This window comes from Cololabis saira, chromosome 4, assembly GCF_033807715.1.
Source record: "Cololabis saira isolate AMF1-May2022 chromosome 4, fColSai1.1, whole genome shotgun sequence".
In the NCBI taxonomy this organism is placed as follows: Eukaryota; Metazoa; Chordata; class Actinopteri; order Beloniformes; family Belonidae; genus Cololabis; species Cololabis saira.
The window spans coordinates 50,192,875-50,264,415 of NC_084590.1; the positions used below are offsets into that span (position 1 = coordinate 50,192,875).

The 71,541-nt window shown below is 41.0% G+C and overlaps 4 protein-coding genes across 6 annotated transcripts in view; 2 read left to right on the forward strand and 2 right to left on the reverse strand.

Moving 5' to 3' along the window:
- LOC133442158 (fibroblast growth factor 12-like) overlaps positions 1–13,990 on the reverse strand; it is a 67,790-nt gene extending 53,800 nt beyond the window's left edge. Inside the window, exon 1 of one of the 2 annotated variants that reach the window (XM_061720116.1) lies at positions 13,566–13,990. In XM_061720116.1, coding sequence (XP_061576100.1) covers positions 13,566–13,593 — 28 coding nt within the window. In that variant the 5' untranslated portion in view covers positions 13,594–13,990. Of the gene's footprint in view, positions 1–978; positions 1,166–13,565 lie in introns of those variants that run through there. The other variant, XM_061720114.1, reaches the window with a different exon arrangement.
- Positions 13,991–18,862: 4,872 nt separating this feature from the next.
- On the reverse strand, positions 18,863–36,362 carry LOC133442131 (nucleotidyltransferase MB21D2). The gene is made up of 4 exons (XM_061720082.1): positions 36,030–36,362; positions 29,172–29,599; positions 27,036–27,380; positions 18,863–21,040 (listed from the first exon to the last, which is right to left on the reverse strand). The coding sequence occupies exons 1-4, from the start codon at positions 36,286–36,288 to the stop codon at positions 20,519–20,521; spliced, it is 1,554 nt and encodes a 517-aa protein (XP_061576066.1). The 5' UTR covers positions 36,289–36,362; the 3' UTR covers positions 18,863–20,518.
- Positions 36,363–44,502: 8,140 nt separating this feature from the next.
- LOC133442149 (presenilin-associated rhomboid-like protein, mitochondrial) lies at positions 44,503–57,223 on the forward strand. Of its 2 annotated transcripts, none has more exons than XM_061720104.1 (10): positions 44,503–44,622; positions 47,034–47,292; positions 53,199–53,339; positions 53,460–53,508; positions 54,295–54,390; positions 54,647–54,796; positions 54,908–54,978; positions 56,001–56,102; positions 56,459–56,556; positions 56,783–57,223. In XM_061720104.1, the coding sequence occupies exons 1-10, from the start codon at positions 44,561–44,563 to the stop codon at positions 56,901–56,903; spliced, it is 1,149 nt and encodes a 382-aa protein (XP_061576088.1). In that variant the 5' UTR covers positions 44,503–44,560; the 3' UTR covers positions 56,904–57,223. The 2 variants fall into 2 exon arrangements, with proteins under 2 accessions (XP_061576088.1, XP_061576089.1); XM_061720105.1 differs by having other exon boundaries at positions 47,037–47,292.
- Positions 57,224–62,997: 5,774 nt separating this feature from the next.
- Positions 62,998–70,340, forward strand: LOC133442159 (claudin-19-like). Its single transcript, XM_061720117.1, has 5 exons — positions 62,998–63,366; positions 65,420–65,584; positions 67,373–67,454; positions 68,470–68,565; positions 70,226–70,340. Exons 1-5 carry the CDS (start codon positions 63,150–63,152, stop codon positions 70,305–70,307), a joined length of 642 nt encoding a protein of 213 aa, XP_061576101.1. The 5' UTR covers positions 62,998–63,149; the 3' UTR covers positions 70,308–70,340.
- The last annotated feature ends 1,201 nt before the right edge of the window (positions 70,341–71,541 follow it).

Here is a 71,541-nt window from a genome sequence, read left to right on the forward strand (position 1 = left end):
AGCTCCTCTGAAGACCAGATCAGTCCAGACTCCAGACCCGGTCCCACCCGACCTCCTGCAGGCCCCTGGTACCCCGACCTCCTGCAGGCCCCTGGTACCTCCTGCAGGTCCCTGGTACCCCGACCTCCTGCAGGCCCCTGACCTCCTGCAGGCCCCTGGTACCCCCGACCTCCTGCAGGTCCCTGGTACCCCCGACCTCCTGCAGGCCCCTGGTAGTGATGCACCGATTGTTCGGTAACCGAAATTGTTCGGCCGAAAATGGCAAAAAAACACTTTAGGTGTTCGGTGGAATAAGTGGGAACAAAAACGAACAATTAATAACGTTGTTGTAAAATAAGGAAATAGACTGGCCGCTCCGTCCCGTAACGGTTGCACCACAAACATAAATCGTTGGCCAACTAAAAAGTAACCACATAAGAATTTTACCAACATTCACCAGGAGGTGGAACCAAAAGAACATAATGCTGGAAATTAAAAAAAAATTCATTTTTTTATGTTCAATAAATATTTTCTACCTTGTAATTTTGTAAAAGATTTTTTCTTTGAAAAGCCTAAATCACATTTATTTGATTTATACATTGGTGAAAAAATTGGCAAAATAAATGAAAAACTGCTGAAGAACCATGTTCGGTATTTGGCCAAGTATTTATTATTATTTTCGGTTACGGTTTCGGCCACAAATTTTCATTTCGGTGCATCACTAGTCCCTGGTACCCCGACCTCCTGCAGGGCAGCCATACCGGGCCCCTGAGACCGGACTGACCCGGACCCCGGACCGACCTGGATCCAGAACCGGACTCCCCTCAATCCAGAACCGGACCCAGACCCAGACCCTGACCCAGAACCGGACTCCCCCAGACCCAGACCCGGACTCCCCCAGACCCAGACCCGGACTCCCCCAGACCCAGACCCGGACTCCCCCAGACCCAGAACCGGACCCAGATCCAGACCCAGACCCAGACCCAGACCCGGACTCACCGTGTCCGCTGCTCTCCCTCTGCTGACTTCCGTCCTGCTGGTCCTCCTGGTCTCCTCTGCCGGTTCTGGCCAGCAGGCGCCGCAGGAGGCTGCAGTACCGGGTCATCCTGACCGGTCCTGGTTCTGGGTCTCCTCAGGACTAGGAGGACTGGGACCAGGGGGGACGATGGGGGTCTGGGGGACCGGCAGAGTCCAGAGTCCAGAGTCCGCGTGACGACCCGCTCAGCTGTTGCCTCATTAATCCAGGAGATGCAAACACCGCTGGAGAGTCTGGACCGGACTCGGGTCTCACCGAGCCGCCCAGGCTCAGCTGCCGCGGGTCATGTGACCCGGATAATCCCACGAGGGGTCGGGTTACGCAGCTGCCGCGTATGCAAAACCGTAGAGGACACGCCCCTCTGGAAACTCTGGAGACACAAACCTGCCCCTGGTACCATGGAGACAAAACCTGCACTTCCTGTACCGACCACTGGAGACAGAAACCTGCACTTCCTGTACCGACCACTGGAGACAGAAACCTGCACTTCCTGTACCGACCACTGGAGACAGAAACCTGCACTTCCTGTACCGACCACTGGAGACAGAAACCTGCACTTCCTGTACCGACCACTGGAGACAGAAACCTGCACTTCCTGTACCGACCACTGGAGACAGAAACCTGCACTTCCTGTACCGACCACTGGAGACAGAAACCTGCACTTCCTGTACCGACCACTGGAGACAGAAACCTGATCCAAGCGTACCGGGAGGAGATGTGACGTAGATGTTGAACAACAGAGGCCCCAGAATTGAACCTTGAGGAACTCCATGTTAGTTTTAGCTCTGATTGGTACTTAACCCTAGTAGTGGACAAAATGACCTCATTCTCCTGTTCCTTCTTTCCTCCTTCTCTCTCCTTCCTTCCTTCCTTCCTTCTTTCCTCCTGCTCTCTCCTTCCTTCCTTCCTTCCTTCCTTCCTTCCTTCCTTCCTTCCTTCCTTCCTTCCTTCCTTCCTTCCTTCCTTCCTTCCTTCCTTCCTTCCTTCCTTCCTTCTTTTCTCCCTTCCATCCTTCCTTCCTTCCTTCTTTCCTCCCTTCCTTATTTCCTTCCTTCGTTCTTTTTTCCCTTCCTTCCTTCCTTCTTTCCTTCCTTCCTTCTTTTTTCCCTTCCTTCCTTCTTTCCCCGCTTCTTCCCTTCCTTCCTTCCTTCCTTCCTTCCTTCCTTCCTTCCTTCCTTCCTTCCTTCCTTCCTTCTTTTTTACTTCCTTCCTTCCTTCCTTCTTTCCTTCCTTCCTTCTTTATTCCCTTCCTTCCTTCCTTCCTTCCTTCTTTTTTACTTCCTTCCTTCCTTCCTTCCTTCCTTCCTTCCTTCCTTCCTTCCTTCCTTCCTTCCTTCCCTCTTTTCTCCTTTCCTTCCTTCTTTCCTCGCTTCCTCGCTTCTTTTCTTCATTCCTTCCTTCCTTCTTTATTTTCTCCTTTCCTTCCTTCCTACTGACCACTGGAGACAGAAACCTGACCTGATGAGTATTGATCCTGACCTGATGAGTATTGATCCTGACCTGATCAGTATTGATCCTGACCTGATCAGTATTGATCCTGACCTGATCAGTATTGATCCTGACCTGATGAGTATTGATCCTAACCTGATCAGTATTGATCCTGACCTGATGAGTATTGATCCTGACCTGATGAGTATTGATCCTGACCTGATCAGTATTGATCCTGACCTGATGAGTATTGATCCTGACCTTATCAGTATTGATCCTGACCTGATGAGTATTGATCCTGACCTGATGAGTATTGATCCTGACCTGATGAGTATTGATCCTAACCTGATCAGTATTGATCCTAACCTGATCAGTATTGATCCTAACCTGATCAGTATTGATGAATGTTGTGCAGCAAAAAGAGTGCTGGTTCCGTTATCAGAGAATTATTAATAATTAATAATTTAAATCTTTTTTTCCTCTCTTTTTCCTATTTTATCCTTTTTTCCCTCTTTTTTCATCTTGTTTTCCTCCTTTTTTCCTCTTTTTTATCTCTTTTTCCTCCTTTTTTTCCTCCTTTTCCTCTTTTTTTCCTCTTGTTTTCCTCCTTTTTTCCACATTTTCAGACGGGAGACCGCGATGCTAAAATGGAGCGTACGCTCTCCTTTGATTGACAGGTCATCCGGCCAATCAGGAGCTTCCTGTCCCCTCACAGCGAATGAGCGTCTGTGTTGGGGCGGGACGAGCACGTCCGGCTTTTGTCATGAGAAAAACCTCGGCAACTGCAGCATTCTCCCAGAAGATGGTGCAGTTGTAGCAAATGAAATGCTGAACACAAGGATATAGGACTGTACGTGGTAAATTCAACGGTTCAAAAGTTATGCCCATGGGACATAATTGTTATAATAAAACTCTTTGTAAGACATAGTCTTACAAAAACATGTGTAAAATACTCATTTTTTGTGGTATTGTTATCAAATTTGAACTTGCACTAGATGAGGCTTCTGGCTGTGTCTCAGTGTGTTTTCAAACCAATAAGTCACAGATTCATCTGCAACATCTGGTTACAAAACTAATAAAAACCTTCTATTTCAGTGTGTTCAAACTGACATTACTGAATAATAGTAGCAGTTACAGTTGGGTTAGGAACTTCAGAGTGTTACTCTTCAAAAGAGACCAGAACCATGAACTTCAAACGGTTCAAGAACAGCTTTACATTTACTTTGGGTAGAACTTGGTGCAGGAACAGGTTAAGAAATCGAGGCCTCAGAACTGAAATCAAGTCTTTCCAACGTTGGACACGGGACTGTGGCCCAACATGGGGGGATGGAGGTCCAGATTCTACTGAGCTGGACGTCCAACAGTCCCGTTGTCATGACAACGAGCAGCGAAAGCGCCACAGAAGAAGAAAGTTCCTTCAGTAAAAACATTCAGTCGGCCCGTCTGAGCGACGGCAGATCCGGTCGATTCCTGTTAAACTCATTAAACTCTGAGCTCTGCTGAAACCGGACCTCAGTTCTGCATCCAGCCGTTCACCCAGATCAATAACCACTTCACATTACTGAGTCATTTAGGCGCCGTGACGGTTATTGATCCAAACGGGTCTGGACTCCGTGAGGGTTTTTTATCCCCGCACGCAGGATTGTTGAGCCGCATTTTATAATAACGGTGCATTTTGTAATAAACGTCCAAAATGTAATAACTTTTTCATTTCATTTTGTAATAAACTGCCCCATTTTGTAATAAATTTCGTAAAAACGAACGAACCAACGAACCAACCAACCAACCAACCAACGAACAAACGAACAAACGAACCAACCAACGAACAAACGAACAAACGAACAAACGAACCAACCAACAAACCAACAAACCAACAAACTAACAAACCAACAAACTAACCAACCAACCAACCAACCAACGAACGAACGAACAAACAAACGAACAAACGAACAAACCAACAAACCAACAAACCAACAAACTAACCAACCAACCAACCAACCAACCAACCAACCATTACTTTCATTACTACTGATCAATCTTTTTGAGGGGAGGCAATGAACAAGCTTTGCTTCAGCTACACCTTTTTCGGTCCAGATGTTATTTGTATATTGGAAACTTTTTTGTAATGTTTTCTTTGAACAGTGTATTCGTTTCCTTGTCATTTTTATTCTTTTTTTTGTGATGTCATGACGGAAATAAACTAAACTAAACTGAACTAATGACGGTCCGGGCTGAGAGCTGAGTGGTTTTCCATCCTGTGGTAAAAAGCTTCGATCGGCTGCAATTACAGTCTGGTTTATGGATGTGGAGACGCCAGGGAGGCTGAGAGAACCGACCCCACCCTTAGACGTATATACGGAGCTGCTGCAGGGGATTCTGGGTAAAACCATAGACGTATAAACGTATCCTCCCATGGAGCTGCTGCAGGGGATTCTGGGTAAACCATATCCATGTCTCCTCCTCCTTCCATGGAGCTGCTGATACGTCACCGTCGTCGCCATATTGGATGTTCAAGACTGTAAACTAATACAAGTAAATGGACTTATTTTCATAAAGCATCTTTCTACAAAGAAATGTACGTTTTACGTCTCATTTATTCATTCACACACGCACTTTTTTCCTCTTTTTTCTATTTTTTCCTCTTTTTCCCTCTTTTCTGCTTTTTTCTCTCTTTTTCATCTTTTTTTCATCTTTTCTTTGCTCTTTTTTCCTCTTTTTTTCCTTTTTTTCCTCTTTTCTTTTATCTCTTTTTTCATTTTTTCCCCTATTTTTTCTATTTTTTTCCTCTTTTTTTCAATTTTTTCATCTTTTCTTTCCTCTTTTTTATTCTTTTTTTCCTTGTGTTTTTTCTCTTTATTTCCCTCTTTTTTCTATTTCTTTCCTTTGTTCCTCTTTTTTTCATCTTTTCTTTCCTCTGTTTTATTTTTTTCCTCTTTTCTCTTTTTATCTTTTTTCCTGTTTTTTTCCTCTTTGTTCCTTATTTTCATAAAGCATCTTTCTACAAAGAAATGTACGTTTTACGTCTCATTTATTCATTCACACACGCACTAATATACTTGGGAAACAGTTAGGCACCAAATATAATATATTTAATTTTCTCAGATGGTAAAAATAAGAACTTTATTGATCCCACATAGGAGTAATTCATGTTATATCAGCTATAGAGAACAAAACTATATATATCCCCCTCAGGTGCAGCTTATAGTCCAGAAAACACGGTAGTTTTTATATAAATGTCCCCGGTTGTGTCTGAGTTTGATCAGGTCTCAGTCTGAGTTTGATCAGGTTTGATCAGGTCTCAGTCCGTCCTCCCGTCCCGGACTAAAGACTCCGTCCCGTCTCATCGACCGCTGAGTCCCCCAGAGACGCCGGTGGTTTGTTTGGGTGTCCGATGACGAGACACGTCCTCTCTCCGTGTTCCGTCACTCGGGTTTCCCAGGGTTCCCGGCGGCGGCTGGAATCATCCGGATCTGATTACCGGGGTCGATACGACAACAGATCTCAGTAAACAAACACTCTGGAACCTGTCAATCACAGACCAGCTGTCAATCACAGACCAGCTGTCAATCACAGACCAGCTGTCAATCACAGACCAGCCGACCCTCGTGCCGGAGACGCCGGACAAACACGACCTCTCCACAACGTTAATAACCATTTCATCAGTTCATTTAGTTCATTTAACTTGCTGATTCTTTTCTTTGGTTAGTTATTTAGGATTTTAACGACGGCTGCAGTTTTGTAGGAAAACCTTCTTTTCACGGCGTTGAGAGTTGAGACGTGCGGGAGTCAAATCCAGGGACATTCAGCGGTTCTTTTGAGACGGAAAACCTGCAGTGAAGGATCAGGACGTTCAGCTGAGTCATGGCAGCGCTAATCTGTTAGCGCTAATCTGTTAGCGCTAATCTGTTAGCGCTCACCGACCTCAGCGTCCTCCGTGTCCGGAGGGCAAAGACGCTGCAGGACGGGACCTAAAGGGACGGGGCCTTAAAGGACGGGGCCTTAAAGGGACGGGGCCTTAAAGACGGGGCCACTAGGTTAATGTCACAAACTGGTCTTTATCATGACATAAGGGACACCACAATGAGATAAGGAACCAGCTTAGTTTTAATAAACAACATTATTAAATGTATATAACAATATTGTAAACGAAATTAACATCTTTTCAAAAATCATGAGCAAGTTTTGTCACCTTGAGTGGTGACAGATATCTGTCTGGAACATGGACTAGTAGGGTCAGTTGAGAATGAAAAGACAGGGAAATACTGTTCTGTTCTGTGTAAAATGTTACTGACAGGAATTGACAGTAGGTTCATGAACACGCCCTTCTACTGTATCTAAAATACAGCGGTGCTCATTTTACGGGACGAAACCCAACCTGATGAAACCGTCAACTGTCAGTACGTGATTTTAGGACAGATAAAATAAAGAAAAATGATTGATATGTTTCGCGCTCGTGTAACAGTCAATCCAATCATACACATCTCATTCTTACAATGGCAAGAAAAAAGGACGGGGACTAAGTCGGCAAATGTTTTATTATTTTGGACGCTTGTTGCTAGGCAACGGTTTATCGTACAGACATCATTACAACATTGAAAAACCCGGGACATGTTGTACTACAACATATTTTAGTCTCATCATGCTAGCTATTACGGTTTCTGACATATTCAACTATGCTCATTTTGATGCGGAAAAAATTAGATATTTAATGTTTTGCATTAATGGGCGTGGCCTAACGGCTCAACAGCGCCACCTAGAAAACTTTCTGCCTCAAGCCCCACAATACGGTTTGACGTACATGCACGAAAATCGCTACACACCTGTATCATGGCACAACTTAAAGAAAAGTATCTTGGCGCCATGGCCGAAACCGAACAGGAAGTCGGCCATTTTGATTTAATCATGTAATTTTGGCGCAATTTATGCCGTTTCTTCGGCAGTAAATACGGCCCGAACCGTAACGTGCACCCAGATGTGTTATACATCAAAATGTGCGTCTCCATCCTGCGACAATGGGCATTACTTTTTTCAGTCAAAAGCGTTACCGTGGCGACGCCAAAAAGCACACCCCCCTTCATCTGATTGGTCCATATTTGATAGATTCTATTTTCTGCCATAACTTTTGAATGGTTTGACATAAAGACTCGTGGGTGGTGTCATCAGACTCGGTTTTCAGTCCTTGAACATAATTGGTGCAAATTGCACGCGGGAGGGCCCGTTCATCCGTTCAATCGTTCACCCGTCCATCGCTGCTTGCAGCTTTAATTCGACAAGGAAGAACCCGGAACCCAGGCCACCAGCAACCCCACAGAGGGGAGAAGCCCCCCGCCCCCCGGCGGCGGCCGAGGAGACCCGCGGGCGGGGCCCCCACAGCGCGGGAAGAAGCAGCCAGAGATCCCGCGGCGGCGGACCGCGACCCAGACAATCCCCGGCCACCCGGTCCGGGCCGGACACGTGGCCAGGAGGCTCTCACCCTCCAGGCCAACGACCCCCACCCGGCAGGGGGCCAGCCTGCCCGGAGAGACAGAGCCGCCCCGGCCGCCGATATATATGTGTGTATATATGTGTGTATATATGGGTCAATGACAAATAAGGCAAAATGGATTCAAAATGGATGTAATGTATATTACTCTGAAAACAGCCATCATCACCATTTATCTTATGGGGACAGATAATTTGTGCTGATTACAAATAATATAATATATTACAAATAATAGCAGTGACCAAAACACCTGCAGAAATACTGCAGGAATGACATAGCAGCAGTTAAATGCAGCCTTCTGTAAGCTTTAAATATCCACTGGGCTTACATGAAAAATACATCAAAACACAACAATAATATGTTTTTACATATTATTGAAGTCACCACTATTGCACTTTATTCGCTAACAGTTTGCACTCCCATTTTAATGTTTATTATGTTATTGCTGTTATTTGTGTGTGGACGTGTGCTGCTGCCTTCCTTGGCCAGGTCACCCTTAGAAAAGAGGTCTTGACCTCAATGGGTTTTTATCTGGATAAATAAAGGTGAAATAAATAAAAAAAACAATAAAAAACTGTTTTCTGAACTTATCAATATGACTCTGTCCTTCACAGGATAAGTAAAATGGATCACTGCAAAAACTCAAAACTAACCCTAACCCTAACCCTAACCCTAACCCTAATTCTAGTTAAAATGTCTCATTTTAGTAAAAAAAATCTCATTACACTTAAAACAAGACTCATCACTGGAAAAAACAACAATTTTCACCTGTTTCAAGTAGATTTTCACTTAAAATAATTAGAAAAATCTGCCAAGATTTTTATGCTTGTAATGAGAAGATAAATCTTGTCCCACTGGCAGATTTTTCTACTTATTTTAAGTGAAAATTTACTTGAAACAGGTGAAAATTGTCAAATAAGTTATTTTTCTGGAGTTATTTTTCTGGTGATGACTCTAAATGTTGAAATAGCAGTAAAACCACATTCATTGATGAAATGACATAAGGGATGGAAAGGAGGGATGGTTTTACAGGGGGGATGATTTGGACCGTTTTTATTCCAGGGGGGATGATTTGGACCGTTTTTATTTCAGGGGGGGATGATTTGGACCGTTTTTATTTCAGGGGGGATGATTTGGACCGTTTTTATTTCAGGGGGGGATGATTTGGACCGTTTTTATTTCAGGGGGGATGATTTGGACCGTTTTTATTTCAGGGGGGGGTGCCATTCCCCCTCATCCCCCCTCAACTCCAGTACTGTTTCCACCCAACTACATCATCACCTGAACGGCAATAACCTGGGCGAAAAACTCCAGTGTGGTTTCCGCTCCGCCCACAGTACTAACCCTAACCCTAACCCTAACCCGCCCACAGTACTAACCCTAAACCTAACCCTAACCCGCCCACAGTACTAACCCTAACCCTAACCCGCCCACAGTACTAACCCTAACCCTAACCCTAACCCTAACCCGCCCACAGTACTAACCCTAACCCTAACCCTAACCCTAACCCGCCCACAGTACTAACCCTAACCCTAACCCTAACCCTAACCCGCCCACAGTACTAACCCTAACCCTAACCCTAACCCGCCCACAGTACTAACCCTAACCCTAACCCGCCCACAGTACTAACCCTAACCCTAACCCTAACCCTAACCCTAACCCGCCCACAGTACTAACCCTAACCCTAACCCTAACCCGCCCACAGTACTCACCCTAACCCTAACCCTAACCCTAACCCGCCCACAGTACTAACCCTAACCCTAACCCGCCCACAGTACTAACCCTAACCCTAACCCTAACCCGCCCACAGTACTAACCCTAACCCTAACCCTAACCCTAACCCGCCCACAGTACTAACCCTAACCCTAACCCTAACCCGCCCACAGTACTAACCCTAACCCTAACCCTAACCCTACCCCTAACCCTAACCCTAACCCGCCCACAGTACTAACCCTAACCCTAACCCGCCCACAGTACTAACCCTAACCCTAACCCTAACCCGCCCACAGTACTAACCCTAACCCTAACCCGCCCACAGTACTAACCCTAACCCTAACCCGCCCACAGTACTAACCCTAACCCTAACCCTAACCCTACCCCTAACCCTAACCCTAACCCTAACCCGCCCACAGTACTAACCCTAACCCTAACCCTAACCCTAACCCGCCCACAGTACTAACCCTAACCCTAACCCGCCCACAGTACTAACCCTAACCCTAACCCGCCCACAGTACTAACCCTAACCCTAACCCTAACCCTAACCCGCCCACAGTACTAACCCTAACCCTAACCCTAACCCTAACCCGCCCACAGTACTAACCCTAACCCTAACCCTAACCCGCCCACAGTACTGAAACAGCTCTGGTCAGGGTCACCAACGACCTTCTCATGGCAGTTGATGGCGGCTCCCCTTCCCTCCTCATCCTCCTGGATCTCACACCGTCTACCACACCATCCTGCTACACCGCCTTCTAGGGCTGGGGATCCATTCAAATGTCAAGAATCGATTCGATTCCGCTTCTTAAGATTCAGAATCGATTATCACGATCCGATTTGATCCGATATCTGTTTGGTAATTCTACACGATGTTTCTGAAAGCAGTTCTATCAGCATTCTGGGAGCTGATTGGTCCTTACAGCATCATTAGCTGCAATACTTGCTGTTGAATCTCAATATAATACTAGTATTAATATGTTGCATAACTACAGTCATATCATTCATGCAACAGCTCAAAAAACAGTTTTATTAACACTAACCCAAATCTATATCGGATCGAATCGGATCGTGATAATCGATTCTGAATCTTAAGAATCGGAATCGAATCAATTCTTGACATTTGAATGGATCCCCAGCCCTGCACACAGCTGGACCATCTGCTGCAGAGTCGTCCTCATCCACTCACCGTCTGCCTGCAGGAGATCAACTATATCAATTATATGTATCTTCCTACTATTTAATCTAAGTGAAATCTTTGGCAAGATTCCCTTAGACTAGTGTCTACAAATAAATAAATACATAAATAAATCCCTTAGACTAGTGTCTACAAATAAATAAATACATAAATAAATCCCTTAGAGTGTCAACAACGCCCAACACATTATTATTTTGTGTTTGTGTTTGTATCTACAATATTTTAAGATTATTGCACTCCAGTGGCCAGCAGGTATTTAGTATCTTTAGCGTCCGATTTTACATTTAAATACAGAGAAATTATTATACAAATATACAAATGAACGCATTTAATACAATAGCTATTCACATTTGAAAGATTTGAAAGAGCTGCAACGATTAGCTTTTGTTGAAAAGCTGCAGTTGAAAGGATGTAAAACCTGGTGGTTTTGTTGTCGGATACAGATCTGGTGATTGTAGCAAATATTGTTACTTAACATGTTGATGTTTTTGGTTGGATTTTTTATCTTTTCTTTTGTTTTAACTTATTATTTTAGGAATTCTGGTGAATGTTTTCACCCTTTTTGATTTGTGATTATTGTAATCTTTTGTATGTCTTTGTGTGTTTACCCCAGGAAGATTAATAATAATAATAATAATAATAAAGGGGATTCTTATCAGTTAAACATCATCGTTATCAACCATTTGTTCACTTTAACCTATTATTTATTGGTTTAAATGAATATTTGATACGGTGGCACAACCTGACATCAGTTGTGCCACCTGAGTGAATGAATGAGTGAATGAATGAGTGAATGAATGAATGAATGAATGAATGAATGAGTGAATGAATGAATGAATGAATGAATGAATGAATGAATGAATGAATGAATGAATGAATGAATGAGTTTTATTTTTGACCCATCCCTTACAGGATTATAAGCAAAACACAAACAGAAAATCATCAATGTACAATATCACACCCACTTAATTGGGAGCTGCACAATGTACACCAGAAAAACTAAATAAATCAATCAAAATTAACAAAAATAAATAAATACATAAATAAATAAAATACTTGATATTTCTTTCTCTCCAACAAAAATCAGAATGGATATTTTCACATACAGGACTGTCTCAGAAAATTAGAATATTGTGATTTTCTGTAATGCAATTATAAAAACAAACATGTCCTACATTCTGGATTCATTACAAATCAACTGAAATATTACAAGCCTTTTATTATTTTAATATTGCTGATCATGGTTTACAACTTAAGAAAACTAAAATATCCTATCTCAAAAAATTAGAATATTCTGGGAATCTTAATCTTAAACTGTAAACCATGATCAGCAATATTAAAATAATAAAAGGCTTGCAATATTTCAGTTGATTTGTAATGAATCCAGAATGTATGACATTTTTGTTTTTTTAATTGCATTACAGAAAATAAAGAACTTTATCACAATATTCTAATTTTCTGAGACAGTCCTGTACATGTTACTTTTCTTCGTTTATCCCACGCTTTCTCTAAATAACCAGCGAGTGTAAATACTTTATAATCAAACTCTCAGCATCATTTACTGCACAAACATCCAATCCAGGTTCTTACAAATATAAAATAATAAATAAATCATTTCTGACCCCACTCGTGATACAGAGGAAAATAAAATACAACATGGAACTCGTTTACAATATCATTAATATCACAGTATAATAGTAGTATAACAGTCAGGACAAATCTGCTCTTCTTCCAGGACGCCTGATTAGTCCGGGGCCCAAACTTTCCCTGGTCAGAACCCTCAAGGTGACTAAACTTATAACAACTATAGATGATATTCTGGTATAAAACCTTCCTGAGAGGCAGCTGATCACAGTTATTAACTCATTAAGTTACATTTTAGATGCTGCTGCATGTCCTGGTTTAGACTCATGTTCAGAAATCTGTCAATGTTTCACTATATTGTCTTTGGTTTCATTTTAATCATTCATTCAAGCTAAGATGTGAATCTTTCTGACCAACATAGAGGTCACTGCAGCTCTTTAAACTATAACACACATTTTTACACCATTTTCTCCTAAATGATATAGTATCTTTATCCCTGTGTCATCTAGGAACAACAGAGACACAAAACACACAAACATGAATACTCACAGGAGCAGGAGGATTCAGGAAATGTAGAATATAATAAACTATATCATTGTTACAGGTCAACCATCTGTTCACTTTAACCTAGTATTTATTGGTTTAAATGAATATTTGATACATTAGTGGAGCCGCCTGACAACATTACATACGTGTGTGAGTTTATCTTCTTCTTTTTTATTTTTTTTTCCTTTTCTTTCTTTTTTTTTCTTCTTCTTTTTTCTATTTTTTTCCTTTTCTTTCTTTTTTTCTCCTTTTTTTCCTCTTTCTTTTTCCTTTTTAAATATATATATATATATATATATATATATATATATATATATATATATATATATATATATATGTGTGTGTGTGTGTGTGTGTGTGTGTTTTCTGCTGCATCGGGATCTTCTCTTAACAAACACTCTGCACCCCATCCCATAATAACCACACCTCAAAGCTGGAGTGCAGCAGGATGCTGCAGTGCACTTCTTCTTCCTCCTCCACCCGCATCCCTCCATCATTCATCCCTTCATCATCCCATCATACCTCCATCATCCCATCATACCTCCATCCATCCCTCCTTCATCCCTCCTTCATCCATCCTTCATCCATCCTCCTCCTACCTGCCGGCGTCTTCTCCTTGGTCTCCATCTGGTCCTAGAGGTCCTGGTCCTGGTTTTAGTCCTGGCTTTAGTCCTGGATCTGGATCTGGTCCTAGAGGTCCTGGATCTGGTCCTGGTTCTAGTTCTAGTCCTGGATCTGGTCCTGGATCTGGTCCTGGATCTGGTCCTGGTCCTGGTCCTGGACCGGCTGGATGGAGAGATCAGGAAGAGGAAGAGGAGGATATTGTGCAGTCAGTCCTTCCTCCTCAGCTCTCTCTTATTCTTCTTATTCTTCTCTTCTTTTCTCCTCCGTGTTTTTCCTCCCTTCCTTCTTCTCTTCCTGCTGCGGCTCGTGCTCGTTCACCTGAGTGCTCGTGCCCGCGACTCTCTGTTCTGCGCGCGTGCCCGCGCCGTGTTGCTGCAGCCCGAGCCAAGGAGAGCGGTGACGTCACCGCCGGGGGCGGGGCTTAACGGCGACGATGATGATGATGATGGAAGAGGAAGAGGAGGAGCAGTTTTTTAATTGATACTAATTCTCCCCTGCAAAACAATATTTATCAACATTAAAGAACGATATAGATGTTAATTGTTGTTTTTTCCTGAAACATATTCTCACTTATTCTGCTCATGTGATTTTAATTCACTTCCCACATTCTGGAGGGACTTCCACCAAGTATATTGCTTTTTTTCCTTTTCTTTTTTTCCTTTCTTTGTTTCCTTTTCTTTATTTTATTTTTCTTTTTTTCCCTTTTTTTCTTTTTCTTTTCTTTTTTCCTTTTTTCTCATTTTTTTCCTTTCTTTCATTTTTCTTTTTTTCCTTTTTCTTTTCTTTTTCTTTTTTTTCCTTTTTTTCTTCTTCTTCTTTTTCTTTATCTTTTCTTTTTTGTTCTCTTAATCAAAAGGCGATCAAAACCATTAATATCTGTGCTCATTTTATTGTTTATTGTAAACTCTTACCCCCCCGGCAGGAAACGTGAGTTCTGTTAAAGATATATCATTTGTAAACTTCATGTTTTTGTGAAATAAAGTTTTTGGGGAAAAAAGAAAAAGATGATGGAGGAGGAGGGGCGTGACGTCACAAGAGTTGCTGACTCCGCCCACTTTATTAAAGAATTAGCAAGTTGGGCGGAGGCAACAATCCTGGCCCCTAGTTAAAAACCGGTCTGGGGGGTCTTATTTTTTATTTTTATTTTTAAACGTATTAAATATAATGTAATGATTTTTTTTATTTTATAATTTTTTATTTTTTATTATTTTATTTTTTTATTATTTTTTCATTTTTATTGCTGGTTTGAACCTGTCTGGGGGGTCTTATTTTTTATTTTTATTTTTTTTTAATGTATTTATTTATTTATTTATTTTTATTTTATGATTTTTTATTTTCTTTATTTTTATTTTTTTAATTTGATTTATTTGATTTTCTAATTTTGTATTATTTTTTTATTTAATTTTTTCTTTTATTTTTTATTTAATTGATAATTTTTTTTTTCATTATTTTTATTTATATATTTTTGCATCGTCCATATATTTATGTTAATGTCACCTGGAAGGGAATTATCCGCTCATACCACGGTCACTTACCAAAAAACATAAATATTAAATCAGTTATTCATGCTTTAATTTGTTTTTAGTGTAAATCATTAGTTTTATAACAAGCCACAGCTGAGGATCTGACTAATACCTGGAACAATCACTACCGTCCCATACGGTCTGTTCTTCCGGCTCTCAGCGAAGGCGGACGCTTTTTCTGCTCCTCTCCCTTATCTATCTGCTACTGCTTTTGTTTGTGTCGTCTTCAGAGTCTCTTCTTTTCACTCCTCCCAAACTCTACAATCATGGAATTGATTAACTGGTCTCTCAGCACAATTGACCAACTTTTTGGACTAGAAGTCAGGGGGTAAGGGAGCCCTCCTGCCCCGATGGGACATGTTTTGCTGGATACACGATGGATTCCTACAAACATTGGAAACCGTTGTGCCTCCAGATTCTGTCTGTCGAGGACGTTGAAGATGCTTCATAATTGGATTTATGATAGCAGGATTTCTCCTAATTGGAGTGGGGATTTTCCTGGCCTATCGACAAACGCGTAAGTCGTCGACAGCTGTTTTGGCTCTTTCAGAGCTGCCCGACGTGGCTGAAGGAATAAGCACGGGGATCAGCACTCAAACTTTAATGCTGGGGGAGCAAAGCCGCAAACTGGATGTCATTCTCGAACAGAATCGCAGGCTGACTGCGGTCTTTGAGCTCATTAACAAGATGGATAAGACCTTGGAGAAGCTGGAAGCTCGGCATGGCGGGAATTGATCACAAATTCGTCTGTTTGGAGTCGCCATTGATGAATCATTGAGGAATCAGAGACTTAACGGCAGACGGAAAATTACTGGGCTGCCTGTTTCTTTTCAATACAACTGTTGATTCTATAATCTGACCTTGACAGGGCAGCTTGGCCCGCTGCTCCAGTCACAATCTCCCTGGTGGAATGTAAACAAGTGGCTCTGCCCCCACTAACCCTCCCCTCTCTCAGGAACATCTCTGGACCTGTTTTCAGAACTGACCGGGTCTGTGGACCTGGATCAGAACTGTACCGGGTCTGTGGACCTGGATCAGAACTGTACCGGGTCTGTGGACCTGGATCAGAACTGTACCGGGTCTGTGGACCTGGATCAGAACTGACCGAGCCGTCTGATAACATCAAGGACATTGGCTAAGGAGCAGCTCTGGGGCGAAGTTTCACAGACTTACCGCTCACACACACACACTTACTGATAACCACACCCCCCCCCCCCCATCATCAACGCCTTCCTCGGCCCCCCCTCTTATCAGCCCCCCTGACACGGTCGCCGGGTTCGAGCGCCACGAAGGCCGCGACCCTCACTTGGATGAACTGTGCCGGGATCCCCCCCGACTTGCCCACCCCCCACACCCATACCAGTTCTTGTGCTGATGTCTGTTGCTCTGTGTGCTGAGGTGTTTTTGCACCTTGATACTGTGTATTGTATTATATTCAGTGTAAAGATGTTTATTTTCTCCTCCCTCCATCTGGAAATTTACAGGAAATGAGCAACAAAAACCACTCGGACATCAGCGTTATTTGGGTTATTTTATCAAGTGCTATTTACACCAGTAGTTCACGTTACAGGTTAGTGCTCCAAAGGGTCCAATCAGATGGTGGCTCCGCCCACTTCCTGCCCTCAGCCCCGCCCCCTGGCGGCAGTGACGGAGAAACCACTCGCCCCTCGGGTAAATTAACCCAACTTTATTTTTATTTTAATGCACTTATCGACAAGTTTTCTAAGCTCATGAAAATGTGGTTTTCATAAAAATTTTGAGTAAAGTCATGAACTCCTGATAAAAGTCCAACATTGGACTAATAAAACCAGATTCTGAGTCTCTGGGCAGAACCAGAACCCTCAGTTTAGCTTCAAATGGAGATTTACTGTTTAAAGGTCTGAGCGGAGTTCCGCAGGGTTCAATTCTGGAGCCTCCGACATTCAGAAACAGCAAATTACACAGCTTTTTCAGCTTTTTCAACATGAAATCAGGGTTTCTGGTGGTTGATAAATAATCAACTGTCAAACAATGCTAAAAATAAGTTTCATAAACCTTTTTTAGCATTGTTTGACAGTTGATTATTTTTTTGTTGTTTTATTTTTTCAATAGAGCCGTCCTCTTGTCTCAAAGTGTAAAAAAACATTCATATTGTTATGCAATGATGTATTTCGAATAAACTTGAACTTAAAGAAAACTTTCAAGGTTTAATTAAACTCTCCGATAGTTTTAGCGGTTTGGTGAGGGGGCAGGGCCGTGTGGGCGTGGCCTGGGGTAAGGGGGCGGAGCCTCCACCGGAGAGTTAAACCATCACATCTGCCTGAAGAAACGTCGGGTACGAAGCAGCAAAAATACAGCAGAAATAAAAAGTCACAGTCAGAAGGTTCTGAACAAACACCATAAACGTTTGTGTGCGGCACTTTGTTAGCGTGACGGGGTTAGCGGCGGCGCGGACCTGCGGTTTTGGACCCGGTCCCGGGAGTTTAGCTAATTGCACTTGAGGATGAGGATATGTGGCGACTGTACAATCACGTTTAAGGAAAACAGTTAGCAATCACAGTTTAGCATGCTCCAAGATAAGCTAAAAGTAGCTTTTTCATTTGAAAACAAAAATAAAATCTTCTGACGTCATAAACGTGCAGATTTGTGAGTAAACTCCCAAAAGTGAGGTTTTAAACTAAGAAGTTAGAGAATTTAGTCTGAAATTCTGACCTGAAATGTTATTAGATGGTAAAACCGACGACGAACCGTTTAATTTAGCAGTTTGAAATGTTGCGTTCAAGGACCGTTTAGAAGGTCAGAGATTCAGACTTTAAAACATTTACTTGTAAATGTTCACAAATTTCAGGGAAAAAAGTCAGAAAATCTGAACTTTTAAATTTGAAAACAAAAATGAAATCGTAAACGTGCAGAATTTTGAGAAAACTCACAAAAGTGGGTCTTCATGAAGAAATTAGAGAATTTAGTCGGAAATTCTGACCTGAAAACTGACTTTTAAAGCTTAAATTTTCAATAAAAACATTTTCTGGAGGAACCTGGAGCTGCTTTTTCCATTCAGACGGTTTTAAGATCTAAAGGTCTAAAACGTATAAGTGTGTGTGTATGTGTGTGTGTGTGTGTGTGTGGTTATGTGTGTGTGTCTTTGTGTGTGTGTGTGTGTGTGTGTATGTGTGTGTGTGTGTGTGTGTGGTTATGTGTGTGTGTCTTTGTGTGTGTGTGTGTGTGGTTATGTGTGTATATGTGTATATTAGGGCTGTTCGATTAATCGATTTTAAATCGTAATCGCGATTATGTAATTAGAACGATGTTAAAACGTGAAAATCGTAAAATCGATTTTTCATTTTTTTTTAAATTTTTTTTTACCTTGTCTGCACACATATTAATTATTGATGGAAATACCTCTCAATACCTGCGACAAGTGCCCCATGGGAGAGGCTCTTTAGTGTAGGAGGGGGCGTTGTAACCATGGTGATAAACTAACATGCCACCGCTAGACCGGCTCGTGTTCCAGCAAAAAACTTGCAAATGTGAATATCAAATGTAATGAGTGACATTCCACACCTCTACCTCCTTCATGGGTTGATTATTATTTAGCATGCAAAGACCCAGTTTAGTTTAATTAGAAAATGTCTTGTTTTATTTCATTGGAAATATAACTTACTGTATGTTTGCAAGTGCTGATTTGCTGATTTTCTTTTCAGAGATAAAACTTTATATTTTATTATATTTTTTAAAACTTTTTTTCAACTTATTTTACAGAGTTTTGCACTTTATTCATTCATTTTTGGTTTAATAAGAGCAAAGTTTGCACTTAAAGCCCAATGGGGCAAATGTTCAATACAAAAACAGCATATTTGAAATCATTTCTTTGCCTTTAGTCAATTCACAAAATAATCGTAATCGTAATCGAAAATGGGATTTTGAGAGAAAAAAAATCGAGATTTTATTTTTGGGCAAAATCGAACAGCCCTAGTGTATATGTGTATATGTGTGTGTGTGTGTGTGTGTGTGTGTGTGTGTGTGTGTGTGTGTGTGTGTGTGTGTGTGTGTGTGTGTGTGTGTGTGTGTGTGTGTGTGTATGTGTGTGTATATATATGTGTATATGTGTGTGTGCATGTGTTGGGGGGGGGGGGGGTCCAGGTCCAGGGGGGTCTCATCTGGACCAGAACCGGACCGGATCACCAGGACCGCAGGTCCGGCGTGAGGGAAAGTGAGACACTCGTGCGTCGTCGTCGGCAACAGCAACATTTCACCATCGGAAAAAAACATCCACCGTGACGAAGAGAAGAAGAAGAAGAAGAAGTGGTTCTACATTCTGTGCAAAAAAGTTACACGTCGGAGTCCGAACGGGACGGTTCTGTATTTACAGTCGGACCTTTAGTACCATCGACATTCTGCAGGGGGGACCGGGACCCGGTCCTAGACCCGGTCCTGGTCCTGGTCCTAGACCCGGTCCGGAACCAGGAACCGGACTCCTGCCGACGCCCTGAACTTCTCAAGTTCTGGACGCCGGTTTTTTTTTCATTTTCCAGGGGAAGAAAAAGAAGGTACGGAAGCGTGTTGCATTCACTTGAGAAGAAAAAATCTGCTCTGTTTTTCTGAATTAACAACTTGCCAGAAGCTTCATTCACTTGAGAGCTGGATTTCATGGAAACAAAAATGTTCCTGTCCAGTTTAATCCAGTTTGATTTTGCTTTTGGTTTGAAACATTGGGATATTCTCTTGTCTTTAAGTTTTATAGATGGTATTTTTATTAGTTTGTCGACTTTGCACAGAAACCTCAGGACTTTGCGGTTGTTTTTTCATTAAAACTTCTCACAGAATTCTGAGATAATTATCGTTAATTATCGTAAAATTATCTCGTTAATTCAGAAAAACAGAGCAGAATCTTTTTTTTTCTCAAGTGAATGCATTACGCAAGAGAAAATTCAAGTTGAACGTCGGTGTTTGTTTTTTTTTCCGGGTAATAAAAAGGTTCCGGATGACACAAATGGGAACCTTCAGTTCTGATGGATCCGGTCCGGTCTGGTCCGGTTTGGAGGTCGTTAGCCGGAACCGGAACCGTCGAGGGAAAATTCCAGGAAAAATATCAAAAAAAGGTCCGGAGACTTCGGGGTTTCCTGGAAACCGTTCTGGTTCTGGTTCTGGCGGGAAGTCGGACTTCTGTCCTGGTTCCGGTTAAAAGGCCTTGGTCGGGTAGAAAAGTGAGGGGGCGGGGCCTCAGTGAGGGGGCGGGGCTTCAGTGAGGGGGCGGGGCTTCCGGGGGGGCGGGGCCTCAGGGAGAAGGAGGTGGGGCCTCAGTGAGGGGGCGGGGCCTCAGGGAGAAGGAGGTGAGGCCTCTGTTGAAGGCGGGGCCTCCGGGAGGGGGCGGGGCCTCCGGTGAAGGAGGCGGGGCCCCCGGGAGGGGGCGGGGCCTCAGAACAGTCTCAGAAGAACTTGTCGTCGATGCGGAAGTGCGGCCGCGTGACGTCGTCGGGGTTGATGAAGACGGAGATGGATTTCCCCGGGTTCTCCGTGACGAGCTGCTGCAGCTTCTTGGCCAGACGGTCGTCGGGCTGGTTGTCTCCGCCGGCGTCGGACTGGGCCGGCGACGGCAGGCCGGAGGCCGAGCCTCCGCCTACGCTAACGCCGCCGCGCCACTGCAGCTCCAGCGTGAGGCGGTGGGCGGCCTGGGCGTGGGCGATGGTGGAGCGCAGGTGCTCGGCCGGGTCCGAGCGCACCGAGCTCAGCTTCCGGGCCAGCAGCACGGCCGCGCCGTCGTCCAGCGCCTCCAGCATGTTGCACTGCGGGATGAAGTAGTTGGGGCAGGTCTTGTTGAGCAGGCAGTGCTGCAGGTCGTCCAGCAGCCCCAGCAGGAAGTGGCCGGCGTGGTCGTCCTGGGACAGGAAGTTGGCCGGGAGACGGTCGCAGGCCCAGAGCATGATGCTGCGCAGGTGGTACGGGCTCACCTGGAGGTACGGAAATAAATCAGAAATCCATGTTATAGCAATATAGGGACTACGGTTACATGCAGGCAAAATTCGGGTTAAGGTCGACATTTCGACTTTTTTTCTCGACATTGACTTTTTTTTTTACTTTTTTCCTCGAAATTTCGACTTTTTTCTTTTACTTTTTTCTCAAAATTTTGACTTTTTTCTCAAAATTTTGACTTTTTTCTCGATTTTTTTCTCGAAATTTTGACTTTTATTTCGACATTTCGACTTTTTGTTTTTATTTTTTTCTCGACATTTCTTGAAATGTTTACTTTTTTCTTGAAATTTTGACTTTTTTCTCTAAATTTTGACTTTTTTCTCTAAATTTTGACTTTTTTCTCTAAATTTTGACATTGACTTTTTTCTCTAAATTTTGACATTGACTCTTTCTCGAAATTTTGACTCTTCTCGAAATTTTGACTCTTTTCTCGAAATTTTGACTCTTTTCTCGAAATTTTGACAGACTCTTTTCTTGAAATTTTGACAGACTCTTTTCTTGAAATTTTGACATTGACTTTTTTCTCGAAATTTTGACATTGACTTTTTTCTCGAAATTTTGACATTGACTTTTTTCTCTGAATTTTGACTTTATTCCCAACTTTTTTCTCGAAATTTTGACTTTTTTCTCGACTTTTTTCTCGAAATTTTGACGTTTATTTCGGAATTTTGACTTTTTTCTCGAAATGTTGACTTTTTTCTCGAAATTTTGACTTTTTTCTCGAAATTTTGACTTTTTTCTCAAAATTTTGACATTGACTTTTTGTCTCTAAATTTTGACATTGACTTTTTTCTCTAAATTTTGACATTGACTTTTTTCTCTAAATTTTGACATTGACTTTTTTCTCTAAATTTTGACATTGACTTTTATCTCTACATTTTGACTTTTTTCTCCACATTTCGACTTTTTTCTTGAAATTTTGACTTTTTTCTCGATTTTTTTACTCGAAATTTTTACTTTTTTCTCGATTTTTTTCTCAAAATTTGGACTTTTTACTCGAAATTTTGACATTTACTTTTTTCTCGAAATTTTGACTTTTTTCTCGACTTTTTTCTCGAAATTTTGACGTTTTTCTCGAAATTTTGACGTTTTTCTCGAAATTTTGACTTTTTTCTCGAAATTTTGACATTGACTTTTTTCTCGAAATTTTGACATTGACTTTTTTTCTCGAAATTTTTACTTTTTTCTCGACATTTCGACTTTTTTCTTGAAATTTCGACTTTTTTCTCTAAATTTTGACATCGACTTTTTTCTCCACATTTCGACTTTTTCTGACTTTTTTCTCGAAATTTGGACTCTTCTCGAAATTTTGACTCTTTTCTCTAAATTTTGACATTGACTTTTTTCTCTAAATTTTGACATTGACTTTTTTCTCTAAATTTTGACATTGACTTTTTTCTCTGACTCTTTTCGAAATTTTGACTTTTTTCTCGAAATTTTGACTTTTTTCTCGAAATTTTGACTTTTTTCTCGAAATTTTGACTTTTTTCTCGAAATTTTGACATTGACTTTTTTCTCGAAATTTTGACTTTTTTCTCGACTTTCTTCTCGAAACTTTGACGTTTATCTCGGAATTTTGACTTTTTTCTCGAAATTTTGACTTTTTTCTCTAAATTTTGACATTGACTTTTTTCTCTACATTTTGACATTGACTTTTTTCTCGAAATTTTGACTTTTTTCTCTAAATTTTGACATTGACTTTTTTCTCTACATTTTGACATTGACTTTTTTCTCTAAATTTTGACATTGACTTTTTTCTCTAAATTTTGACATTGACTTTTATCTCTACATTTTGACTTTTTTCTCCACATTTCGACTTTTTTCTTGAAATTTTGACTTTTTTCTTAAAATTTTGACTTTTTTCTCGATTTTTTTACTCGAAATTTTTACTTTTTTCTCGATTTTTTTCTCAAAATGTTGACGTTTTTCTCGAAATTTTGACGTTTCTCGAAATTTTGACTTTTTTCTCGAAATTTTGACATTGACTTTTTTCTCGAAATTTTTACTTTTTTCTCTCGACATTTCGACTTTTTTCTTGAAATTTCGACTTTTTTCTCTAAATTTTGACATCGACTTTTTTCTCCACATTTCGACTTTTTCCGACTTTTTTCTCGAAATTTTGACATTGACTTTTTTTCTCTAAATTTTGACATTGACTTTTTTCTCTAAATTTTGACATTGACTTTTTTCTCTAAATTTTGACATTGACTTTTTTCTCTAAATTTTGACATTGACTTTTATCTCTACATTTTGACTTTTTTCTCCACATTTCGACTTTTTTCTTGAAATTTTGACTTTTTTCTTAAAATTTTGACTTTTTTCTCGATTTTTTTACTCGAAATTTTTTCTACTTTTTTCTCGATTTCTTTCTCAAAATTTGGACTTTTTACTCGAAATTTTGACATTGACTTTTTTCTCGAAATTTTGACTTTTTTCTCGAAATTTTGACGTTTTTCTCGAAATTTTGACGTTTTTCTCGAAATTTTGACGTTTTTCTCGAAATTTTGACTTTTTTCTCGACTTTCTTCTCGAAACTTTGACGTTTATCTCGGAATTTTGACTTTTTTCTCGAAATTTTGACTTTTTTCTCTAAATTTTGACATTGACTTTTTTCTCTACATTTTGACATTGACTTTTTTCTCGAAATTTTGACTTTTTTCTCGACTTTCTTCTCGAAACTTTGACGTTTATCTCGGAATTTTGACTTTTTTCTCGAAATTTTGACTTTTTTCTCTAAATTTTGACATTGACTTTTTTCTCTACATTTTGACATTGACTTTTTTCTCTAAATTTTGACATTGACTTTTTTCTCTAAATTTTGACATTGACTTTTATCTCTACATTTTGACTTTTTTCTCCACATTTCGACGTTTTTCTCGAAATTTTGACGTTTCTCGAAATTTTGACTTTTTTCTCGAAATTTTGACATTGACTTTTTTCTCGAAATTTTTACTTTTTTCTCTCGACATTTCGACTTTTTTCTTGAAATTTCGACTTTTTTCTCTAAATTTTGACATCGACTTTTTTCTCCACATTTCGACTTTTTCCGACTTTTTTCTCGAAATTTTGACATTGACTTTTTTTCTCTAAATTTTGACATTGACCTTTTTCTCTAAATTTTGACATTGACTTTTTTCTCTAAATTTTGACATTGACTTTTTTCTCTAAATTTTGACATTGACTTTTATCTCTACATTTTGACTTTTTTCTCCACATTTCGACTTTTTTCTTGAAATTTTGACTTTTTTCTTAAAATTTTGACTTTTTTCTCGATTTTTTTACTCGAAATTTTTTCTACTTTTTTCTCGATTTCTTTCTCAAAATTTGGACTTTTTACTCGAAATTTTGACATTGACTTTTTTCTCGAAATTTTGACTTTTTTCTCGAAATTTTGACGTTTTTCTCGAAATTTTGACGTTTTTCTCGAAATTTTGACTTTTTTCTCTAAATTTTGACATTGACTTTTATCTCTACATTTTGACTTTTTTCTCCACATTTCGACTTTTTTCTTGAAATTTTGACTTTTTTCTTAAAATTTTGACTTTTTTCTCGATTTTTCTACTCGAAATTTTGACTTTTTTCTCGATTTTTTTCTCAAAATTTGGACTTTTTACTCGAAATTTTGACATTGACTTTTTTCTCGAAATTTTGACATTGACTTTTTTCTCTAAATTTTGACATTGACTTTTATCTCTAAATTTTGACATTGACTTTTATCTCTACATTTTGACTTTTTTCTCCACATTTCGACTTTTTTCTTGAAATTTTGACTTTTTTCTTAAAATTGACTTTTTTCTCGATTTTTTTACTCGAAATTTTTACTTTTTTCTCGATTTCTTTCTCAAAATTTGGACTTTTTACTCGAAATTTTGACATTGACTTTTTTCTCGAAATTTTGACTTTTTTCTCGTCTTTTTTCTCGAAATGTTGACGTTTTTCTCGAAATTTTGACGTTTATCTCTAAATTTTGACTTTTTTCTCTAAATTTTGACATTGACTTTTATCTCTACATTTTGACTTTTTTCTCCACATTTCGACTTTTTTCTTGAAATTTTGACTTTTTTAAAATTTTGACTTTTTTCTCGATTTTTTTACTCGAAATTTTGACTTTTTTCTCGATTTTTTTCTCAAAATTTTGACGTTTTTCTCGACATTTTGACGTTTTTCTCGAAATTTTGACTTTTTTCTCGAAATTTTGACATTGACTTTTTTCTCGAAATTTTGACATTGACTTTTTTCTCGAAATTTTTACCTTTTTCTCTCGACATTTCGACTTTTTTCTTGAAATTTCGACTTTTTTCTCTAAATTTTGACATTGACTTTTTTCTCCACATTTCGACTTTTTCCGACTTTTTTCTCGAAATTTTGACATTGACTTTTTTCTCTAAATTTTGACATTGACTTTTTTCTCTAAATTTTGACATTGACTTTTTTCTCTAAATTTTGACATTGACTTTTATCTCTACATTTTGACTTTTTTCTCCACATTTCGACTTTTTTCTTGAAATTTTGACTTTTTTCTTAAAATTTTGACTTTTTTCTCGATTTTTTTACTCGAAATTTTTACTTTTTTCTCGATTTCTTTCTCAAAATTTGGACTTTTTACTCGAAATTTTGACATTGACTTTTTTCTCGAAATTTTGACTTTTTTCTCGACTTTTTTCTCGAAATTTTGACGTTTTTCTCGAAATTTTGACGTTTTTCTCGAAATTTTGACTTTTTTCTCGAAATTTTGACATTGACTTTTTTCTCGAAATTTTTACTTTTTTCTCGACATTTCGACTTTTTTCTTGAAATTTCGACTTTTTTCTCTAAATTTTGACATCGACTTTTTTCTCCACATTTCGACTTTTTCCGACTTTTTTCTCGAAATTTTGACTTTTTTCTCGAAATTTTGACTCTTTTCTCTAAATTTTGACATTGACTTTTTTCTCTAAATTTTGACATTGACTTTTTTCTCTAAATTTTGACATTGACTTTTTTCTCTAAATTTTGACATTGACTTTTATCTCTACATTTTGACTTTTTTCTCCACATTTCGACTTTTTTCTTGAAATTGTGACTTTTTTCTTAAAATTTTGACTTTTTTCTCTAAATTTTGACATTGACTTTTTTCTCTAAATTTTGACATTGACTTTTATCTCTACATTTTGACTTTTTTCTCCACATTTCGACTTTTTTCTTGAAATTTTGACTTTTTTCTTAAAATTTTGACTTTTTTCTCGATTTTTTTACTCGAAATTTTTACTTTTTTCTCGATTTCTTTCTCAAAATTTTGACTTTTTACTCGAAATTTTGACATTGACTTTTTTCTCGAAATTTTGACTTTTTTCTCGAAATTTTGACGTTTTTCTCGAAATTTTGACGTTTTTCTCGAAATTTTGACTTTTTTCTCTAAATTTTGACATTGACTTTTATCTCTACATTTTGACTTTTTTTTGAAATTTTTACTTTTTTCTCGACATTGACTTTTTTCTTGAAATTTCGACTTTTTTCTCTAAATTTTGACATCGACTTTTTTCTCCACATTTCGACTTTTTCCGACTTTTTTCTCGAAATTTTGACATTGACTTTTTTCTCGAAATTTTGACATTGACTTTTTTCTCGAAATTTTGACTTTTTTCTCGACTTATTTCTCGAAATTTTGACTTTTTTCTCGACTTTTTTCTCGAAATTTTGACGTTTATCTCGGAATTTTGACTTTTTTCTCGAAATTTTGACTTTTTTCTCGAAATTTTGACTTTTTTCTCGAAATTTTGACATTGACTTTTTTCTCGAAATTTTGACTTTTTTCTCGAAATTTCAACTTTATTCTCGAAATTTCAACTTTTTTCTCGACATTTCAACTTTATTCTCGACATTTTGACTTTTTCTCAACATTGCCCGTTACCCCCCCCTACCCACCTGGGCCTTGGGCCGGGCCGGGCCGGGCCCCCCCCCCACCTACCCACCTGGGCCGGTCCCCCCCCTTACCTGGGCCTTGGGCCGGGCCAGCATCTTGGCGATCAGGGCCTTGCAGGCCTGGTACGCCTGCATGAGTCCCGGACTGATGCACTTCTTCAGCTGCACCTCGCTGCGGGCGAACGACAGCCGCCACTCGTTGTCGCGGCGGCCCGAGTGCGAGCAGGCCGGCACCAGGTAGAAGCCGCTGATCACCTCCTCCTCCGTGATCTTCCCGTCCCAGAAATGGTTCTCCATCAGCCAGCTCTGGGCCACGGCCGGCCAGCCCTTGAAGGAGACGACGGGGACGATGTCGTAGAGCATCCTGCTGCTGCCCACGCCGAGGACCAAGGAGATTACTGTGCCGCTGCGTTCCACCTGCAGGAAGAATACACCACCATTAACCTCCACCTGGTGTCGTAGAGCATCCTGCTGCTGCCCACGCCGAGGACCAAGGAGATTACTGTGCCGCTGCGTTCCACCTGCAGGAAGAATACACCACCATTAACCTCCACCTGGTGTCGTAGAGCATCCTGCTGCTGCCCACGCCGAGCACTAGTGAGATCACCGTGCCGCTGCGCTCCACCTGGTGGAGAAAACAAGATTAACCTCCACCCAGCACTAAGGAGACGACGGGGACGATGTCGTAGAGCATCCTGCTGCTGCCCACGCCGAGGACTAGTGAGATCACCGTGTCGCTGCGCTCCACCTGGAAATAAACCAGAGTTTAACCTCCACCCAGCACTAAGGAGATCACCGTGCCGCTGCGCTCCACCTGGAAATAAGTTAATTATGGCTGAATCTTGAACAAAACAACTTCATGATATTTAGTAACAGAAGGAGAGACACTGCTGACTGTTTCCAGCATCAATAACCCTTTTAAAACCCGAATATTAGCAATAACCCGGTTACACGGCCATGTAAACACCAATAACCATTTGAATAACCAGAATTTGTTCATATTCCGGTTTTTAAAAACCCCAATATGAGCCCTGGGTTACTCCTTTTCTAACTGAATATTTGGTCATGTTTAGCCTAACGGGATATTACGGAAGAGAATCAGGGCCAGGCAGGAAAAATAAAAATAATATTTGGGAGGAGGAAGATTTTTTTTTCATTATGCACTTGGAGAAAAAAGTCGATTGTCGAGAACATGTTTATTTCTGCTTTATTCTTGAAATTTTACTTCAACATTAATCTCCACATTTCGACTTTTTCTTTTTAGGCTTTTTCAAACATATTTGACTTTTTTTTTCCTTATTCTTTTTTTCCTTTTTTCTTCCTTTTTCCTTTCCTTTTTAATCTCGACATTTCAACTTTTTTCTCGAAGTGCATAATAAAAAAAAATCTCCTTTCTTTTTTTTTGAATTAATTGCTAAAATGTATCTGATCAGGAAAAAGTATCGAAAATGTATCGGGAGCCAAAAAAAAAGTGATCGGATCAGGAAAAATCGGGATTGGCAGATAATCAAACTCAAGTGATCGGGAGCTAAAACATCCTGATTGGGACAAACCCGAGTTTTGTTGTTTATTTTATTCTGTTGTTGTCCTTTTATTTTTCGAAAACATGCAAATAAAAAACATATAACACAAATAAATACATAATTAAAATAAATAGATAATTAAAATAAATAAATAATTAAAATGAATAAATAAACAAATAAATAATTTAAATAAATAAATACATAATTAAAATAAACAAACAAATGAATAATTAAAATAAATAAATAAATAAACAAATAAATACAATATAATAATCAAATCAATAATTAAATTAAATAAATAAATACATAATTAAAATAAATAAACAATAAATTTAAATAAATAAACAATTAAAATAAATAAATAATTTAAATGAATCAATAAATAATTAAAATAAATACATAATTAAAATAAATAAATAAATAAAAAATTTAAATAATTTAAATAAATAATCAAAATAAATAATTAAATAACAAATTAAAATAGATCAATAATTTAAATAAATAATTAAATAAATAATTTAAATAAATAAATAATTTAAATAAATAAATAATTTAAATAAATAAATAAATAATTTAAATAACTAATTGAAATAAATAATTAAAATAAATAATTAAAATAAATAACTAATTAAAATAAATCAATAATTAAAATAAATAACTAATTAAAATAACTAACTATCCCCACCTTCTCCACGCGCGGCATCCCTCTCTGGGGTTTCTTCTGCAGCTCCAGCAGCACGGTGGAGACGGCGTGGTGGAACCAGCCGGCCACCAGCGTGGGACTGAAGAAGTAGTTGGTGTTTCCGCTGGCGTGCTCCTGCAGCGTGCAGCAGTCGCTCCAGCGGCCGATCGTGGCCTCGTCGAACAGCCGCAGGCTCAGCCACGAGTGGCCCAGCGCCGACTGGCGCATGTCCAGCGTCACCGGCTGGTTCCGGTCGTGCAGCTTCAGCGCCGGCACCAGCAGCGTGAAGTCCAGGTCGTAGTCGGCGCCGCGGGCGTACGACGCGCTCAGCTCGTCCGGGTCCATGTCCACCACGCCCTCGCGCACGCCGCCCGACAGCAGCAGGTACTCGTTAGCCACGGGGAGCTTCTGGTCCAGCTTCTGCACCATTCCTGGGGGGGGGGGGGAGAAGAGGATTAACATCTCTATCCCTGGACGAAACAGAAGAACATGGATTAATATCTCAGTCCTGCTTCTGGTCCAGCTTCTGCACCATTCCTGGTGGAAACAGAAGAACATGGATTAATATCTCCATCCCTGGAGGTAACAGAAGATTAATATCTGAATATCTCAGTCCTGCTTCTGGTCCAGCTTCTGCACCATTCCTGGTGGAAACAGAAGAACATGGATTAATATCTCCATCCCTGGAGGTAACAGAAGATTAATATCTGAATATCTCAGTCCTGCTTCTGGTCCAGCTTCTGCACCATCCCTGAGGAGGAGAAGAGGAATTAATATCTCCATCCCTGGGGGGGGGGGAGAATATATCTGAATATCTCAGTCCTGCTTCTGGTCCAGCTTCTGCACCATCCCTGGGGGGGGGGGAGAAGAGGAATTAACATCTCCATCCATCCCTGGAGGAGAGAGAAGAGACAACATATCTGAACATCTCAGTCCAGCTTCTGCACCATCCCTGGAGAGAGAAGAGGGATTAATATCTCCATCCCTGGTGGAGGAAAGAGAAGACAACGTGAACACCAGGGATCACCAACCCGCGGCTCTTTAGCGCCGCCCTAGTGGCTCTTGGAGATTTTTCAAAAATGTTTGAACTTTTTTTTTCTTCCTTTTTTCTTACTTCTTTTTTTCCTCTTTGTTTTGAATTTTTTTCCTCTTCTTTTTTTCTTCCTTTTTCCTTTCCTTTTTAATCTCAACATTTCAACTTTTTTTCTCGTCATTTCGACTTTTCTCTCGATATTGACTTTTCCAGAAATTTCAACTTTTTTCCTGAGATTTTGACTTTTTCTCTCGACATTTCGACTTCACATGAATTAACATCTCCATCCCTGGTGGAGGAAAGAGAAGACAACATGAACACCAGGGATCAGCAACCCGCGGCTCTTTAGCGCCGCCCTAGTGGCTCCTGGAGATTTTTAAAAAATTACCTTTTTTTTCCTTTTCTTCTTTTTTCTATTTTTTTCTCTTCTTTTTTTCTTCCTTTTTCCTTTCCCTTTTCATCTCAACATTTCTCCTTTCCCCATTCGTCTTCATTCTAATTTTGATACAAGACTTTTCATGTTTTGCTCCAGACATGAGTTTTTGGTGTTTTTGGTCCAATATGGATCTAAAACATGTTGGGTTGGCGCCCCCTGCTGGTGGAGGACGGAACAACGTGAACATCACAGGCCTCGTTTCCACGGAGATAAAAACGCTGCTGTTTTCAGGGTTTTCCCCCTGGGGGTTCTGGTTCTGGTCCTGGTTCTGGTTCTGGTTCTGGTCCTGGTCCTGGTCCCGGTCCTGGTTCTGGTCCTGGTCCTGGTTCTGGTTCTGGTCCTGGTTCTGGTTCTGGTCCTGGTCCTGGTTCTGGTTCTGGTCCTGGTTCTGGTCCTGGTCCTGGTTCTGGTCCATCTCCTGGTCCTGGTCCGGGTCCGGGTCCGGTTCCGGTTCCGGTTCCGGTCTGGTTCTGGTTCTGGTTCTGGTCCTGGTCCTGGTCCTGGTCCGGTTCCGGTTCCGGTTCCGGTCTGGTCCTGGTCCTGGTCCTGGTCCTGGTCCTGGTTCTGGTTCTGGTTCTGGTCCTGGTTCTGGTTCTGGTTCTGGTCCTGGTCCTGGTCCTGGTCTGGTCCTGGTTCTGGTTCTGGTTCTGGTCCTGGTTCTGGTTCTGGTCCTGGTCTGGTCCTGGTTCTGGTTCTGGTTCTGGTCCTGGTTCTGGTTCTGGTCCTGGTCCTGGTCTGGTCCTGGTCCTGGTCTGGTCCTGGTCCTGGTTCTGGTCCTGGTTCTGGTCCTGGTCCTGGTCCTGGTCCTGGTTCTGGTCCATCTCCTGGTTCTGGTCCTGGTCCTGGTCCTGGTCCTGGTCCTGGTCCTGGTTCTGGTCCATCTCCTGGTCCTGGTCCTGGTCCTGGTCCGGTTCCGGTTCCGGTTCCGGTCTAGTCTGGTCCTGGTTCCTGGTTCCTGGTTCCTGGTCCTGGTCTGGTCCTGGTCCTGGTCTGGTCCTGGTCCTGGTTCTGGTCCTGGTCCTGGTCCTGGTCCTGGTTCTGGTCCATCTCCTGGTCCTGGTCCTGGTCCTGGTCCGGTTCCGGTTCCGGTTCCGGTCTAGTCTGGTCCTGGTTCCTGGTTCCTGGTTCCTGGTCCTGGTCCTGGTTCTGGTCCTGGTCCTGGTTCTGGTTCTGGTTCTGGTTCTGATCTGGTCTGGTTCTGGTCTGGTTCTGGTCTGGTTCTGGTCTGGTTCTGGTTTTTCCCCCCTGGGGGGTCCAGTGAACAGACAGGGGCTCGTCCGGGACCCTGAATGAATTCCTGAAGTCGCTGAACTGAATCTAATGACATTCAGAGAAACAATGAGAGGAAATTCCTGAACTTCACTGGAGTTCTTTATGGAGTCCTTCATGAAGCTGGACCTGGTCCTGGATCTGGTCCTGGATCAGGTCTGGTCCAGTACCAGGACCAGGTCCAGGTTCTGGTCCTGGTCCAGTACCTACCTAGCATGGAGAAGATGAAGTCCTTGGCCGTGTGGACCTCCAGGGCTCTCTGATTAGGGCTGGGCGATATATCCAGATTTTAATATATATCAATATATTTTGAAACGTGATATGGTACGAGACAATATCGTTTATATCGATATAGCTTTTTTTTTTTTTTTTTTTTTACAATTTTGATATAGTTTATTTTGTGACAAATTGACTTGAATGTTTTATTTGAGATTTGCACAAATGTTTTGTTATTTGCACAACTGTCAACCTCAGTGGAAAAGTCTGCCTGTTACTGTCTACATTGTATTAATTACAGTGTATTTTAATTTAATTGTTATGCAGGAAAGGGATATTTGTTTTATTTTATTCAAGAAGCATTTTTATTCTATATATGCAGGCAGTTTATTTTTATCTCATTTGTTTTATACATGTTGATATTGTGCAGACCTCTGTTAATAAAGGAACCTGTGTGACATTTGGCACGAGGCTTTGTATTAAAACTGACTGTTTTTTTAAGAAATGAAGCTAACAGCGATGCTAACAGAGATGCTAACAGAGATGCTAACAGAGATGCTAACAGAGATGCTAACAGAGATGCTAACAGAGATGCTATGCTATAATGCTAACAGAGATGCTAACAGAGATGCTATGCTATAATGCTAACAGAGATGCTAACAGAGATGCTATGCTATAATGCTAACAGAGATGCTAACAGAGATGCTATGCTATAATGCTAACAGAGATGCTAACAGAGATGCTATGCTATAATGCTTTGGGGGAAACCCCAATTATGGCACAGAAATATGGAGCTAGAACAGTCTCATAATACACAAATACAAGGCCGTTTCACAAATGCACAGAACAATTCACACGTGCGTAGGACAAGATACACAAATGTATTTTTGATGCACACACAAATATAACCTGATTTACAAATGTTTTTTTGTCTGTGAGCTGCGCTGGATTTGTGTGTGACTTTTGAGACTCTCCTGACGTGACTCGATGCACAAATACGTTTTTTTTAACACGGGAGGATCTGAAACCAATCAGATATCTTCCTTTGTTCCAGCCAATCATAAGAGCGCACCCACGTGGGGGACGATTTACTCTAAACCAATCAGATTAAAGGGGCGGATACACCTGCGGTTTGAGTTGCGTTAGCGCCGTTCGCTTAGAAAAGTGATTAATATTTGGAGTTGGTGGAGTAAAGATAAATAAAGAGCAACAAGAGATAAAAGATAAATAAACAGGATGGAGAGGAGATCACTGTTCTGATTTTCTTGTGATCCCGGTAAAGAAAACAGCGCGATCGGAGATGGTTTGTGGGGCCGTTCAACCGTTTTTAAAAAAAAAACGTATTTGTGGATCGAGTCACGTCAGGGGAGTCTCAGGCCCCGTTTCCACATAGCCGGGTATTTACAAAAACGGATATTTCCCCCGCTACGTTTTGAAAAATTACATCGTTTACACGAGATCGTTTTCAAAATCTCTTTGTTACACGGATCCGCATGAATACGCTGTTAACGCCATGCTAGCCAATCAGAATCCTGGAAAAAACATCAACAAATGACACGTGTAACTTCCAGTAAAGCCTGATTTATGGTTCCACGTTACACCAACGCAGAGCTACGGCGTAGGGTACGCGGCGACGTGCACCGTACGGCGCGCATCGCCGCGTACCCTACACCGTAGCTCTGCGTCAATTTAACGCGGGACCATAATTCAGGCTTTACTTCCAAGACGGAACGAGAGTCTTTGGTTTGGAGTGACAGAGAAGAGGAGTTACTTTTAAGTGTGACTTTAGAATATAAAACAAGTAAAATATTGACGTGGCCAAACTAATTGTAACCACAGGTGTCACTCATGACGCTGGTGACGTTTCTGTCTCAAAATGTGACGTTCTGAAGCCTAAATGTCTGTTTTCCTCTGTTTAGACTCAAACGTGAAGACGGAGTTTTTGAAAAGATTTCAGAAATGATCGTTTTTGGGGGCTTTGAGCTCCGTTTTCGTGTAAACGAACGGTCAAAACGCATGAAAACGCCTCCGTTTTTGCTCCAAAAGTCCACAAAAGTCTCAAAAGTCACACACAAATCCAGCGCAGCTCACAGACAAAAAAACGTTTGTAAATCAGGTTATATTTGTGTGTGCATCAAAAATACATGTGTATATCTTATCCTACGCGCGTGTGAATTGTTCTGTGCACGTGTGAAACGGTGTGTGTATTTGCAAATCGGTCTGTGCATTTGTCAATTATGAGACTGTTCTAGCTCCATACAGATAAAATATAGATATATATCGAGTATCAACATTCAGCTAGAAAATATGGAGATATGACTTTTGGTCCATATCGCCCAGCCCTAGCCAGTGTTGGGTGTAACACGTTACTGTAACCAGATTACATTCGCCAGTAACGCAGTAATGTAACGCGTTACAGTTGTAATTTGGGTAATCCCGTTGTAGTTACTCTAAGACAAAAACAAATACGTTACTTTAAGCTTTTCAGCTACATGTAGAACGGGAGAACAGAAAAGAAAATCAAACTTGCCTTTCATGCGTCTTCACGCGTTGCTCAACACTCAACACTCTGACTTTAGGCGGATTTATGGTTCTGCGTTAAATCGACGCAGAACCTACGGCGTAGTTCTGCGTTGGTGTAACGCAGAACCATAAATCAGCCTTTAACGGGATCTTACGGGATCTTACGTGATCTTACGTGATTTTACGGGACTTCTGCTGCTGATCTGGGCACTGCAGTAATAAGGTTCCAACTACAGGACTGTCTCAGAAAATTAGAATATTGTGATAAAGTTCTTTATTTCCTGTAATGCAATTAAAAAAACTAAAATGTCATACATTCTGGATTCATTACAAAACAACTGAAATATTACAAGCCTTTTATTATTTTTATATTGCTGATTATGGCTTACAGCTTAAGATTAAGATTCACAGAATATTCTAATTTTTTGAGATAGGATATTTGAGTTTTCTTAAACTGTAAGCCATGATCAGCAATATTAAAATAATAAAAGGCTTGCAATATTTCAGTTGATTTGTAATTAATCCAGAATGGATGACATTTTTGTTTTTTTAATTACAGAAAATCACAATATTCTAATTTTCTGAGAAAGTCCTGTATGTGTTGTAAGTTATGGTGCAGCTCAGGTAATATTGGGAGTAATCCAAAAGTAAAGTAACTAGTAATGTAACTAGTTACTTTCAGCAACCAGTAACTAAGTAGTGTAAGGGATTACTTTTTTAAAAAGTAACTAGTAATATGTAATGGATTACGTTTTTTGAGTAACTACCCCAACACTGGCTCTACCTCTGATCATCATGTTCTCTCTGCTCCAGGTCCAGGTTCTGGTACCGGTACTGGTTCTGGTTCTGGTTCCAGAACCAGAACCAGTACCTGGTCCAGGTTCTGGTCCAGTTCTTACCTAGCATGGAGAAGATGAAGTCCTTGGCCGTGTGGACCTCCAGGGCTCTCTGATCATCATGTGTTCTGGTTCTGGTTCTGGTACCAGGACCAGGTTCTGGTCCTGGTACCAGTACCGGTTCTGGTTCTGGTTCTGGTTCTTACCTAGCATGGAGAAGATGAAGTCCTTGGCCGTGTGGACCTCCAGGGCTCTCTGATCATCATGTTCTCTGGTTCTGGTTCTGGTCCTGGTACCAGGACCAGGTTCTGGTACCAGTACCGGTCCAGGTTCTGGTCCAGGTTCTGGTACCGGTTCTTACCTAGCATGGAGAAGATGAAGTCCTTGGCCGTGTGGACCTCCAGGGCTCTCTGATCATCATGTTCTCTGGTTCTGGTTCTGGTACCGGTACCAGGACCAGGTTCTGGTTCTGGTACCGGTACCAGGACCTGGTTCTGGTCCTGGTACCAGAACCAGGTCCAGGTTCTGGTTCTGGTTCTGGTTCTTACCTAGCATGGAGAAGATGAAGTCCTTGGCCGTGTGGACCTCCAGGGCTCTCTGATCATCATGTTCCCGCCCTTCCAGCCTCCCGAACTCCCGGATCAGCCCCGTCAGCTCCTCGAACCGAGCCGCGGACCGGAAGTCCAGCTCGGGCACGAGCTGCGCGCTCCCGGTCCCGGTGGTCCCGGTACCGGTCCCGGTGCCGGCGGGCCCGGGGCCCGAACCGGAGCCGGGCCCGGGCCGGCCCGGTCCCGCGGGGGACGACATGGTTCTGGTTCCGGTTCTGGTTCTGGTTCTGGTAAACCAGTCCGCCCTGGACCGAGCAGAACCGAGCAGAGCACACACAAGAACCGGAAACAGCTGCGGAAACTTCCGCCGCCAGCCAGCCGCCTTCAGAGTAAAAGCTTTTTTTTTTAATTGTTATTTTATTATTATCTTTTTTTTTATTGAACTCAGGGGCGAAAAAATCAGGACACAATGAAAGAGAAAGAAGAAAAAAGGAAATTAAAGGAAAAAAAGAAAACAAAAAGAAAAAAGGAAAAAAGAAGAAAAGAAAACTAAAAAGAGATAAAGAGAAAAAAGAAATTAATAAAAAAAAAGAAATTAAAAAGAAAAAGAAGAAAACAAAAAGAAAAAAGGAAAAAAGAAAACAAAAAGTAAAAAAGAAAGAGAGGAAAAAAATGAATTAAAGAAAAAAAGAAATTAAAAAAGAAAACAAAAAGAAAACAAAAAGAAAAAAAGGAAAAAGAAGAAAAGAAAACTAAAAAGAAAAAAATGAAAATAAATTAAATAAAAAAAAATAAAAAGAAGAAAAAGAAGAAAACAAAAAGAAAAAATAAAGATAGGAAATAAATTAATTAAAGAGAAAAAAGAAATTAAAAAGAAGAAAAAAAGAAGAACATAAAAAGAAAACAAAAAGGAAAAAAGTGAAAAATAGAAATTAAAAAAGAAGAAAACAAAAAGAAAAAAAAGGAAAAAGAAGAAAAGAAAACTAAAAAGAAAAGAAGAGAAAAAAAGAAATTAAAAAGAAGAAAAAGAAGAAAACAAAAAGAAAAAAGGAAAAAGAAAAAAGACAGAGAAGAAAAAAAGAAATTAAAGAAAAAAAAAGAAATTAAAAACAGAAAACAAAAAGAAAACAAAGGAAAAAGAAGAAAAGAAAACTAAAAAGAAAAAGAGAAAAAAAGAAAAAAATAAATTAAAGAAAAAAAATAAATTAAAAAGAAGAAAAAGAAGAAAACAAAAAGAAAAAAAAGAAAAAAAAGAAAACAAAAAGAAAGAGAGGAAAAAAATAAATTAAAAAGATCAAAAAAAGAACAAAAAAGAAAACAAAAAGAAAAAAAGTGAAAAATAGAAATTAAAAAAGAAGAAAAAAAATCAAACAAAAAGAAAAAAATGGAGAAAAAAAAAGAAAAAACTATTAAAAAGAAGAATCTTTAACTCTGCTTTTCGTAACATTTTTCAGGAAATATAAGTACAGTTTTACTTTTACTATAGAGACACAAACTTAGGAGCTTGATGGTATTTGCATTGGTGGAGCCGCCTTCAGAGTAAAAGCTTACAAACACAAGAACCGGAAACAGCTGCAGCAACTTCCGCCAGCAGCCGCCTTCAGAATAAAAGCTGTGGTCGGTTAGAAGGGCGAGGTTCGGGCGTCGCTCAGTCTGATAAACCTTAGAGTTACAGTTAACTCACTTCCACCTAAGGCTAAAATCCAATCTTTATTGCATATCTAAACGATAATAATAATTCAGTACAAAAAATATTTAAAATCTTGCACGATTCAAAAAGCCCAGCATGTTCAGAAGAATCTTTGTTCCCTAATTCCTGACTCATCACTTGCGTTTAGTTTTTTTTTATTTTAGTTTTTTATTTAATTTTTTTGTTTGTTCATTTATTCCTTTCGTTTCTTTTTCGCTGTGTATCTTCTTTGTTATTATTGTTTTTGTCATTGGTTGCTCAGTGTTCTTTGATGAAAATGTTCTTGTGGAATGTATAATGTGCCTTGTTTTTTTGTAAAATCAATGAGAAAATAAAAAAAAACCTTAGTGTTAACTTGATTTATAATTTTTATTTTTCAAAATGAAGACAAAAAAAGAGATTAACAAACACCACATTTCACATAGCAAAAAGAAAAACATTACAATGACAAAATGAATAAAAATTTAAAAAAAAACGGTGACAACAGCACATTTCACAAATAAAGACCAGGGTTTGGGGGGAAGGGTTGGTAATAATTACTGATAAACTTTAGAGATGACGATCTAGCGTCAGTTCAGGTCCAGCTCTAAAAGAAAAATAAGTACAATTTTTGATTTTGATTTTTTGATTTATTTTATTTTTGTACATGTACATGTAAAAAACAAAACAAAAAAAATACAATAAAAAGCACGTAACTAACACAAAAGGTCATGTTATTGTTCCATTATTCTCGAGTGTTCTCTAATGACAGTCCACGGGGAAAATTGTCCCGTTTTCATTGTCTTTAAGGATTCAGGTGCCTTTTCCATTGACAATAAATCAAAAAAGTCCTTCAGCCAGTTGTATTTATTATAGCAGTCTGGTTTGCCAATCTTCCAATTCAACTCTTTTTTTTTTTTTTTTAATTTATTAATGACCACACAGCCAGGCTGGTGGAATTTGTTTCTCTGCATTTAACCCATCTCTAATTAGACTAGAGAGCAGTGGGCTGCCATATAAATGGCCCCCGGGGAGCGGTTGGGGTTGAGGGCCTTGCTCAGGGGCCCAGGGTGGTTGACCTGGGTTGCTTTCTGGGGGCTTGAACCTGGTCCTCCAGACTCCAGTCCACTTCTGCAACCACTAGGCTACCACTCCCCCTTAAAGAGTTAACTTGATGAACATGAAGATAAATAATAAAATAAACAGTTATTGTGTAAAACAGTACTCGAACAAACCCTTTACCAGACTCTAAACATGTTTATTTCTGCTGTAAAGTTGGACTTTTTTAACCTGGACGTTATTTATTGACTCGCTTTTGGATCCAGACCCTAGTGGTCGGTAAAGGACCTGCAGGTCTGGTTCCTTCATTCCGCTTTTATTCTGAAAGTCCCGGGCGGATGCAGTATCCGTGTGTGTTGAAGCGCCACCTTGCGGAATAACAGGACCATTACAGTCAATAGGAAAACCTTATTTAAAGGTATTGTGACATGAAAAACAAATTTTTCTTGATTTTTTGTGTTTTGTTGGGTGTCTTGACATCAATTACACCCAAAAAACAACGAACTTTTAACATTCAGTGTATTGTGTGCTTTCTGGGATTTTCCGCATAACTGTGCAAAAACGGCGCACCAGGTTTGGTGGCGGGCCGTGACGTCAGGGCCCGCTAAATCACCGCCCCCTCCACCCAGCTCCCTGCCTCCTCTCCTCTCCAGCGCACCATAAAGGCTGATTTATGGTTCCGCGTTACACCGACGCAGACCCTGCGGCGTAGGGTTACGCGGCGACGCGCTACGTACACTGAACCCTACGGCGTAGGCTTTGCGTCGATTTAACGCGGAACCATAAATCAGGCTTAACACGGAGCTGTTTAGATCCCCTTCTGTTCTAATCACCGGAGGAAAACTGCTAAGACCCGCGGCCACTGACTGGACTTAAGATAAGGGGACAGTGCTGCTTGCATGCCTTTATTTTTATGATTGTTTGCTGTGGACTGTCTGCTTCGCCCTGCTCCTTTTCCGTGCATGCTTCGCCTGTCGCTCCCCCGACGCCGCTGTGAGTGTATTGCTCGCGGGGAGCTGCGGTCCCGGTCCTCTGGTCCCGGTTGGACTTCATCTCCGGGCTGTAGTCGCCCTGTCTGGGCTGTGTGTCGGTGTTTCTGGTTTGGTGTGTGTGGAGACGGCAGAAGTGTGTAGCGGTTGGTTGGAGAAGGTTTGGAGGAGGAGCGGCGCAATGATTGACAGGAAAGGGGAAAAAGGACCCGTTTTTCACGGTGCAAAAAAAACACTGTAATAAAAAGCCAGGAAAAGAGTACTAGAGTGAAGTTTTTCTTGTTACACTCTTTTAGACACATTTGAGGGATGTTGGCCAAGACTTTTAATAGTGTTAAAAGCATGTTAAAAATGATGTCACAATACCTTTAAACAACGACGGTATCAGAAAAAGTTTTTATTTGTTGTTGATCTAATGGACGAAAATGAGCAATCCTTCACTTTAATTCGTTTATTGAGAAGTATAATATAAATTGCTCTTCCAGAGAATTATATCGTATTATAAAAGGATAAAATACTATAGATTTCCAGGCCAACCCTGCAGTTCAGTAATCGGCAGACTTGGCGTGCTCACTCAAAAAGAGTCAAAGTGTCACCGGGTGCCAGTCCAAAAAAACTTATCAAAAAATCAAAATCCAACAGCACTCACACCACAGTACAAAACTTTAATATTAAATTTAATATTATTATTATTATTATTATTATTATTATTATTATTATTATTATTATTATTATTATTATTATTATATATAATATTATAATAATTATAATAATAATAATAATAATAATAATATAATAATATTATGATTATTAATAATATTAATTATTAATGATATTATTATAATATTATATAATATATATTATATTAAAGTTTTGTACTTAAAGGAGCTTGAGGCCGGATTGTGGCAGGATTTATGAAAAAAATCCGTATACATTTCAAGTTTTCTAGTAATAATGTCAGATGAAGCGTTCCAAACCCAAAAGAATGAGCCCTCTAGTGTATCTCTCCTTTGCCTTGAACAGGCTGTTGCTGCAAAATGTGCTGCAATTCGGTCCCGATTTTCCCGCGCTGTCCTGCGGATGTGACGTCACATGACGCTGCATGCACGTTCTCCCCGTTCTCCTGTGCCGGCTTCACTGTTGGCTGCAGTACCCCCAACGGCCGTCGTGGTGAAGGGTGGCGCTAGAGAGTCTAAATTCTTAAAAGGAGCCTCAAGCTCCTTTAAGAGAGTGCTGTCGGATTTCAAGAGTACCTGGCTGCAGGCAAAATGGCCGACAAGGGCGCTGCCATACTTCGATCCATACCGGAAGTCCTTACCGGAAGTTGGTCACTTCGTTAATATATATATTTAAATTTTTTTTTTTTTTTTTAAATTAACATTTGCAAACAGTACAATGATAACAAAACTTCACATTATGCAATTTCACGTTGAATTATAACATAAAGAGTATTACTCAAATAAAAAACAAAACCAATGCATACCGGAGTTCCAGACCGGAAGTTCATACCGGAAGTTGGTCTTTTTTTTAACAAGCTTTATTGAGTAGTTCTCATATTACAAAAAACATAAACAGACAGACATACAAAACAGTCGTTAATATATAAAAGTACAACAACACAGGAGCCAGGGGGATTTTTAAACAAACACATTTAATAGAGAGCATAAATTAACAGTTTTACAGCTTTTTTGTTATTTGAGTCAGAGATGGAACTCAAGTATTGTTTGGTTTCATTCTCAAAAATTAAAAAAAGGGGTTTTGAATGACTGAATTTGGACTTATGAATATGAAACTTTGCTAGAATAATTATTAAATTGATTACAAAAGATTCTCTAGATTTGTTTCTTTCATTACTGATTAAACCAAACAATACATTTCTCCAATAAAGAGTGAAGTCAGAGTCAATTTTATCTATAATAAATCGGGGTACATCATTCCAGAATTTGTTAGTGTAGGGACATTTTCAAAACAGGTGTACCAGTGTTTCAGGGGACATTTCACACAACGAACAGTCAACACAAATATCTCTTTTGAATTTAAGAAGATAATGATTAGCAGGATAATACTTATGTAACATTTTAAAAGAGATTTCCCTCACTTTATTTGTAAGAAGGTATTTGTATGGAAGAGTCCAGATGTTCTTCACATTTAAGTCATCACCAAAACCAGACCAGTAAGCAATAACATAAGGGTTGGTGGTTATATCATTTTGAAACAGGGAACGTATATTACGATTGTTACTCCTTGTGGATGTAACTAGACAAACTTTGCCCACTGAAGTTTTCTTGGGGTCCAGATTTGGTAAGCAGGCTGGTCTTTCAACCGGAAGTTGGTCTTCTTCGTGTATATTGTTCAAATATGACGGAGGTAGTTTAAAAGCGGCCATAAAACGAAAATTATAAAACATTATTATAAAACATTACGTACTTACTAATAACTATGTTTTTTTAAACTTATTTATATACATATATAACAAAATAAAAAACATGGGAAAATCATGAACAACAATGAGGAGGAACAAATTAAACTGAACATAACAATGAAAAAATAATGAACAATGACTGTGGGATCAGCATCAGACTCTCACTGGCCATCTTGATCTCTGGGGGGGTCAGACTTAGAAAAGGCTCCCACTGGCCATCATGATCTCAGCCTTCAGTCTGGTCATGCCCTCTCCTCCCAGGATTTTGATCATTATCTGAAAAACAGTTAAATGATCCAATCATACTCTAACGTGTGCACTGTTTTGGTTTTATGTTTTCCAAAGGAATAAAATATTGACCACCTAATAATTTCCTTCCATTTCCCAAGGAAGCTCTATTGACCATCTTAGCTCTGGGAGCATCACATCAAAGACAAAATCCAGCATTTACCCGTTGGTCACTCAAATTCAGCGTCCTTAGCTTTAAGTGCTGTCTGAGGTTAATTGAGGTGGATTATATATATATTATATATATATATATATAATGGGTGTGTTTTATCATTTTCGAATCGCTGCTTGTAAACTAGTCTATGGTAAACTACCTCCGTAGGCTATATATATATATATATATATATATATATATATATATATATATATATATATATATATATATATATATATATATATATATATATATATATATATATACATGTTTTTTATTTTGTTATATATGTATATAAATAAGTTAAAAAGACATCATTATTAGTAAGTACATTTATATTATATATATATATATATATATAAATATAATATTTTAATAATATACATCCCATATTGGAATAAATATGTAAGAAATATTAACTGGAAGAAGGTCTGGCTCTCACCCAACCAATACCTGGTGACAAACAAAGTTAAAGAAATTTCATTTAAGTTAATTCATTAATTCTGTCCTACAAATGATCACATTGTAAAAAGATTCAAAAGAAATATCGATTCAAACTGTACTTTTTGTTCTGCAAATTCTGAAACAATGACACACTTATTCTGGCTGTGCCCCATTGTTCAAACTTTTTGGAGTGATATGTGTAATTTTGTGTCGGAAACAATTGATATTGATTTTAATTTATTTTGGAAGGATGTGTTGTTTGGTGTTTTTGACCATGTAACAATTAGAACAAAGCCAAAAGAAACATTTATTATTAATTTGTTGATTATCCTCGCAAAATTCCACATCCACAAATCCAAATTCTTACGCAACAAAAACTTTTTTTTTTTTTACTTTTCATTGTGAATTAAAACAGTATCTGGACTCTAGTTTTCTACTAATTCAAAAGCAATCAAAACCATAAATGTATGTAAATGTTTTGGCTTTCTGTTATAATGTGTTGTGCTTTTTGTTTTGTTTTTTATTTGAGTAATACTCTTTATATGTTATAATTCAACGTGAAATTGCATAATGTGAAGTTTTGTTATCATTGTACTGTAAATGTTTATTAAAAAAATAAATAAATAAAAAATATATATATTAACGAAGTGACCAACTTCCGGTATGGACTTCCGGTATGGATCGAAGTATGGCGGCGCCCTTGTCGGCCATCTTGCCTGCAGCCAGGTCCCTCCATGGATGTATTATATAACTGGATACTGTACCAAAAATGGCCGCCCATTCATTTCAATGCATTCTGCTCAGCCAGCGCATCCGCCGAAAAAATCTCGGACTTCCTGGTTTACTTCCGTGTACACGGGCCCATAGAGCATGCGCAGTTGAGTCACCTCCCATGATGCTCTGGGCCCTCCCATCATGCCCCGGGGCAATGAGAACGAGTATTAATATAATATGTATTAAAATAATATATTAATTCATGTATATTATTACATGTATAGCATCACATATATGATTAATGTATTAATATAATATAATTACATAATATATATTAATATAAAACATCCGTGGAATGCACGGACACGGCTGTGACGTCACGCCCAGAAAGAGACTTTTCTTTGACTTTTCTGGCCGTTATAAAACATTTTTGACGGATATAAAGTCCATGACTTAAAAATATAGAATACAAAGATTAGTAATTGCCGGTGATTACAGTTGGAGGTTCCTGTGAACAGTTTTAGAGGACGATCTTTTACTATTGCGGTCTATGGGAAAAAAGCTTTCTGGGCCCCATGGGATTTTTGGTTGCAGTACCGCGGCTGGCCACTGGGAAAAATCGGCGTGCCTGCTGAGCGCGAGACTGGGGGGCTGGGTCCCTCTCTCGGATTTTGATTTTCAGCCCTGCAGTTCCCCCTCCGGGCCGCTGGGGGGCGCTCCCGCCGCGGCCCTGACCCGGAAGCGGACCGTCCTAGTCGGCTCTGGTCTCCGTTCTGGTCTCGGTTCTCCGTCATGTCGTGGAGAAGCTGCTCGGTTCTGCTCAGACTCTGCGGGGGATCCGGCTCCGGGGCCAGGTCTGTAAACGGGTCTGTAAACGGGTCGGTACCCGGTCCGCAGCAGGACCTGCACGGTCTTTAGTCTCCGTCAGAATGAACGGGCCGGTGTCGCGGAGAACTCGGTGACCCGTCAGATCTGTGACCCCCCCACCGCGCAGGCGCAGATCCGGGACCCCAAACTTTCCCGTTTCTGAGACACTTTTACGCAAAAAAAGAAACTCGGAATACAATTATAATTGTGAAATAGTTGGGTCACGCTTTGTATAGTATTTTATTTTATTTTATTTTTGTAATCCCTATGCGCATGCGTCTAAACCGCCGTCCTTCACGTAGCCCCGTGTTTATTTCTTTTCATTTCTCATGTATTTGTTATAGAGGCACAATGTACATTAATGAACATTTTAAAAATGCAAATGCACCCAATTGTGGCCAAAAGGCTCATTTCTGTAGGCAGAAACTGAATTTGAATAATTTATATTTGAATTTGAATTGCTCGACTTGAATAATTGCATTAAAAAAACTGAATTTGAATCACATAATTTGAATTTGTATTGTTTAATTTGAATCGTTGCATCGAAAAACTGAATCTGAATAGCATAATTTGAAATTGAATATACTAGTTTGGAACTGAATTTCTATAAACTTGAAACTGAATGTAACATTATGAAATTGAATTAAATTGTTCTGAAACTGTATTTGATCCTCACTGAAAATTCTACTGAAAATTCAACTCTCTTTATACTTTCAACTCTACTTTTGTACTAGTGGCACATATTTCTGCGCATAAATGTCCATTGGCAGAAGGAACACGAGGCGTAGTAGTAAAAGCAACAAATTACAGTAAAAACAAATACATGTCATAGATACAATATTTAGAAAGTAACAGTACACATAACTCCAACGTCGCCGCCATCTTGGATGTTCAGACTGTAAACTAATACAAGTAAAGGGACTTATTTTCATAAAGCATCTTTCTACAAAGAAATGTACGTTTTATGTCTCATTTATTCATTCACACACGCACTTTTTTCCCTTTTTTTCTCTTTTTTCCTCTTTTTCCCTATTTTCTGCTTTTTTCTCTCTTTTTCATCTTTTCTTTCCTCTTTTCTTTTTCCTCTTTTTTTCAATTTTCCCTTCTTTCTTTCTCTTTTTTTCATGTTTTCTTTCCTCTTTGTTATTCTTTTTTTCATTTTTCCTCGTGTTTTTTCTCTTTATTTCCCTCTTTTTTCTATTTTTTTCCTTTGTTCCTCTTTTTTTTCATCTTTTCTTTCTTCTGTTTCATTTTTTCCTCTTTTCTTTTTTTCTCTTTTTTTCCTCTTTTTTCCTCTTTTTTTTCCTCTTATAGAGAACAAGGTAGTGCCGAAAAACAATAATTATCCCCCCTCACAAAAATAAGAATGTTATTTTATTGTCTGAAAAATGGTTCAAATGTTATTTTTATATGTTGTTCTCTATAGCTGATATAACATGAATTACTCCTATGTGGGATCAATAAAGTTCTTATTTTTGCCATCTGAGAAAATTAAATATATTATATTTGGTGCCTAACTGTTTCCAAGTATATTAGTGTGTGTGTGAATGAATAAATGAGACGTAAAACGTACATTTCTTTGAAGAAAGATGCTTTACGAAAATAAGGAACAAAGAGGAAAAAAACAGGTAAAAAGAGAAAAGAGGAAAAAAATAAAACAGAGGAAAGAAAAGATGAAAAAAAAGAGGAACAAAGGAAAAAAAGAGGAAAAAAATAGAAAAAAGAGGGAAATAAAGAGAAAAAACACGAGGAAAAAATGAAAAAAGAATAACAAAGAGGAAAGAAAAGATGAAAAAAGAGAAAGATATTGAAAAAAAGATGAAAAAAATAGGGAAAAAAATGAAAAAAGAGATAAAAGAAAAGAGGAAAAAAAGAGAAACAGAGGAAAGAAAAGATGAAAAAAAGAGGAACAAAGAGGGAAAACGTACATTTATTTGTAGAAAGATGCTTTATGAAAATAAGGAAAAAAGAGGAAAAAAATAGAAAAAAGGGAGAAAAAAGAGAAAAGAAAGAAAAAATGAAAAAAAGAGGAACAAAGAGGAAAAAAGATGAAAAAAGGGAGGAAAAAAGGAGGGAAAAAAGTGCGTGTGTGAATGAATAAATGAGACGTAAAACGTACATTTCTTTGTAGAAAGATGCTTTATGAAAATTTTACAGTCTTGAACATCCAATATGGAGGAGACGTTGACGTATCAGCAGCTCCAGGGGGCGTCTACGTATATGTCTATGGTTCTGCCTCTGTGGTTCCTCCTCCGGTTCTAACGTAGTTCCTCCTCCGGTTCTAGCGTAGTTCCTCCTCCGGTTCTAGCGTAGTTCCTCCTCCGGTTCTAACGTAGTTCCTCCTCCGGTTCTAGCGTAGTTCCCCCTCCGGTTCTAACGTAGTTCCCCCTCCGTCCAGCAGGGGGCCTCAGCCTCACAGCCTGCAGCGGCGCTGCGGCTTCAAGAAAGCTGCCAGGAAACCCGACACCAAGAGGGCGGAGGAGGAGCTCGGCCCCGCCCCCTCGGAGCTGGAGGCCGCCGCCCAGCGACGGAGCCCCGCCCACTCAGAGCCGGAGGCCGCCGCCCAGCGGAGAAGCCCCGCCCCCCACCGGGACCCGCCGCCCGGCACGCCGAGAAACTTCGGCCGCCTCGTCCGGCCGCTAATCTTCACCGTGGGGGTAGGTGGAGCCTGGTGATGTCATCCATGATGTCACGGGCATTTTCTTTGTTATGCACTTCCAGAAAAAATTTAAATGTCCAGAAAAAAAGTCAAAATTTCGAGATTAATGTTGAAGTACAATCTCGAGAAAAAAGTCGAAATTAGTGATGCACCGAAATGAAAATTTGTGGCCGAAAATAATAAATAGTAATAAAATAATAATAAACACTTGGCCGAATACCGAATAATACTGAACAAAGGTTCTTCGCAGTGTTTCATTTATTTTGCCAATTTTTTGGCCATTGCATAAATCAAATAAATGTGCAGTGAAAAACCCGCCAGTCACAGTTTGTCTTAATGTATTTATTATATTTTTTCTCATAATCCTTTTTAATTTTCTCTCGTTCAAATCCAGTTAATCGGGTCACGATGGGGCTGATCTCTGCAATTTGAAGCCTTGTATAATAATTGTAAAAATCTGTGTTATTTTCTTGGAGGATCTCGTCAAACATATCAGACAGTGAGTTTTCTCCACCGCGTCGGTAGTTCGGGGACTTTTCCCTGCTGTCCCGTCACCGTCTCCATCACCAAGCGTTTTCCCAAATCCAACTCAGCCTGGATCATTTCTCCTCTGCCTTTTCCCCACAAGTAAAGATCTGACATGCTGCCATGTTTGCTGCATTAACACCGCACGCTCCCTCACTCCACACTGTTGCTGTTTGATTGCGTCATCTAACACGCCGTTATTAATTGTTCGTTTTTTTCCCCACTTATTCCACCGAACACCGAAAGTGTTTTTTTGCTGTTTTTGGCCAAACAATTTCGGTTACCGAACATTCGGTGCATCACTAGTCGAAATGTCGAGATTAATGTTGAAATGGCGAGGAAATGGTCAAAATGCCGTGGAAAAAAAGGTGAAATGTCAAGAAAAAAGTCAAAATTTCAAGGAAAAAGTAAAAATTTCAAGATTAATGTTCAAGTAAAATCTCGAGAAAAAAGACGAAATGTTGAGAAAAAAGTTGAAATTTCGAGAAAAAAGTGGAAATGTCGACATTAAAAAGGAAAGGAAAAGGAAGAAAAAAAGAGAAAAAAAGGAAAGAATCTACAGCTGCTACGTTTGTAGCCACAGCTGCTACGTTTGTAGCCACAGCTGCTACGTTTGTAGCCACAGCTGCTACGTCTGTAGCCACAGCTGCTACGTTTGTAGCCACAGCTGCTACGTTTGTAGCCACAGCTGCTACGTTTGTAGCCACAGCTGCTACGTTTGTAGCCACAGCTGCTACGTCTGTAGCCACAGCTGCTACGTTTGTAGCCACAGCTGCTGCGTTTGTAGCCACAGCTGCTACGTTTGTAGCCACAGCTGCTACGTTTGTAGCCACAGCTGCTACGTTTGTAGCCACAGCTGCTACGTTTGTAGCCACAGCTGCTACGTTTGTAGCCACAGCTGCTACGTTTGTAGCCACAGCTGCTACGTCTGTAGCCACAGCTGCTACGTTTGTAGCCACAGCTGCTGCGTTTGTATCCACCAAGAGGGCGGAGGACGCTGCTACGTTTGTAGCCACAGCTGCCCTGCAGACTGACAGAAGCGTGGCTGCCATATTGACCAAACGGCCCCTCCGACCACCACCAACATTCAAACACATTCACACGGGGCAGGTGGGTAAGGTGTCTTGCCCAAGGACACTACGACAGCAAGTGGGACGGAGCGGGATTCGAACCGCCGACCTTCTGATCATTGGACGACCCGCTCTACCACCTGAGCTACTGCCGCCCCGTTGAGACATGAGACTTCCCATGGCTGAATTTAGCCACCAGGGGGAACAGGTTTTTTGGGAGTACAGGTTTGTTTCAACAGGGGTCTCGTTGTCATCGTCCTCTTCTTCCTGACCTTTCCCTGGAAGGGTCAGGGCTGCCAGAGTCCTGACTTCTCCCCAGACGGTGAACTAAGTGGTTCTCCCACTTCTTGACCTTTGCATCCTGGCAGGTCGGGGGTCTGACTTAATGATTCAGCGGTTATCTATGTCCCTCAGATCCCCCCCGCCGTCACCTTAGATTAGATTACTTGGTGTGGCAAAACCTGTTAAATTCTGTCTCCTACCTTAGTCAAGGACTGCAGAATTTTCTTTTTTCAACCCAAGTGGGTTATGGTTTTATTAAAGTAACAACACACGAGTTAATAACATAACGGTCCAGTGACAAAACGGTTAATCACATAACGGTCCCGGCCGTTCATGCTCGGGTGCCTCACACACAAAACTGTCCATGCAGCAACTCTCCTGCAACGTAAAACAATAGTTCCTAGTGAACCTGTATATATATGTGTATATATATGTGTGTATATATATGTGTGTATATATATATATATATATATATATATTAGTGCTGGCCAAAATCTTTAATCTTATATAGCGTCTAATACAACAGATGTTGTCTCTAGACGCTTTCCAGAGACCCATAACATGAACATAAACATAAACATGACCCCCGAGCAATTATTATATAAACAATGGCAGGTAAAAACTCCCATAGTGGGAGAAAAGCCTTAAACCAAAAAGTGGCAAGAAAAACTTCCCTTTAGGAGGAAGAAACCTGGACCAGGACCTGGATCATAAGGGGGGTAGAAACCTGGACCAGGACCTGGATCATAAGGGGGGTAGAAACCTGGACCAGGACCTGGACCATAAGGGGGGACCCTCCTGCCGAGGGCCAGACTGGTGGGTCAGGGACGGCAACAGCACAGCAGGCAGGTGGAAGCAGCAACGGGATGACCAGAGGGGGGTGGGGACTTCAGGCCAGCACGCAGCTCCCGAAGCTCCGGCCCAATCAGCAAGTCCCAGGTTGGGGTGCAGGGTCGGGGAAAGGTTGAAAAGGGGCAGGGCCAGGGAGAGGAGTCTTGAGGGACAAACCTCTCCCCCGCCCAAAAGGGGCCGTTACCCTGCCCCCCTCACTCCCACACTGCAGGATCCAGTGTTTTACATTTTACATATTTCTATGTCTTTTTCAAGAGGGGAGCCCTCACTTGAAACAGCAAACTAAACGTCCTCTGAAGCTCTTGTGTTGTCCAGCAGACAAAAGGTCTCCCTCGTCAGACACAGATCACACCATCTAGAGAAGCCAGTTATTTGTATCGGAGGCCCATAGGAAATTCAACACTCAACCCACGGACATGTAGTCCCAAAATGAGACGAGACTTCCGCTCTGGATTCACCAAGCCTCACCCATGCAGCTTCTCGTGAACGCACAGCCAGACAGGCAACGGAGCGCACTTACACACACACTGCTGCAGCCGTTTCACACACACACACACACCACACCATGACCTTTGACCCTGCTGCAGCTTTGCAGCAGCTCCTTTTTCTCCACTTTCCAATTTCCCATCAAAACCATATTTCTTATGCCATTCTTTTACAGGTTCGCAACTTTCAGGAAAATGTTGCATCATGTACCGTGTATCAGGCGGCACTTTTTGGCTGGAACTTTGTCCCATTTTGAACGTTTTGATCACTTTTGCTTTTAGCCTTAAATTACTTTATTTTTGATCTTTTAAGTTCCGTACGTGTATTATTTTGCACAATATTTTTCCACAATCTTTTTTTACCGTCCCGTCAACTAAGAGTCTTTGGAAATAATTTTAGGTTCGCAATAAGTTTTAGTTTAACCACATATTTGTTATTTTAGCGATCTTTTTAACTTTCTTAAGTTTCTTTCAGCTCGTAGGTTTCCGTTTTGACAGTTTGGTTTTAGCACTGATTAATTTAGTGAACAATCGAAACTTTACTTCATAATTTTGGAAACAGCAACATTGGCAATAAACAGTTTCACTCATGAACATTAGACAAAAACATTAGACAAAAACAAACATTAGACAAAAACCCTTCCAATAGAAACCTCCTCTCGTTTTTTCCATAACATAACTTTAAAGTCCCTGACTTTACAGTGGCTCCCAGACTATCGTATTTTACCATAAAATACTTTAACACATTTAATACCCCAGGTATTTATCTAGAGGAGTTTCTCTTACCAGTCCTAGGGGCCCCTCCTGGCTCGGGGACCCGTCACCGGGCCTCGGATCGGCGCAGGACCAATTCCTATTGGCCTCGTCCCTGACAATTTTAGGCGGCCGCTTGATCCCACGTGGTCCCGACGCCACAGATCTTTTTCTTTCAGAAAATGTTGGGTCTAAGGGCCAATCCCAATACACCCCCTACTTTCTACCACTACCCCTAAAAAAAAAGAAGCCACAGATTTTAGGGCACTTGTAATCTTCCCAGGTTTCTGTCCCAATACTCCCACTACTCCTACTTTCAGCACCACCACTAAAATCAGGAAGCCGAGAGTCAAAAGCTGTTTTAATTTCAGCTGTAGCGCTGTTAATATGCCACTTTATTAAGTTTTAATATTTTTTCAGGTGTAAAAGTAACCGTTAAGATCTCCAACCTGGGCTCAGTTTATCCAAATAACGCCTGTTAGCGGCAGCAGCAGCTGTTACCATGGTAACAGTAGCAGCGGCAGCAGCAGCTGTTACCATGGTAACAGTAGCAGCGGCAGCAGCAGCTGTTACCGTGGTAACAGTAGCAGCAGCAGCGGCAGCAGCAGCAGCAGCAGCAGCTGTTACCATGGTAACAGTAGCAGCAGCAGCAGCAGCAGCAGCTGTTACCATGGTAACAGTAGCAGCGGCAGCAGCAGCTCACGTACAGGATTGATCGCCGGGTCAAGCTGCGCCGTCGTCCCGGGGAGAAACCTGCAGCTCTGTGGAGAATTACCGCTGGCTGAAATAAATCATTTAGGAAGATAAATGTTGGTTTAATAGATGAAATCTAACAGTTGTAGCTACGCCTGTTAAGAAATTTGCTCCGAAAATTTCCACATTTCTGTCTGCTGGCTCCGGAGCTGATTTATGGGTCCGCGTTGAATCGACGCTTAACCTACGCCGTAGGCTCTGAGTTGGTGTAACGGAACCATAAATCAGCCTTTATTCTGGCGAGGTTTGAAAAAGACTTCGCAACAACGAGCAAACGAGTGATTATGTACATTCACTGAGTGAATATTATGAAAGTAAAATATATATTTCTTGCTAGAAATGTAATCAAAACGCATTTTTATGCAGAAACTAACTCAAAATATTAATTTTATTCACTAAAAGATAAGAAATGTCTGCCATGTTTTTTTTTTTATTCAGTCCGCAAATGACGACGAAAAGCATTCTGGGAAATTTTTCTGGGCCTCAGTCATCTAGAGTGCATCCGAAATCCCTAGCTGTATAAGGCTAGATTCCTAGCCACTACCCTCGTTTTCAGCACTAACCCTAGATGAAAAGAGGAATTGGGACAACACTACCCTCACGGGAACGCGCAAAATTTAGGGGTAGGGCTGACAAGTAGGGGAAGTGGGTGTATTGGGACAGGGCCTAAATCAACATTACATAAGTTCGTAACAAGGAAAGACTGCTTGGAATGGTCTTTTAACGCACTTCTGCAGAAGGGGGAGAGCAACAGGGCTCTCTGTGAGAGCCCCTGACAGCAAATGCCTCCCAAATGCTTTCCCTCTGCATGATGCTTTTATTGAGAAACTTGACAGGAACTGACCGTATATGGACAGTGAACAGTAGACAGTGGGTGGAAGTGATAACGTGTGATCGAATCAGGACATCTACATCTACAGTAGAGTGATTGAACCAGGACAGTCCAAAACCTGAGTAGATCAGGAAGTGGCTGTTCTGACATCTGTTGACAAAGCACGTGACAGTCTTGAGAAGGACAAAAACAAGTTTAAAGGTTAATTCACCTCACAACATTTCAACTTTTATTCACGAAATTTCGACTTTTCTCTCGACATTTCGACTTTATTCACAAAATTTCGAATTTTTTCTCAACATTTCGACTTTTTTCTCACTTTATTCACATTTGGGTGTTGACTCCCTGTCAGTTCACAGGCTGCTCGTTCGGCTCGGCAGCGATCTGGCAGTACGAGTCTCTCAAGTCTCGGGTCCAGAGCTACTTCGACGAGGTGAAAGCTGATTGGCTGGAGAAGGTGCGGCCGCAGAAACGAGGAGACTTCCGCAAAGAGGTGACACATTTAACACGACAGCAGCTCCACTTTGGTCCCGGGTTTCAATGTAAAACGATGAGATCCAGATGATCAGAGGCGAGAGCTTCTCCTGAGGCTGATGGGAGTTTTGTGTCTCAGATCAACCAATGGTGGAGCAGCTTGACGGAGGGACAGAAGACGGTCTCAGGTGAGTCGGACCGCCGGCCAGGTGACCCGGTGACCGCCGGCCAGGTGACCCAGTGACCGCCGGCCAACAGAGCAACGTCCTCAAGAACGCCCGAAACTGAGATGTAAACAAGCACCTAAAGATACAAGTTTAAACAAAAACGCAACAAAATATACGAGTTCAAACAAAAATGTGCAAAAATAAGTAAAAATTTACCAAAATATACGTGTTTAAACAAAATTTACCAAGATATACGAGATTAAACAAAAATATACCAAAGAATTTAAAATTTACCAAATATATACGAGTTTAAACAAAAATATACAAAAAGTCAAAATTTACCAAATGTATACGAGTTTAAACAAAAATGTGCAAAAATAAGTAAAAATTTACCAAAATATACGAGTTTAAACAAAATTTACCAAAATATACGAGTTTAAACAAAAATATACAAAAATAAGTAAAAATTTACCAAAATATACGAGTTTAAACAAAAATTTGCAAAAAGAAGTAAAAATGCACCAAAATATGAGTTTGTACAAGAATATAAAAAGATTAGTAAAAATGCACCAAAGTACACCAGGTTAAACTAAAATGCTCCAAAATATACAAGTTTAAACAAAAATGTACAAAAAAGTAAAAATGTAGCAAAATAAACGAGTTTAAACAAAATTAAGTAAAAATTTAGCAAAATATACGAGTTTAAACATAATTAAGTAAAAATGTACCAAAATATACGAGTTTAAACAAAAAGGTGCAAAAATAAAAAACAAATCAAAGTAAAAATGTTGTTGTTTTTTTTCCCAGGGATCATTGCTGCCAACGTCGCGGTCTTCTTCTGCTGGAAGGTTCCGTCTCTTCGCCGCGTCATGGTCCAGTATTTCACCTCAAACCCCGCCTCCAGTGAGTGGGCGTGGCCTGAGGGCGGGGGCGTGGCCTGATGCTAGCACGGCGGACGCCCCTGAACGCCATCCATCTGTCTTTATCTATTATCCATTACGAGAATAAAGTCGTAACATTACGAGGATAAAGTCTTAACATTACGAGAATAAAGTCGTAACATTACGAGGATAAACTCATAATGTGGCCGCCTCTAAACGCCTCTAACCTTTTCCCTTCCCCCCCCAGAAACCCTCTAACGTTTCCTGTCCCCCCCCAGAAACGCTGTGCGCTCCGATGCTTCTCTCCACCTTCAGCCACTTCTCCCTCTTCCACCTGGCGGCCAACATGTACGTGCTGTGGAGCTTCTCCAGCAGCGCCGTGTCCATGCTGGGCCGCGAGCAGTTCATGGCCGTCTACCTGTCGGCAGGTGCTGAAGCCCCGCCCCCCTCCTGTCCGCGTTGCCGCGGCGACCACGCTGCTGAAGCCCCGTTGCCGCGGCGACCGCGATGCTGACGTCCGTTTGTCTCTCTGTGTCCAGGCGTCGTCTCCACGATGGTCAGCTACCTGTGTAAGACGGCCGCGGGCCGGCTGGGCCCGTCGCTCGGAGCGGTGAGAGAACGGCTTTTTACCTCTTTTCTTATCATTTTATTTGATTGTATTAGTTATTTACTGTGTAATTGTATTTATTTACTGTGTACTTGTATTCATTTACTGTGTAATTGTATTAGTTATTTACTGTGTAATTGTATTAGTTATTTACTGTGTAATTGTATTAGTTATTTACTGTGTAATTGTATTAGTTATTTACTGTGTAATTGTATTTATTTACTGTGTAATTGTATTAGTTATTTACTGTGTAATTGTATTTATTTACTGTGTAATTGTATTAGTTATTTACTGTGTAATTGTATTAGTTATTTACTGTGTAATTGTATTTATTTACTGTGTAATTGTATTAGTTATTTACTGTGTAATTGTATTAGTTATTTACTGTGTAATTGTATTAGTTATTTACTGTGTAATTGTATTTATTTACTGTGTAATTGTATTAGTTATTTACTGTGTAACTGTATTAGTTATTTACTGTGTAACTGTATTAGTTATTTACTGTGTAATTGTATTTATTTACTGTGTAACTGTATTAGTTATTTACTGTGTAATTGTATTAGTTATTTACTGTGTAATTGTATTATTTATTTACTGTGTAATTGTATTTATTTACTGTGTAATTGTATTAGTTATTTACTGTGTAATTGTATTAGTTATTTACTGTGTAATTGTATTTATTTACTGTGTAACTGTATTAGTTATTTACTGTGTAATTGTATTAGTTATTTACTGTGTAACTGTATTATTTATTTACTGTGTAACTGTATTAGTTATTTACTGTGTAACTGTATTAGTTATTTACTGTGTAATTGTATTTATTTACTGTGTAACTGTATTAGTTATTTACTGTGTAATTGTATTTATTTACTGTGTAATTGTATTAGTTATTTACTGTGTAATTGTATTAGTTATTTACTGTGTAATTGTATTTATTTACTGTGTAACTGTATTAGTTATTTACTGTGTAATTGTATTTATTTACTGTGTAATTGTATTTATTTACTGTGTACTTGTGTCTCCAGTCCGGCGCCATCATGACCGTCCTGGCTGCCGTCTGCACCAAGATGCCTGAAGCCAAACTGGCCATCATCTTCCTGCCCATGTTCACCTTCACCGCCGGCAACGTAAGCCCCGCCCCCTAATCCCGCCCTGACCCCGCCCCCCTGGCCTCTGCCTATACCAGGGATCATCAACCCGCGGCGTTACGTAGCGCCGCCCTAGTGGCTCCTGGAGCTTTTTCAAAAATGTTTGAAAATGGAAATCGATGGGGGAGGGGAATATATTTGTTTTCATGTGGTTTCTGTAGGACAAACATGACACAAACATTCTGAACGGTTTCCAATGCTGTAAAAATGTGTAGAATAAATATAACATTTCAACATTTCTGTTAACGAAGTTTCGCGTCGTAGCCACTTATTAACTATAAATAAATGCATTATAAAACTATAAACTATAAAACTGTAAACTCCCGTCTCTGCAGGCGCTGAAGGCCATCGTTGCCATGGATACGGCGGGCGTGGTCCTGGGCTGGAGGTTCTTCGACCACGCGGCCCATCTGGGCGGAGCCATGTTCGGCGTGTGAGTGGAGGGGGCGGGGCCTGTGCGGTGGGGGCGGGGCCTAACCTTTGGGGCGGGGCCTGGGTGGTGGGGGCGGGCCTAACCGTTGGAGGCGGAGCCTAACCTTTGGGGCGGGGCCTGGGTGGTGGGGGCGGGCCTAACCGTTGGAGGCGGAGCCTAACCGTTGGAGGCGGAGCCTAACCTTTGGAGGCGGAGCCTAACCGCGTCTCCTCTCTTTCTCCTGCAGGTGGTACATCCTGTTCGGACACGAGCTGATCTGGAAGAACCGGGAACCGTTCGTCAAACTGTGGCACGACCTGAGGACGAGAGGGGGCGGGGCCGGAGGAGGAGCTGGGGGAGGAGCCTAGCCCAGGGGGCGGGGCTTGGGGGTGTATAAAGTGTACAGAAACAGCATCTTCTTCCTCCTCTAAGAACTGAACCGAACCAGAACTGCTGGTTCCTGGAGGTCCAGAAGGTTCCTGGTGGTCCAGACCTGTTGGTTCCTGGTCCAGGAGTCTGGTTCAGGGTTCAGGTTTCTGGTTCTGGTTCTGGTTCTGGTTCCTGGTCCAGGACCTTCAGGTTCCTGGTCCAGGTTACCCGGTCCAGGACCAGGTCCTTGTTCTCTCTTCTGTTGTTTATGTTCGTTTCTTTGTTGGTTTTTCTTTCAATAAAACTGTTAAACAAACGAGTTTCACTGATTCTGTTCTGATGAAATAGAAAGTTCTACTGGAACATTGGAGACGGTTCAGGTTCCTGGAGGTCCAAGACCTGGACCTGGACCTGCAGGCAGGTGGAAGCAGCAGCGGGATGACCGGGGGTGGGGACCGCAGGCCAGAACGCAGCTCCTGAGGCTCCGGCCTGCAAACATGCACAAAAGAGAAAAAAGGGGGGCCGGCACAAGAAACTACAGGAACGATGGACAAAAATGATAGCTATGAGATATTTATAATAAATAAAAATGTAAATGGAGAAGAGAGGAAGGGAAGAGGAGAGGAGAAGAAGGGTGAGAGGCACCGCCCAGCGGATCATGTCCCCCCTGCAGCATAGGCCTATAGCAGCATATCTACCACCAAGCTATATTTGAGACTAACTATTATAGTCTTGTTCTATAGCTGCAACTATGACTACTGACTCTACCACACTAGAGTTTACACTACCTAGAGATTTACCAACACCAGCTAGAGGTTTACTAAACACTAACTATAGGCTTTGCACCGAATGTTCGGCCGAAAATAGCAAAAAAAAAAAACACTTTCGGTGTTCGGTGGAATAAGTGGGGAAAAACATGACATGCCAGGAATGCATTCACACAAGGTGTGACTTTTATTTGTAATGTGTGCAGAGAATGCATATCGCATTTAAGTTTAAGATGCTTGGTAGCCTTTTTTTTAGTTGGTTAACGATGCATAGAGTTTGTACATGTTAATCTCTGTTGGAGATGTTTTTTACTTCGGATTTTTTGCCAGCGTTGCACAGTGTTAATGTTTGTCACATTATTATTAACCTCCGTTGTAACGAGGACTTGTTTACATCATTAGTTTCTAGGATTGGCCTGAAAGGTTTTTCATCTGAATCTCTAAATGAGGACTTTGCATTTCAAATGAACTTCTAAACCTCCTATAATTTCATGATTGTTTAGTTTTGCTGATATAATGCACAGATGTGTCATAAACAGTGTTGGGTGTAACACGGTACAAAGTAATGCGTTACTGTAACCAGATTACATTCGCCAGTAACGCAGTAATGTAACGCGTTACAGTTGTAATTTGGGTAATCCCGTTATAGTTACTCTAAGACAAGAAAAAATACGTTACTTTAGTTACTTTAAGCTTTTCAACTACATGTAGAACGGGAGAACAGAAAAGAGAATCAAACTTGCCTTTCATGCGTCTTCATCATGGTCTTCATGCGTTGCGCTGCAACACTTCTGACTTGAGGCTGATTTATGGTTCCGCGTTAAATCGACGCAGTGCCTATGGCGTAAGGTACGCGGCGACACACACCGTACGGTGCGCGTCGCTGCATAACCTACGCCGTAAGTTCTGCGTTGGTGTAACGCAGAACCATAAATCAGCCTATAACGTGATCTTACGGGATTTTACGTGATTTTACGTGATTTTACGGGACTTCTGGTGCTGATCTGGGCACTGCAGTAATAAAGTTCCAACTACAGGACTGTCTCAGAAAATTAGAATATTGTGATAAAGTTCTTTATTTTCTGTAATGCAATTAAAAATAACAAAAATGTCATCCATTCTGGATTCATTACAAATCAACTGAAATATTGCAAGCCTTTTATTATTTTAATATAGCTGATTATGGCTTTCAGTTTAAGATTAAGATTCCCAGAATATTCTAATTTTTTGAGATAGGATATTTGAGTTTTCTTAAGCTGTAAACCATGATCAGCAATATTAAAAGGCTTGCAATATTTCAGTTGATTTGTAATGAATCCAGAATGTAGGACATTTTTGTTTTTGTAATTGCATTAAGGAAAATCACAATATTAAAATTTTCTGAGACAGTCCTGTATGTGTTGTTCTGGTGCAGCTCAGGTGATATTGCAGAGTAATCCCAAAGTAATGTAACTAGTAATGTAACTAGTTACTTTCAGCAACCAGTAACTAAGTAGTGTAAGGGATTACTTTTTTTAAAAGTAACTAGTAATATGTAATGGATTACTTTTTATGAGTAACTACCCCAACACTGGTCATAAATAAAGGAGCTTATGGTTAATATTTTGGTTGCTTATTTATAACATCAAACTGGCTACTATGGACTGAAATGCTTAATATAATATTCAAATAAGGAAATCTTGGTGGAAAGTGGTGCTTTGTCATTATGGCGTGTTTTATTAAAAGTAGGTCAATATCAACTTCATTAAGTTTGTAAAATGCGTGGTTTCAAAATGAACTTGCATTCAAAATAATATTTCTTTATCTGAATATTATATTTAACATTCACAATGACTAAATCTGGAGACAATTAATACATAATTCATATGTAAACTAGATATATTCAAATGTATAATATAAATGTATTATATTTACATAAGTCTTCGTCTTTGACTGCAAAATACATTTTGAAAACCCCCACATTTTCAAATTGTGCGGCTTCTCCATACAGTCCTTTTGCAGATGTGGCCCCCGGCCGAGTCTAGTTGAATACCCCTGCACTAGAGATTCACCAACACCAGCTAGAGGTGTACTAAACACTAACTATAGGATTCCTAACACTAACTAGAGGTTTACTAAACACTATAGGCTTTACCAAACAGAAAGGTTTTAGTTTAGTTTTAAAGGTGGAGCTGGTGTCAGCCTTGTCCCAGTCAATGTCAGAATATTTTCAAATCTCTGTTACAGTTTAGAAACTCCTAAAAGGCTGGCCCCCGCCTGACCGTGATACCGGTGTTTGCTCAGGGGCGGGTCTGGATCCCGGAGGCGGGTCCAGGTCCAGGTCCAGGTCAGAACCCCCGAGGCCGTCGACCCCCAGCAGGTTCAGACGCTGAGAGCTTCACGTCCCACAAACCAGATCCAGATCCAGCACGGCGGGACGATTCACCACAACCACAAGGTAAGAAACATCCAGAACCGACAAACCGCCAGAACATTCAGGGCCTGAGAACCGGACCTGGGTGGACCCGTCTATTACTACTGGTACTATTACTGGTACTATAACTGGTACTATAACTGGTACTATAACTGGTACTATTACTGGTACTACAACTGGTACTATTACTGGTACTACTGGTACTATAACTGGTACTACTGGTACTACTGGTACTATAACTGGTACAACTGGTACTACAACTGGTACAACTGGTACTATAACTGGTACTACTGGTACTATAACAGTTATTCCAGTTATGGAACAGCTATACAGCATCGCGTCTACTTCATTCAATCATTTTAAACATAAACTCAGGACACATTTCATTGATCAGATTACCGAATGATATTTCCAGATTTGTTATTTTTTTCTTTAATCATGTAGATCCATGTATTCTATTCATGCTGCCGTTTATTATTATTATTATTATTATTATTATTATTATTATTATTATTATTAGAGCCCTATTGTATTATTGGCCCTATTGTATCTGTAGCAATTGTTGTTGTTTTTATTTTTATTTTTATTCCGACGAAATGAGGGTCTTTTTTCCCCCTAAACGTGCCCCAAAAGTCACCAAATTTATCACCAAGCCAGGCCTGGTGAAAAATGTGATATTTAATGGTTTGCATTAATGGGTGTGGTCTAATAGCTCAACAGCGCCCCCTAGAAAACTTGGTGCCTCAAGCCCCACAATACGGTTTGACGTACATGCACGAAAATCTGTACCTGTATCATGGCGCAACTTAAAGAAAAGTCTATTGGCGCCATGGCCCAAACCCAACAGGAAGTCGGCCATTTTGAATGAATTGTGTAATTTTTGGCGCAATTTATGCCATTTCTTCGGCAGTTAATAATAATAACTAGACACAAAATTCCCTGGAAATTTTGAAGTGCCACGGGACTACTGCCGGATGATTGCGATTTTGATGACATTTCCTATATCAAACCATTCAAAATGTATTCCAGAAAATAGGAACTATCACATATCGACCAATCAGAAGAAGGGCCGGGCTAATTTGCACTAATCATGCTCAAGGACTCAATACCGAGTCAAATGACACCACCCACGACTCTCTATGTCAAACCATTCAAAAGTTATCGGAATATCACATATCGGCCAATCAGAAGAAGGGGCGGGGCTAATAATATACAAATTTATATATATACCATGAACCTGTTCCCAGCAGGACTGGGGATCGGCTAAGGTCAAAAGGTCAGGGGTCAGATTTCTCCATTTTACAGGTTAAAGTATATGAACGCGTCATGTGACCAGTTCTGGCTCAGTCAATCACTCAGCAGCTGAGCTCTGGTTGCCCCGGCAACAAGAACCTCGACTTTAGAACCTTCCGGTTTGGCTGTGAGAAAACCCCAGATTTTGCCTTCTGACAAGTTCTCAAATAACTCCGATTTGTGAGAAAACCGTAGCTCCTAGCAGAAAAACAAAGACATTGTGAGAGACACAGTACCCGGCAGATTCTGACAATCTTAATTTTATTCAGATATTCCTTAAACTGTCTGAGTAACGGCAGTGCGAAAACAAAGTGAGATTTTTTTGAAGAAAACTTTTGATTACATTACAGTCAATGGAGACCGAGGCAGGAATTTGCGCCGCTTCAGGGCCTAAAACTTTCTAAATCAGTTCAGAATTTTTCAAGTAACGGTGTGCGAGTGGTGAGGCCCCAAAGTTCTCCCAATGCGTTCCGGATGCCGCCAAAAGCGCAGGTTTTTGCACGTTGCGCAAAAACGTGTGTACCAACCGCTAATAAAAGTCATACCACTCGATTCGGGTTTAAGGCACACGTTTCTACGTTTTTACTTTTCGCGTTTTCTCAAAGCTGCGGGACTAGTTACGCACCGAAGTTTATAGAAGAATAAATAATAAGCCTGAGCAATAACATACAGACATGTACTTGGTACTGTTGAGGAATTTATCAAACCAGTTCAGAAGTCCGCTTTGTGGTATAGTGTTTTTTTTATTTAGCAAGCCGGCGGTGAGCGAACCTACACAGATCGTGTCTGAGTTGGTGTGCCGACCTCGAGTGATTTTGTAACAAGGTTTTTATACAAGAAGTTTAACGCACAAAAGGCAGGAATAAACAAGTCAGTGAGAGACAGTCAGAGGTGTGATCTTTCAGTTTTGGGACTACCCCTGAGTAGTCAGGAAGTCCATATATGGTCTTCGTCTCTGCAGGGGCTGGAAGTCAAATCCCCTTCCACGGTGCCTGTTTCGGCGGGGATGCAAGACGCCGGAACTTGCGTGACAATGTCTTGAGCATTGAATGAGACTGGCGCTGCCTGCAAATCTTCGTCCCGGCAGGGGTCCTCAGGAGCTGGAACTTGCATGACAATGTCTTGAGCGGGGTATGAGGCTGGAGCAATCTGCAAGGCGTCGTTGTCCCTGCAGGGGCCACGTGCTGTTGGAATGCTTCATCAGTACCAAAATGTCCACAATGCCCAACTTTATATTCAACTTTAATATATTTATGGGGCTTAAAACCAAGGCATTTCGAGAAAGGAAAAAGCACGTTTTCGGGTGGATATCTTAGATTTTAGTGGCCGCCATCTTGGAATCTTGAGTGGCACGCGCCTTTTTCCAAAAGAGCAGACCTAAACCACCTATTTCCCCCCAATGTCTCCTCTCAACAGTGGTGTGTGTATTGTATTTAACCTCTACATCTAATATAGTCTACCCGTAACACCAGGGGGCTCCGTGTCTCGCTAAATACGAGGTTAGTTTGAATATAAAGAGAAAGCCCACAAGTGTTAGAAATCCTTTGAGCTTTTAACAATTTCATGAAATCCTAACAACGTGTTAAAAACGTCTTTCCAGGTGATTCCTGGTGATTCCAGGATATTCCCTGTGATTCCAGGATATTCCAGGATATTCCAGGATATTCCCGGTGATTCCAGGATATTCCAGGATATTCCAGGATATTCCAGGATATTCCAGGATATTCCCGGCGGTCCCAGGATATTCCAGGGTTTCCCAGGAGCGTGGGAACATGGCGGCGGGCCTGCAGGTGCTGGGCCTGGTCCTGGGCGTTGTGTCCTGGTGTCTCCAGTCCAGCTGCACGTCGTCCCAGACGTGGAGGGTGAAGAGCCAGGCCGAGGCCGTCACCACCAGCCAGTGGACGTTCGAGGGTTTGTGGAGCAGCTGCGCCGCCACCTCGCTGGGGTCGGTGCAGTGCAGCCGCTTCAAGACGCTGCTGGGGCTGCCGGGTGAGTCCGGGCCGGGGGAACCGGGGGAGCCGGGGGAACCGGGCCCCCCAGGGCCGGGTCAGGGTCTTTATCACAGACTGTGTTTCCATGCATCAATAACCCTTTTAAAACCCGAATATTAGCAATAACCCGGTTACACGGCCATGTAAACACCAATAACCCCTTTGAATAACCTGAATTTGCTCATATTCAGGTTTTTAAAAACCCCAATATGAGCCCTGGGTTACTCCTTTTAAACCTGAATATTGGGTCATGTAAACACCAAACGGAATATCCCCATCAAACGGAACAGGAATCTGTTTTCTGCTCATGTTCTGTTCACAAGGAATGCTGGGGCCTCATGTACAAAGGGTGCGTACGCACAAAAACATGGCGTACGCCCTTTTCCACGCAAACGTTCAGATGAATCAAGAGTGAAATGGCCGTGGAAATGTGCGGTGCCTGACGCCAACTTCATGGCTGGCGTACGCACGTTTCCACAGCTATTGGTCCGTTGGCGACACTTAGTGGTGATGCTGGGAAACTGTTAATAAAGTGAAAACAATTAGCCCTCAGAGTGATGTGCACATCAGAGACACTGATGAACAATTAACACATTCAACTGTCTGCAATTACACGAGTGGATATAAAAGCAAAGTGGTGCAGAAATACCGTTAACAACAATGGCAGCTTTGGCGGTGTTAGAAGAAAGCGCCAATGGCGCAGTAAGAAGAGAAAGAATATCTAGCCGGTTTTCCTAATGTAATCGGAGCTATCGACTGCACACACATTGCTATAAAAGCACCATCACTGGATGAATATGTGTACGTTAACAGGAAGCATTTTCATTCCATTAATGTACAGATTATATGATTAATTTATGTTATTTGTGAAGTTATTTCCTGGAAAAAGGGGCAGATCAGATAAGATTCTTCTTCTTTCTGCTTGCTTTTCATTCACGAGTTAAGAACATTTGTATTTGTATTGAATTATTTTATTTTGTTGAATGAAATAAAGAATATTAAAAACAAATAAAAAAATATGTCACAGGTGACACCGGCCACAGAAGGGCCGGTGTCCTGCATGTTTTAGATGTTTCAGTGCTTTAACACACCTGATTCTAATTAATGATCGTCATTAACTTGTCATCAAAGTCTGGATAGTTCTGTTGATGACACAGCTCCTTGTATCATGGTGCAATTAAAGAGGGAAACATATTTAAATACATTAGCATATTTAAATGTAGGCGTGGACAGGGAGGAGTCTGGTACTCCTACATGTGCGCTCAATTCCACGTTGATTGGGATGTACAAAGGAAATGTGCTTGGATTCATGCCTACGCACAGTTTCATACATCTGGATTTTTATGTGCGTAGGACGTTTTCTGGATTTAAGCGTACGCCATGTTTCAGTAGGAAATCCACGCAAGTCTTTGTACATGAGGCCCCAGGACTTTTGAGTCCAGGAAGTTCTTCTAAACACGGAGAAACCAAGACCAGGAGGAGACTAATCACTTCATAAATGTAATGAAGGATATGAACATTTCTGCATTTGTAGACGGTACAAAGTACCGGGATAGAAGATTTACAAGAAGGTGAGAGAAAAGTTGAAGCAGCATTTGTTTTGAATTTGGATACAGGAAGAAGAAGCAGAAATGACGGGAATTGTGTCATGACGTTCTCCGTGCGTCGCTGGTTTGATCCACATATCCTGAATGATTAATTACCATGGAAACGGAATATTCTGAATGTTTCAGTAACCGGAATATTAGCAATAACCTGAATTTTGACTGATGTAAATGTAGTCACAGAGGCTCGAGGATGGAGCCCTGAGGAACGCCTCAGAGTTCAATCTCTATCTCTATTCGTTTAAACTGCAATTATTATCAAAAGTATTTTTTAATTGAAAAACATTTATTTCACAAACTTTTTTAAACATCGTAAAGAAGAATTCTGCCTCTAGTTAGTGTTTAGTAAACCTCTACTTAGTGTTTACTGAACACTAACTAGTGGTTTTACTAACACTAACTAGCAGTTTTACTAACACTAACTAGCAGCTCTGCTTGTGTCTGCAGTTCACCTCCAGACCTGCAGGGCTCTCATGATCCTGGCGCTGCTGTTCGGTCTGGCGGCCATCTTGTCCTCCATCCTGGGACTGCGGTGCACCAAGATCGGCGGGATGTCGGAGCTCGTCAAAGACCGGATCGCCCTGAGCGGAGGAATCCTCTTCATCCTGTCGGGTACGAGTTCCTCGGAGACGAAACTCCGTCCGTAAAGAGACGAAACTCCGTCTGTACGGAGACGAAACTCCGTCTGTACGAGTTACAATTTAAAATTAATCTTTTTGCTCGTCCCCAGTATGTCAGGCTTGATAAAGCCTCAGACATCATTTTAACCAATACAGGAGCTCCACAGGGGACAGTTTTATCTCCTTTTTTATTTTCGCTCTATACAGCTGATTACAGGCATAGTCAGCCATCCTGTCTAATACAAAAGTTTTCAGACGACACTGCACTTGTGGGTCTGCTTAACCATGGCAATGACGTGGCCTATAAAAAAGAGGCACACTCTTTTGCCAAATGGTGTGATACAAATTTTTTACAGCTGAATGTGGGTAAAACAAAAGAGCTAATTATCGATTTTAGAAAGAAAAAAGAGGAGGCTGTCCCAGTGACAATTAATAATCAGAGAATAGAAATTGTGGAGTCCTACAAATATCTTGGTGTCCATTTGGACAATAAGCTCAACTGGAAGGAAAATACGGGGGTCCTTGTAAAGAAGGCTCAGTCCAGGCTTTTCTTTCTAAGGAAACTTAGATCCTTTGACATTAGCCCAAGGCTGCTAGGCATTTTCTACCAGGGCATTCTGGCTAGTGTCTTATTTTATGCTGTTCTGTGCTGGGGAGGCAGTATACCTATGACGACAAGAACAGGATTAATAAAATAATCAAGAGGGCTGGCTCAGTGATTGGTTTTAACCCAGATAAGCTTGAGGTAATAGTGGAGAAGAGAACAAGGACCAAGTTGAAAACAGTCCTCCTCTATGATAACCACCCACTCCACAATATATTTAAGGATCTTAAAAGCTCCTTCAGTGAGCGGTTAGTGATGCCTCGGTGTTCTACTGAACGACTCAGACGCTCCTTTGTTCCTGCAGCAGTCAGATATTTTAACCACAAATAGCGGCTGTCTATTGTTGTTGTTGTTGTTGTTCTTTTTTAATCTTCTGGAGGTGTATATTTTCTTATATTTATTTATTTATTTATTTATTTATTTATTTATCCTTGCCTATATTCATATCAATTTAAATCACTTGCTTTGAGCAGCCTACTCTGTTGTATGAAGTATCCAATCATGTTGATAAGCTTTGTGCAATGGTATGGAAATGTTTGTATTGTTTGTTAAGTGGATGTTTGTGTTTTTATTGCGTGGCAAAGCAGTTTCCCCTTGGGGATCAATAAAGTTTTCTAATCTAATCTAATTCTAATAATCTAATTACTCGGAGACAAAACTCCGCCCGTACGGAAACGAAACAATGTGCGTACGGAGACGAAACTCCGTTCTTACGGAGACGAAACTCCGTCCGTACGGAGACTCGTTAGAGGAAAGACCCGCCGGAGGGGGTTCCTGGTGTCCCACAGGGCTCTGAACTGGGACCATTACTGGCCACGGTTACATGATGTTTTTTAATTCTGAATTAATTATTCCGAATTAAATAATTCAGAATTAAACTATTTTCCTTGGAGTTTACATGGAAATAGTAATTCTGAATTGAGGTTTCCATGGAAACACGTTTGATGGTCTTTCTCCCATTCCTCTCCAGGTCTGGGGGTTGGGAAGGTTCTGATTGGATAGGAATTAATTTCCATGTAAACTCGAAGGAAAATAGTTTAATTCTGAATTATGTCATTAGGGATTAATTAATTCAGAATTAAAACCCGTCATGTAACCGTGGCCAGTGTGTTGACCTGGTGTGTTGGATGATTAGCTGCATTAGCTCCGACTTTTACCCGGGGTTTTCTCTTCCAGGGCTTTTCTCCCTGACCGCCGTCTCCTGGTACGCCGCCAGAGTCATCAGCGACTTCTACGACCCGCTCTACGCCGGCCTGAGGTCAGTCAGCGGACCCCTAACTAGAGGATTACTAACACTAACTAGAGGTTTACTAACACTAACTAGAGGTTAACTAGAGTTAACTAGAGGTTTACCAACACTAACTAGAGGTTTACTGACACTAACTAGAGGTTAACCAGCACTAACTAGAGGTTTACTAACACTAACTAGAGGTTAACTAGCACTAACTAGAGGTTAACTAGCACTAACTAGAGGTTAAACACCAACTAGAGGTTTACTAAACACTAACTAGAGGATTACTAACACTAACTAGAGGATTACTAACACTAACTAGAGGATTACTAACACTAACTAGAGGATTACTAACACTAACTAGAGGTTAACTAGAGTTAACTAGAGGTTTACTAACACTAACTAGAGGTTTACTGACACTAACTAGAGGTTAAACACTAACTAGAGGTTAACTAGCACTAACTAGAGGTTTACTAACACTAACTAGAGGTTAACTAGAGTTAACTAGAGGTTTACTAACACTAACTAGAGGTTTACTGACACTAACTAGAGGTTAAACACTAACTAGAGGTTAACTAGCACTAACTAGAGGTTAACTAGCAATAACTAGAGGTTAACTAAACACTAACTAAAGCTTAACTAACACTAACTAGTGGTTAACTAACACTAACTAGAGGTTTACTTGACACTAACTAGAGGTTTACTAACACTAACCAGAGGTTAAACACTAACCAGAGGTCAACCAGCACTAACCAGAGGTTAACTAGAGGTTAAACACTAACTAGTTTGAGCTGGGTACCGGCCTCTACCTGGGCTGGGTTAAACACTAACCAGAGGTTAACCAGCACTAACCAGAGGTTACCTGTGCTGCAGGTTTGAGCTGGGTACCGGCCTCTACCAGAGGTTAACTAGCACTAACTAGGTTAACTGTCTGCAGGTTTGAGCTGGGTACCGGCCTCTACCAGAGGTTAACCAGCACTAACCAGAGGTTTACTAACACTAACTAGAGGTTAAACACTAACTAGTTGTTACCTGTCTGCAGGTTTGAGCTGGGTACCGGCCTCTACCTGGGCTGGGCAGCCTCCGGTCTGGCCCTGCTGGGCGGCTCCATGCTCTGCTGCTCCTGCAGGAAACCTCGGTAAGGACCAGACGCCAATGACGGCGGCCATGTCATCTCGTTATCGTACTCGTACCTCATCCCGTTATCGTACTCGTACCTTATCCCGTTATCGTACTCGTACCTCATCCCGTTATCGTATCGTACCTCATCCCGTTATCGTACTCCTAGCTTATCCTGTTATCGTATCATACCTCATTCCATCATCGTACTTGTACCATATCCCTTTATCGTACCTCATCTTGTTATTGTACTTCTAGCTTATACCGTTATCGTACTCGTACCTCATTACGATTTCGTACCTCATCACGTTATCATAATCGTACCTCATCCCGTTATCGTACTCGTACCTCATCTCGTTATCGTACTCGTACCTCATCCCGTTATCGTACTCGTACCTCATCCCGTTATCGTACTCGTACCTCCTCCCGTTATCGTACTCGTACCTCGTTCCGTTATCGTACTCGTACCTCATCCCGTTATCGTACTCGTACCTCGTTCCGTTATCGTACTCGTACCTCATCCCGTTATCGTACTCGTACCTCATCTCGTTATCGTACTCGTACCTCATCTCGTTATCGTACTCGTACCTCATCTCGTTATCGTACTCGTACCTCATCTCGTTATCGTACCTCATCCCGTTATCGTACTCGTACCTCATCTCGTTATCGTACTCGTACCTCATCTCGTTATCGTACCTCATCCCGTTATCGTACTCGTACCTCATCTCGTTATCGTACTCGTACCTCATCCCGTTATCGTACCTCATCCCGTTATCGTACTCGTACCTCATCTCGTTATCGTACTCGTACCTCATCCCGTTATCGTACTCGTACCTCATCTCGTTATCGTACTCGTACCTCATCTCGTTATCGTACTCGTACCTCATCCCGTTATCGTACCTCATCCCGTTATCGTACTCGTACCTCATCCCGTTATCGTACCTCATCCCGTTATCGTACTCGTACCTCATCTCGTTATCGTACTCGTACCTCATCCCGTTATCGTACCTCATCTCGTTATCGTACTTGTACCTCATCCCGTTATCGTACTCGTACCTCATCCCGTTATCGTACTCGTACCTCATCTCGTTATCGTACTCGTACCTCATCCCGTTATCGTACCTCATCCCGTTATCGTACTCGTACCTCATCCCGTTATCGTACTCGTACCTCATCCCGTTATCGTACTCGTACCTCATCCCGTTATCGTACCTCATCCCGTTATCGTATCGTACCTCATCCCGTTATCGTACTCGTACCTCATCCCGTTATCGTACTCGTACCTCATCCCGTTATCGTACCTCATCCCGTTATCGTACTCGTACCTCATCTCGTTATCGTACTCGTACCTCATCCCGTTATCGTACTCGTACCTCATCCCGTTATCGTACTCGTACCTCATCCCGTTATCGTACTCGTACCTCATCCCGTTATCGTACCTCATCCCGTTATCGTACTCGTACCTCATCTCGTTATCGTACTCGTACCTCATCCCGTTATCGTACCTCATCCCGTTATCGTACTCGTACCTCATCCCGTTATCGTACCTCGTCCCGTTATCGTACTCGTACCTCGTCCCGTTATCGTACTTGTACCTCATCCCGTTATCGTACTCCTAGCTTATACCGTTATGGTATCGTGTGTTCCGTGTCTCATGGTTCCTCTTCTTCCTCCTGCAGACACTTTTCCTCCTACTCCACCAGACCGACCATCTACCGAGCAGCCGCCTCCGACGGGGGCAGCGCCAAGGCCTACGTCTGAGTCTGGGTCCTGGTCCGGGTCCAGGTCCAGGTCCAGGTCCAGGTCCAGGTCCAGGTCCTAGTCCTGGTCCTGGTCCTGGTCCGGGTCCTGGTCCAGGTCCAGGTCCAGGTCCAGGTCCAGGTCCAGGTCAGGGTCCAGGTCCAGGTCCTGGTCCTAGTCCTGGTCCGGGTCCTGGTCCAGGTCCAGGTCCAGGTCCAGGTCCAGGTTCAGGTCCTGCAGGTCCAGGTCCAGGTCCAGGTCCAGGTCCAGGTCCAGGTCCGGGTCCAGGTCCTGGTCCAGGTCCAGGTCCAGGTCCAGGTCCAGGTCCAGGTCCAGGTCCAGGTCCAGGTCCAGGTCCAGGTCCAGGTCCAGGTCCAGGTCCGGGTCCGGGTCCAGGTCCTGGTCCAGGTCCAGGTCCAGGTCCAGGTCCAGGTCCAGGTTCAGGTCCTGCAGGTCCAGGTCCTGGTCCAGGTCCAGGTCCAGGTCCAGGTCCAGGTCCAGGTTCAGGTCCTGCAGGTCCAGGTCCAGGTCCAGGTCCAGGTCCAGGTCCAGGTCCAGGTTCAGGTCCTGCAGGTCCAGGTCCAGGTCCTGGTCCAGGTCCAGGTCCAGGTCCAGGTCCAGGTCCAGGTCCAGGTCCGGGTCCAGGTCCAGGTCCTGCAGGTCCTGGTCCTGGTCCAGGTCCTGGTCCAGGTCCTGGTTTAGGTCCAGGTCCAGGTCCAGGTCCCGGTCCTGCAGGTCCTGGTCCAGGTCCAGGTCCAGGTCCTGGTCCAGGTCCAGGTCCAGGTCCTGGTCCTGGTCCAGGTCCAGGTCCAGGTCCACCAGGGGTCTCCACAGGGACAGGGTTTTATTTATTTATTTCATAAACTTAAGATGTTTTTGTTTTATAATTGTTTATTAATTGAGGATTTAACAATGAATTATTTTAATTTTAACTCTTTTTTTATTTTATTCTAAAGCTGAGTCTAAAATGTAAATAAATAGAAATCATATCAGATATTGAACGAGAGGTGTTTTCTGTTTTCATGAATCAATCATCAATAAATCTTTATGTGTAACTTGTTAAAACATTAAAGTCAAATATAAAATATTCAAATAAAAACGTTAAAAATAAGATTAAAGTGTTTTTATGTTTCGTTCTGAACAGGTGGTGTTTCAGCTGCACAAGAGCACAATTCATCTATTTATTCACTCATTCATTCATCCATCCATTCACTCATTCATTCATTCATTCATTCATCCACATATTCATTCATCC

Coding starts and splice junctions, on each gene's coding strand:
- LOC133442131 (XM_061720082.1), bottom strand. CDS start 36,288: ATGTCGTCCCCCGCGGGACCGGGCCGGCCCGGGCCCGGCTCCGGTTCG. Junction 29,600..36,029: donor CTTCATCTTCTCCATGCTAG/GTAAGAACCAGA, acceptor CCCCCCCCCCAG/GAATGGTGCAGAAGCTGGAC. Junction 27,381..29,171: donor GGATGCCGCGCGTGGAGAAG/GTGGGGATAGTT, acceptor TTCTTCCTGCAG/GTGGAACGCAGCGGCACAGT.
- LOC133442149 (XM_061720104.1), top strand. CDS start 44,561: ATGTCGTGGAGAAGCTGCTCGGTTCTGCTCAGACTCTGCGGGGGATCC. Junction 53,509..54,294: donor GGGACAGAAGACGGTCTCAG/GTGAGTCGGACC, acceptor TTTTTTTCCCAG/GGATCATTGCTGCCAACGTC. Junction 56,103..56,458: donor TCACCTTCACCGCCGGCAAC/GTAAGCCCCGCC, acceptor CCGTCTCTGCAG/GCGCTGAAGGCCATCGTTGC.
- LOC133442159 (XM_061720117.1), top strand. CDS start 63,150: ATGGCGGCGGGCCTGCAGGTGCTGGGCCTGGTCCTGGGCGTTGTGTCC. Junction 65,585..67,372: donor AATCCTCTTCATCCTGTCGG/GTACGAGTTCCT, acceptor TTTCTCTTCCAG/GGCTTTTCTCCCTGACCGCC. Junction 68,566..70,225: donor TGCTCCTGCAGGAAACCTCG/GTAAGGACCAGA, acceptor TTCCTCCTGCAG/ACACTTTTCCTCCTACTCCA.